The sequence below is a fragment of the Castanea sativa genome, chromosome 1 (genome assembly GCF_040712315.1).
Source record: "Castanea sativa cultivar Marrone di Chiusa Pesio chromosome 1, ASM4071231v1".
Taxonomy (NCBI): Eukaryota; Viridiplantae; Streptophyta; class Magnoliopsida; order Fagales; family Fagaceae; genus Castanea; species Castanea sativa.
In genome coordinates this window covers 33141615-33212373 of record NC_134013.1, presented here as the reverse complement: position 1 = coordinate 33212373, position 70759 = coordinate 33141615, and the positions used below count along the sequence as shown (strand labels likewise).

The 70759-nt window shown below is 34.7% G+C and overlaps 6 protein-coding genes and 2 pseudogenes across 13 annotated transcripts in view; 3 read left to right on the top strand and 5 right to left on the bottom strand.

Annotated features, from left to right (window-relative positions):
- Positions 1-4802, top strand: part of LOC142622726 (uncharacterized) — a 5210-nt gene extending 408 nt beyond the window's left edge. Inside the window, exons 2-4 of the mRNA XM_075796256.1 lie at positions 627-732; positions 4100-4248; positions 4359-4802. Coding sequence (XP_075652371.1) covers positions 627-732; positions 4100-4248; positions 4359-4451 — 348 coding nt within the window. The 3' untranslated portion in view covers positions 4452-4802. The remainder of the gene's footprint in view (positions 1-626; positions 733-4099; positions 4249-4358) is intronic.
- An 8696-nt stretch (positions 4803-13498) lies between these two features.
- Positions 13499-17675, bottom strand: LOC142608469 (protein CHROMOSOME TRANSMISSION FIDELITY 7-like). Of its 4 annotated transcripts, none has more exons than XM_075780255.1 (7): positions 17404-17675; positions 16992-17349; positions 16260-16524; positions 15892-15987; positions 15550-15618; positions 14271-14623; positions 13499-13901 (listed from the first exon to the last, which is right to left on the bottom strand). In XM_075780255.1, the coding sequence occupies exons 2-7, from the start codon at positions 17150-17152 to the stop codon at positions 13739-13741; spliced, it is 1107 nt and encodes a 368-aa protein (XP_075636370.1). In that variant the 5' UTR covers positions 17153-17349; positions 17404-17675; the 3' UTR covers positions 13499-13738. The 4 variants fall into 4 exon arrangements, with proteins under 4 accessions (XP_075636370.1, XP_075636371.1, XP_075636366.1 ...); XM_075780256.1 differs by having other exon boundaries at positions 17496-17675; XM_075780251.1 differs by having other exon boundaries at positions 16992-17675.
- A 3466-nt stretch (positions 17676-21141) lies between these two features.
- On the top strand, positions 21142-25492 carry LOC142608410 (uncharacterized). 3 transcript variants are annotated; one of them, XM_075780192.1, is made up of 7 exons: positions 21142-21552; positions 21645-21850; positions 21963-22034; positions 22228-24171; positions 24271-24406; positions 24524-24912; positions 25010-25492. In XM_075780192.1, exons 1-7 carry the CDS (start codon positions 21294-21296, stop codon positions 25250-25252), a joined length of 3249 nt encoding a protein of 1082 aa, XP_075636307.1. In that variant the 5' UTR covers positions 21142-21293; the 3' UTR covers positions 25253-25492. The 3 variants fall into 3 exon arrangements, with proteins under 3 accessions (XP_075636307.1, XP_075636301.1, XP_075636315.1); XM_075780186.1 differs by having other exon boundaries at positions 22228-24189; XM_075780200.1 differs by lacking the exon at positions 21963-22034 and having other exon boundaries at positions 22228-24189.
- An 863-nt stretch (positions 25493-26355) lies between these two features.
- LOC142608437 (protein SENSITIVE TO PROTON RHIZOTOXICITY 1) lies at positions 26356-29059 on the bottom strand. Its single transcript, XM_075780219.1, has 2 exons — positions 28925-29059; positions 26356-28099 (listed from the first exon to the last, which is right to left on the bottom strand). The coding sequence occupies exon 2, from the start codon at positions 28070-28072 to the stop codon at positions 26480-26482; it is 1593 nt and encodes a 530-aa protein (XP_075636334.1). The 5' UTR covers positions 28073-28099; positions 28925-29059; the 3' UTR covers positions 26356-26479.
- Positions 29060-34419: 5360 nt separating this feature from the next.
- Positions 34420-47043, bottom strand: LOC142608511 (tetratricopeptide repeat domain-containing protein PYG7, chloroplastic). 2 transcript variants are annotated; one of them, XM_075780258.1, is made up of 6 exons: positions 46721-47043; positions 43497-43583; positions 42892-42943; positions 40448-40740; positions 40107-40253; positions 34420-34898 (listed from the first exon to the last, which is right to left on the bottom strand). In XM_075780258.1, exons 1-6 carry the CDS (start codon positions 46847-46849, stop codon positions 34617-34619), a joined length of 990 nt encoding a protein of 329 aa, XP_075636373.1. In that variant the 5' UTR covers positions 46850-47043; the 3' UTR covers positions 34420-34616. The 2 variants fall into 2 exon arrangements, with proteins under 2 accessions (XP_075636373.1, XP_075636374.1); XM_075780259.1 differs by having other exon boundaries at positions 42892-42947; positions 46721-46993.
- Positions 47044-49515: 2472 nt separating this feature from the next.
- LOC142608455 (uncharacterized) lies at positions 49516-59011 on the bottom strand. 2 transcript variants are annotated; one of them, XR_012839498.1, is made up of 7 exons: positions 58521-59010; positions 56797-56967; positions 55897-56131; positions 52148-52370; positions 51801-51958; positions 49921-50091; positions 49516-49816 (listed from the first exon to the last, which is right to left on the bottom strand). XR_012839498.1 is itself a non-coding variant. In XM_075780243.1 (6 exons), the coding sequence occupies exons 1-5, from the start codon at positions 58890-58892 to the stop codon at positions 51811-51813; spliced, it is 1149 nt and encodes a 382-aa protein (XP_075636358.1). In that variant the 5' UTR covers positions 58893-59011; the 3' UTR covers positions 49516-49816; positions 51801-51810. The 2 variants fall into 2 exon arrangements, 1 of the variants encoding a protein (XP_075636358.1); XM_075780243.1 differs by lacking the exon at positions 49921-50091 and having other exon boundaries at positions 58521-59011.
- Positions 59012-59614: 603 nt separating this feature from the next.
- On the top strand, positions 59615-62452 carry LOC142625393 (uncharacterized; annotated as a pseudogene).
- A 4655-nt stretch (positions 62453-67107) lies between these two features.
- LOC142608537 (polyubiquitin-like) lies at positions 67108-67567 on the bottom strand (annotated as a pseudogene).
- Positions 67568-70759: the final 3192 nt, after the last annotated feature.

Here is a 70759-nt window from a genome sequence, read left to right as displayed (position 1 = left end):
GTTTGTTTGCTTTGAATTTTGCTCATTGCATGATACCCATTTGGTGAAAATGTGTTTAAACGAAAACCCTCTTTTTCTTTTTCTTTTTCTGCTTTGGGTAGTTATGATTATCATATTCCAATTGAAAAATGTACAAATTGCTTAATTTATGTTATAATTTAAGAGATGCATGGTGATTTATAATGTCAGTGTGTTTGTTTTGCACTAGAACATGATGAATTTAATCGTCTAATCATTATTCTAACATCCCTGTCATGTGTGTGACATTTTAAATGGGGCTCAATACATTGGGTTTTTCACATTTTAAATGGGAGCTAGAGCGGAGACAAGGATCAAACTCAGGATCATTTTTCTTTGATAGCTTGATATAATTTCCAATTGTTCCAAAACCTTAAGGTATTAAGAAATGTTGAATCTAATAATTTAACCATTATTCTAATAATTGTACTTGTTTCATTCATGATCCAACTGTTTGATATCTCTTCAAACTGATTTTTGTGTATGCTTATTATATGATTTGTAATTTAGAAGGAGGCTTCACTTTAAAAAATAAAAAAATTAAGGAGCTTGCAAGAGTCATGGATCCCACTTCTTATAATTCTTTGATGTTCTATTGCTTTTGACAGGAACCTTGGTTAATGGGCTTAATGGGGTTCCATGTTGTATTGTTGCTGTTAACGATCTTCTCAAGGAAGAATGTCAACTTCCAGATGTGCTTGTTCCTTCTTGCATGTAGGTCTATTGCTTTCATATTCTGATTTTAAGTTGCTTCTCATTGTTTATAACGTGTATGATCCAAAACTGCCTTGTTAACACGGTAAAATACATGAATCTGATGCAAACACTCCACATTAGCTAGCAATGTCCTAGTTGTCATCAAAGAAAATAATGGAGTCATTTGACAGCTATATTACATGTATAACATATAATCCACCAATTTCTTGTAGATTCGATGGCCGAGGAAATAATAAAAGAATTAAAGTACAGGATGTTTACTACCTAAGACATGTTGTTGTTTTCAAAAGCGAGTTTTTTTAGTCCTTCTATGAGCACAAAAGTAACATAAACTTCATGCAAAAGAACCTCTTCTATCTGACATTAACATTTGAGTTTCTTAAAGTATTCAACAAAAGTACATGTTGTGCATTGTGCCATCTTGTATAGTAATAACAATGAACTCAACTTCCTCGAATTAAACTTTTTATTCTCTGATTACCTATGAAAAAAAAAATAGAACTCAACTTACTTAAGAGTGCAGAATGAATGAGCAATATTATGAAAGATGCCACTGAACTCCAGTACTTTTGTAAGCATAGGATTTTGAAATTATCTTGATTCTTATGATTTGGGGATACACCAGAGGAATCTTTTTTTATTTTTTTATTTTTTTTTTATAAATAATGGAATTGTATTAAAAAAGAACCAGGTGTGAAGAAGGAATCCAACACACAAGGTTGGAATGCATCTACCTTAGAGAGTGAAGATTAGTGTTCTAGTTGAGTTAAGACTGTTTGTTCTTTTGGAATTATAGTGCACTTGATGCATGAATATCCAGAACAATTCAACAAGAAAATTTAAAAACAGGAAAAATTAAGATAGAACCTAGAAGTCAGAACCTAGGCTTACTGGAGTCAACACCAAGCATAAGAAATACCACTAAGAGTTGGCACCAAACATGGTGACAATTTTAATAGAAACTTGTATTCATTAAAATAATTTGCCTTTGAAAGGAGTACATTACTTTACTCATATAAGAGTACTCAACCCTAATTCTAAATGTCACAGGAAACCCTAATAACTTATTACAAAAATATCCTAGACTATAAATAAAAATTCTAATTGACCTAATTAAATGCTTGGACCTTAAAATCAAAAGAAAATGGACTAAAAATATAAATGACTTGCAAAATTAAAATATTATCTCTTTGAGCCTCTTGCATTGGCACAACTTTGAGTTAGGGGTAGTGTTATGCCAATGTTCAAATGATCTCCAGTGACGGAGGAAACTACTGTGCCACAAATTTAGTCATTTATCCACCAATATCTTCATCATTTTTATTCTTTTCTTAGTGAGGGATCATGTTTTCTTTTGCTTATCTTGATTTGAATTCCATCTTCATTTTAAATTAAGTTGTAGCCTTTTTCATTCTGGGTAGCAGCAACCCATAATTCTTGTAAATTGTTTGATAATTCCCGATATGTGCCAAACAATTTTTTTTTTTTGGTATTTTCTGATGTATTAAACTATTAGATCAGAGATAGTGTTTATGAATGCATATAATTATGGTGCATTATCTTCCATTTTAAATCTTCCTTATTATTATAATGTATGTTACAATCCTTGACAAATACTTTCCACTGTCCACCACTTGAATTATGTTATTCAAAAGGCTCTATTCATTTCTATAGATTTTCAAATTTAACTTTCCCCAATAATTATGGAATGTCTTTGTCACAAGACGTTTGATTTTTCATGAGGCTTTGACATGGATAGCAATTTCCTTTTTTTCATTCTTTCTTTTAAAGTCTGGGAAACTTAGTCTATAATCTTTTTCTTTTCTTTTTTTCTGTTATAATTTTTCTTGTTGGGGGTCCACTCCCCACACCCCATCCCCCCCGGTGCGCCCCCTTTTTTTGCGGTTTTTTTTTGGGAGGGGGGGGGGATTGGGGGGGTGGGGAGGGGTTGGCTGTTTTGATGTTGTTTTATCAGCTATGGATTTTCAAATTATAAAACATTATCATCTACCGTCTACTTGATTATGTAAATTTGAACTCTGAAAGAGGCCAGAAGGTGCTTTTCTTTATAGCCATTATTAAAACCATCCTTAGCCTTTGTTGCAATATGCCTCAAATGTTTGGAACATTTTCTCATCTACATGGCACAGGTGCCTGTGTTTTATTTTATTTTATATTATTTTTTTGATTGGAAAGTTAAAACACAGTCACACACACCTGGTGGGTTTTGAACCCACCCATGACCTCACCCTCTACCTTGCTCTTACAAGGGGAGGATGTGCCCATTGGATTCAAGCACAATAAGACAACATAGATATGCATTTCACTGAATGTTTGGGTCAGTTTTCTCCTCCTATGGCAATAGAAATAGAGGAAATCAAAATTACTTGTGATAAATCTCTTTATAGGAAAATTCAAATGACTCTTCTATTGAAAGGTTCCCTGCATTATAAAAAATTAAAGAAAATCTCTTTATTGGTGTCCCAGTGAGACATTCTCTACTATTCCAAAAGCAGGACATTGCATTCATAGATTAATGTGATTATTGATCTTTATTTTGTTTGGAAAGTTTATGGAGGCTACTTATGGTGTGGCCTGCAATAACGTGGTTTTCAGATTGTTTTTTATTTATTACCTGGGCATAGTCATTACATTTTCTTGATTGATATTTATTTATCCATCATGTCCTAGGTTTCTTTTGTGAGTCGATTATGCTTTTTCCCTCAAAAGTTTCTAGTTGTACTATGATGTGTTTGAAGAATTGTACAATGTCTTGATAAGTCACCATTATCAGGTGCCATTGTGCTTGCATGTTGCAAATGAGTGGAAAGTCAAGTGGATAAGTGAAACCTACTAAAACACGGTGGAACTGGAAATACACAGACATACACATAAGAAACACATTAATATCCCCCCCTTTTTTTGTAGGTAATAATGTAATATTTGTTAATGAAACACATTGTTGTCCTTCCATGTTCACATTTCTGCACATAACAAGAATTTTTATGCTTTCATTTATGGTTTAATTCTTTTTTCTTTTGTTTCTTTTTTTTTTTAAATTCTCTTTGTAGCAATGTACCGATCAATTGAAATTTGGAATAGCTACCAAATAAGAATACCTAGCATTGAGTCACTATTTTCAGGTGCCATTGTGCTTGTATCATGTTGCAATTGAGTGGAAAGTCAAGTGAAACCACTAGAACACTGTGGAACTGAAAATACAGACATACGCATAAGGAATACATTGTTGTCCTTTCCACATTCACATTTGTTTGCACACACATAACAAGAATTTTTATGCTTCCATTTACCACTCTTCTTTTATTCTCTTTGATAATATTATATAAGTCATGATTTGGTGCAGTGGCTGGTGTATATTTTGCTGAGAATTTCAATAGATTACTGAGTGAAAACTGGAAGAGCTTTGCCGGCCAAAATTATTTTGATCCAAGTGGAGTTTTTCTCTCAGCATTATGGTCTGGTCCTCTTCTTGTCATTGCAATCCTGATTTTGGTCAGTCTATCAATTTGCTATCAAATTATTCCTTACATATCTACTGCTGCTGCTTCTTCTGCTTCTTTTTTCTAAGTTGTGCTTATTCAAACCTTATGTTTTCTTCGTAGGTAAACACACTCTTTTCCTTATGTTACCTGATTGTTAGATGGAAAAAAGCTGAACTCAGACATCGTGCAAGAGTTGCTCGTAAGCAGGATTGATTTCCTGTTGCTGTATTGCTGATTGAAGTACCCTCCACTCTTAATTTGTGATGTACATCCAATAGGGGTTCACTGTTGTAATAGGGTCTATAGCAGCATCTTTATATTCAGGAGTTGCTTTACTTTGGGTTACTCTTTTGCTTTCGAAGTTTTGAACGGTGTATAAATGCCCACAAACCCTGTATACCATTTTGTTTCCTTTGTTATAGCATTTTCTTGATTTAACTCAGCTTTTTATACTAGTGAGCACATTCATGAGCCATGTACTTGTCATTGTTGCTGCGGCTGTTGTATCCAGACTAGAAGGCGATCTATTTTGGTCTGTATGCTGTTTTGGGTAGTATTTGTTAATAAGCCAAAGTTTCGTTTTTTCATTTTAAGATTTATTTGTTGTAATTTCTGACTTGTTGAGAAATAAGTAACACTTAACAATTAGAAATGTGTTCTCAATAAGTCTCCTTTTTTTTTTTTTTGATGTAAAATGAATCATGTTGGAAGATGTTTTAGTTGAAAACATTTTTAGGAAAAAAAATTAAATTAAATTAAATTAAATTTACTTGCGTGCTTAGTTGTGTTTTTAAAAATGAAATGTTCGTGTGTTTAGATACTGTTTATTTTGCTGAAACTGAAAAATTATTGTTGAAAGTATTGTAGATAAAGGTAAAAAGTATTGTAGATAAAGGTAAAAATTAGTTGAAATCCCAAGTCCTGTCACCCAATAAAAAAAAGCCACCTAACCATCTTTTTTTACTCACTCCACATCACCACTTACTATGGCTATCCACGGGTCGGGTTTGGACCCAACCCGGACTCAATCCACTGGCATCAGGTGGAGGGCGGAGGAACTCGAAATCGATCATCGAAAAAATTGGTTGAGTCGGTTTCGGGTGAGGGTGAGCGTCGGTCGGTTCGGTCAATTGCCGAAGTAAAAAAAATCATTGAAATCTGTAAAAAGAAACGTCACCAGAATCTGGAAAATATCATCGGAAAATGGAAAATCATGCCAAAATCTAGAAAATCATGCCGGAGTTTGGAAATTCTCACTGGTTTCTGCATTTTATTCGCTGGAATCTTTTTTTTTTTTTTTTTTGCTAAAAATTGCTAGAAATGGCTAGATCTAGCTAAATCCTACCAGATCTAGCCGAATCTGGTCGGGATCTCGCCAGATCTTGTCGAGATCTTGTTGGATCTAGCTTTTTTTGCAGGATTTTGCCAGATTTTTTATACAACTCCAATCGGGTTTGGGTTGCTCAGGTTTTGGAGAAGCAAACTCGCCACTTGACCCGCCAGTGTCGGTTCTTGTGAATGGAAACCCACTACCGACCGACTGGACCTTCGGTTAGGGCCGGAATCAGGTCGGCGTCGGGCGGTTTGGCCGGGTTGTTGGGCTCCAGTTGGGTCTGGACAGCCCTACCACTTACCCATTAACTTAACTATTGTTAGAAAATCAAACCAAGGTTAAAACTAATAGAAACACAGCGAAAACATTCTAACCGTGTTAACCCAAACTCAATTAGCCACTTCTAGCCCCAACTGTGTTAGCCACTTCTCACCCAATTTCTGAAACCCAAAATTTTATTATACCCATTCAATCCTCTTCCCTCTCCCTTCCCGCATCATTAGACGAGTCTTTCGAACAATCATATGCTAGGCTTTCTTTCTTCTCCCTTGGATGAACAATGAGTACGATTGACTATTGTTCGGGGCAAAAAAGTTTCATTTCCGACAAATGAGATTTATGTTGGGTTGAGGGCCTAAACCGAAACTCAACGATGGGCTTGATGCACGGCCCAAAGGCTATATGCGAAGATCCAAATAATTCATTGTATTTTTGTGCCTTGGGCCTAGATTGAGACTTACAAGAATGACTCATAAACAATCCCTACAGCAGACACGTCAGTGTGGTTAAAAAGCATACTGTAAGAAATAGCACAATAGTAAAATGTTTTTGTAGAAATTAACCCAGCGGTGAAATGCTTCTGCAGAAAAGTAACCCAACTGAAAGTGCTTCTGCAAAAAATAGCCTAGTGGTAAAATGTTTCTGTAGAAAAGTAACCCAACAGTAAAGTAAAACGAAATAAACTTCCAGGTGTTAAGTATTTCACAAATTAAGGGAAACCTCCACATTTTCAGACTCATCATCCGTTAGTTCTGGAGAAGAGTCTTCTAACACAATAATATAAGGGAAAAATTCTATAGTAATAGTTACATCATAACCATCAATAGTAAATGAATAAGTAAATATCATGGGTTCCATAATAATGAATAATGAGAAAAGCTTAGTGTGAGATGAAGGGAGAGAGAGAGATCAAAGCTAGCGCAGCAAGATCATTATGGTGCCAAGACATGCTCATGGACATAATATATGTAGTGAGTAGAGGGAGCCATTTGTGAATAGTATGAGTGATGAGTGAGAGTGTATAGTAAGGCTGCTGGAACTTTCTGCTAGGAGTAGCTGAGCGTTTTTTAGTGAAAGTATGAGTGTTTTTGAGCTAGGAGTTAAAGAACTCAGTTTCTATGCTTAGAACTTAGTTTCTATGCTTGAAACTGAGAGCTTAGTGACTTAGAACTTTTCTGGAGTTTTTGAGAGAGCTAAACGGAGGGGTTTTGTGAGAGATCTTCTCTGTGAGTATATTTCTTAGTATGTTCTTGTCCTCCCCCCGAAGCATTAATGGAGAGTTCCATTTATAGTGGGGTTTAAAGGGGTAATTAGCAAATAACTTCTGCTAAATCTTTCTCAATCTTTAGAAAATCCTTACAGAATCGTTCTTAGAATTTTAACTAAGAGTGGTAAGCTCAACTTTTGGAAGATTCTTGCTGTTTTGGGTAATAACAGCTGGGAATCTGACTTAGCATTGAATGCTGATTGGCCTTGGCTGATGGGATTAGAGCATGCATTAGGCTAATGATTTTGGTTTTGCTGCTACTAGATTCAAAGCTCCCTAGGGCAGATTGTATCACCCCAAGCTAGGTGTTAACCTTGGAACCCTTGCAAGGAACTCTGTTAGGATCCCCTTGGTGCCCTCCAAACCACATTTTCCTAAGTTTCCCTATTTGGGGTTCATGTGTTTGGTCCATGAACTAGAGAATACACGTTTTTAGTAATAAAATGAGCTGATTTCAAGTTATTTCAGGAGCTTTAATGGCCTGGTCATGGCTACTTTTGTTTCTTAACTGAATGGGTTGGAGAAGAAAGAAGGGACAACTGGCTGAAGCTTTTCAGCTTTCTGTCATGTCACCTTCAGCTTTATGTCATATGAGAAATGATGAAATTTCAGCTTGTGAAGGAAGGGTTCAACCCCTGATGGACATGTGTCCTCTTCTGACTTGATTAGACAAGTTGAAACTTGATGGCAATGGACTCCAACTGTTAAATTGTACTAAGTTTTGGCTGATTAGCTCACATGAGCTTCAGCTGCTGGGATTTTATATGAGCTGGGCTAGCTCAACTGGGCTTTGTAGTTGAGCTTCTTTGGGCTTGGTTATCCCTACAAAATGAAGAGCTTTGTCATTGGTAATATACATGGGTTTTTATAAATTTTGTAAGAGAGGTATTTCTTGAAGGATGAGTATTTATATTTTCCATGAGTGGAGGATTTAGTATATGTGAAACAAGTGTTAAGATAATATTTGAGTTTTGTAAATATGTGCCAAAATAGCATTTGGGTTTTATGAAATAGTTGCCAAAATAATATTTGGGCTTTGTAAAATAGTCCCAAATTAATATTTGGGCTTTGTAAAATAGTCCCAAATTAATATTTGGGCTTTTGCAAGTAGGTGCCAAAGTAGTATTTTGGGCTTTATGAAATAGATGCCAAATTTGTATTTGGGCTTTGTAAAATAGTACCAAATTAATATTTTGGGTTTTGTAAAATAGTTTCCAAAATAATATTTGAACTTCATGAAATAATGCCAAATTAATATTTGGGCTTTGTAAAATAGGTGCCAAATTAATATTTTGGGTTTTGTAAAATAAATGTCAAAATAGTATTTGGGCTTTTGTAAATAGTTGCCAAAATGATATTGGACTTTTAGAATTAGTTGACAAAATAATATTTGGGCTTTATGAAATAGTGCCAAATTAATATTTGGACTTTGTAAAATAGTGTCAAATTAATATAGTGTCAAATTAGTATTTGGGTTTTGTAAAATAGTTGCCAAATTAGTATTTGGGCTTTGTTAAATTAGGTGCCAAAGTAGTATTTAGGCTTTGTGAAATAAATGTCAAAATGATATTGGGCTTTTAGAAATAGTTGCCAAAATAATATTTGGGTTTTTAGAAATAGTGTCAAATTAATATTTGGACGTTGTAAAATAGTGTCAAATTAATATTTGGGTTTTGTAAAATAGTTTGCCAAATTAGTATTTAGGCTTTGTAAAATAACTTGTCAAATTAGTATTTGGGCTTTGTTAAAATAGTATCAAATTAATATTTAAGCTTTGTAAAATGGTTTGAGACTTTTGTAAAAATATTGCCGTGTAGTAGCGGACTTAGTAAGAGTGCCATATAGCAACGGGCTTTGTATAGGTGTCGTGTAACAGCGGACTTAGTAAAAGTGCCGTGTAGCAACAGGCTTAGTAAGGTGACGTGTAGCAACGAGCTTAGTAAAGGTGGCGTGTAGCAATGAGCTTAGTAAGGTGTCGTGTAGCAACGGGCTTAGTAAAGGTGCCGTGTATCAATGGGCTTGGTAAAGGGTTTTGTTGGGCTTTTTGGGTCTTGCCCACAAGTTAAATGATTTTGGGATTTTTGTGGAGGAAGTATAATTTTGTGGCCCAATGTTGGTAGCAATGTGATAGGTATTTTTTGTGAAAACTCAAGTTGGATAATGTGTGGAATATGATAGGTAATATTTATGAGAGCCCAATAACATGGAGAATATTTGAATAATATGTGGAAAATATTTATGCGGGTTTCAAAATAATTCTTGGGCTTGTGTGGGTATTTTTGTGAGTAGGCTAAAGAAAGTAGGGCTCGAAAATTTGTATCTCAACAACTGTAAACTATGGCTGAAGTGGTTGCTGGAATCCACACACCACCATTGCAACTAACTAAGATTGTTCAAGACTCATTTCACTCTTCAATGTATCATTTTCTTAGCTTTGTTTTACTTTTATGTAGTTTATAAATATGGTGTCTTTTACATGTTTGATAAAAGCCCAAGATGAGAAAGAATTAAAATAATGAAATTTTTATGTGTTGTTTCCTTTTTATCTAGTTTATAGATATCAAAAATTAAATGTTTATGAGTCTATGGTGTGAATTGTTAGAACCCAATCCATACCCCTGCCTACTTTTTGTTTTTGGGTTTATTAAATGAACCTTTGTTTCTTTGGTCTTAAAACAGAGCACAAGTTCTAAATGAACCTTAAGTCCAAAATGTAAAAATAGTTCAATTTTTTTTCCTTAAAGTTTATAGTTTATACACACACACACACACACACCATTCTAACCATTTTTTTTAATTATCCTTTTGATTTAAGTTTCCTTAGAAATGTGTTTCGTGATGTTTTTAATCATAGATATTAGAGCCGATGAAGAACTACAAGATGTTGAAATTTGCTTGGAATGGTGGTGCACAGTGAAGAGGAAGCATATAAATTGTAAAATGATTATACTATACGAATTGGGTTTAGTGTTCGAAAAGAAAAACTCAAATATGCAAAAAAAATGGTGTAAGACAACGAGAGTATGCGTGTTCAAAAAAAGGATTTCCACGAGATGGTGACCATTTGGATGATAAGAAATTCAAAAGATTACAAACTAGGACTCGTTGTGAAACTAGTATCCGGTTTACAGTGACAAATGGTGAGTGGAAAGTTACTCATTTCAATCCTAATCATAATCATGAGCTTGCAAAGCCTAAAGAAAGACCGTTTTTAAGGTCAAATTGAAAAATAACTGATGCTTAGTTAGGTGTAATAAGAACTTTCAAAGAAGCATACATAAGAACAGTAAGTACATATTCCTATTTAGTCGAGGAAGCTGGAGGATTTGAAAATGTTAGGTTTATAAAACGAGATAGCTATAATGTGGTGAACAAGCAGAAGTTAATCAATGTTGAGGCTAGATATGCTCAAAGTTTAATAAACCATTTTAAACAAAAGCTAGCAGAAGATCCTATGTTTTTTTACGCAATTCAAGTTGATCAAGAAAATCAAATGACACAGAGAGAAATCCTCATTTTTTGTACCATTGTTTTCTACCCTAAACTATGACCACATACCCACCACACCAAGGTCACAACTAATCTCCAAAATAGATTTTCATACATTATTAAATAGAGAAGGGAGGAAAAACACCTCACCTAATAATCTCGCATGGGGTGAGACATTATACCCCGAAGTGGGCTCTAAGGAGGACATCAAAGATTTAAGTGGGGAAAATTGTGATGCTTTAGAATGATATTAAATTAGTAGTGTGTGTTAAGTTCCATATTAAGCGTATACTAGTTTGATCTAGGCTTTATAAACAAATATAAAGAGACTCAATTATAATTAGACTAGTCCTTTTAGGTATACAGCAAACGTGACTAACATTTTTCCTTGGGCTGGAAATGTTTTAGACCTCTTTTGTTCCATATAAATGGGGCTCAAATGTCACCCCTAAGTTTAGTAACAAATTCAAATAACCTTTTTTAAAAAGGAAAATTCAAATAAGTAGACGATGTAGTACTCTAATTTTCCAAATCTTTGGTGTGTTATAATTATTTCAATAGTAATTTGATATACGCCATTGTAAAACTCATATTATCTATATCTATATATATATAATTGAAATATAATTCTTTTAGTATCAACTTTTCTATACTTCCAAATTAAACCATAAAGTTTTAAAAAAATTAAAAGTAAACCCTAATTTTATTTTAGTGATCAACTTGAGTAACAAATTAAACCATATTGTTTAAAAAGATACAAATTAAACCCTAATTTTATTTTAGTGTGAAATTATTTGTGGCCTATTGAGTGAAACAGTAATCTTAAAAAAAAAATCAAGAGAGAGAGGGTGTGTCTTCTTGACAACTGCAATGACCTGTTTAACCTCCGCTTTAAGGTCTCATGCCAGCGTTAGCCCATCAAACACTATCATTAATAAAGTTTTCTTTTTCTTTTTCTTTTTCTTTTTTAAAGAAAATTAATATGATTTAAGTTTGTGTGTTTTGATGAGAAAGTCCATCACAAGTCACAACACTCTTGTTTTGAGCTGTAGTGGGTGTCGATGTTTTTTTTTTTTTTTTACACATATGGTGGGTTAACACATCATCTTGTCATGAAAATGTCTTGAGACTTTTTTATGCTTGTAAAAGAACTTATTTTTGTCCAATAAAAATAGAGGTCTTCTATAGGCATAACAAAATCTCACATAAAGTGAGGTCACTGAGGTGCGCCAACCCACCATAGGTCTAAAGAAAATGAATAATGTTGCCTCTACAACATATTTCCCAAAAAAATTTAGGTGGCAAGTTTTTTTTAACAATTTTTTTATAAGATATATGGAAAACTATTAACAGATCTTATTTTGGTTTACTACTCAAATTTTTTTTTTTCAACTAATAATAGCTAGCAACCTTAGGTGTATTATAAATTTGTTATGAAAATATTGTAAATATCGCATATCTAAAATTTTTTCCCCATTAATAATAGCCAGCAATCTTAGATTTGTTATAAATTTGTTGTGAAAATATTGTAAATGTCACATATTTGAAAAAGAATTATTATGAACCTAATTTTCTTACACATATTTGTAATTAAGGGACCAAATTTCAAAATTTAACCATGGAAATACTTGAGAGGGAGAGACCAAAATTCAACTGACCCTATATTAAAAAAAAAGAAAAAAAAAAGAAGAGGCAATTTAAAGCAAATTGCAAATAAGAAAAGAAAAGCCGTTAAAGTATATTACAACGGTCACCTTTTCAAATATTCGAAATCGAAACCCTCCAAAACCTTTCCAATCTCTCCATTTCCTCAAGTATAAATTGTATTACTTTAGAACAACTGTAAAATCCTCTCTTTGTGAGAACAAGGTGTGTCATTGGACGTGGCATCTCTTTGTGATCCATAAACAAGAATTCTCTCATTGCCTTCAATGGAATAACCCAAAAGAGATACCAGATGGCGGTGCCTAACCTTTGAAAGTACCGCAATTTCAGACTGGAATTCACCCAACGCTTTGTTGGTAATTATACCAGCCTCCATTCTTTTCACTGCTATTTTTGTTCCATCATCCAATTCTCCCTTATACACTACCCCAAAGCCACCACGGCCAAGTTCATTCTCAGAGGAGAAATTCTTTGTCACATTTCGAAGAACTTGAACTGATATGATCAGATTTCCAGATTCAATGACATGAGACTCACCCATTCCACTGCTGTTTCTACTTCCAGAACCACTCCCTGTCATTGTAGAAGTGCTCCCATTGGTGTTATTGGTGACAACAATCTTGACCGTGTTATCTAAATCAGATGGATCTCTTGGGTGAATTACAACTGAACTAGGAGCCTGGGGGTTGTCTTTCCTCTTCTTACAAAAATAGACAGATAGAGGTATGGCCAGAAAAGCAACAACTGCAACACTTGCAACAGGGGCCACAACCGAAACCAAAATGGACCTCTTAGAACTGTTTGGTTCTTTTGTTGCATTTGAAGTGCCATTGCCATTAGAACCAGAGGGGTTGTTTGATGGGGATTGTGAACCACCAGATGATGGGGTGTTTCCTGACGGGGGAGATTGATCACCACTTAATAGCAGATTCCCAACAAGGCTAAGTTTCACAGTGCTACTGAATGATGGCAACGGAAGGGAAATATTGTTCCAACTCACATCCAAAGATGTCAAATCTTTCAAGCCAGTCCAGTTCGCTGGAATTGGACCACTCAAACTATTGTTCTGAAGTATAATTTGGGTGGAGGACTCTCCCCCAGTTATTGCTGACCAACTTATGTATGATGTACTGTCTATGGATTCTTTTGTCCTAGTTGTTAAATGAAATTAAAGAGTTTTCATCAACAAAAAAAAAAAAAAAAAAAAAAAAAACTGAATGCTCAAACTTGAAAACTTCAATGAATTTTTGCATAACTAAATTAGTCCCACTGATTGTCTAATTTAATCTTATGATACAAACAATTAATGACAAAGCAGATATGCATCTGCATGACTCAGCTGAACAGAGGTGGTAAATACTTCCACCAAATATTAGCAATAGTTTCCCTAAAAATTAATGCAAAAGCAGAAAAAGGTTTTGCAAAGCTTCCATTGAAAGTAAACAACTTCATCAGGAGATGCTTAGTCTAGAAATTTTTAATTATCATCTGTGAGTTTAGACTGTTGGTTTTGTACACCAAGAAAGATCCAGTGCTAAAATAATTGGATGCCAGTGCCTTTCCAGCTGAGGTTGGCTGAGAGAATGCCAGTTGAGAGAGTTCAAGAACAGAACCCATGCAGAAACTCATCCTGCAATTAGCATAAAATAAGAGAACAGCCAAAATAAGAGCAAAACACATTAGCAACTGATTAAGAAAAAGCAATCAGTTCAGTTTACTAAGGGCTACAAAAAGGTTTCATATTTGCGTTGAAGAAAAAAATGATTGTGAAATGTTCCACTCCATTTCAAGAAACAAGTGATACACATTAATATTTGCTATTAAGATATCCTAGGCTAGAATTAGTCTTGATCTTCATTTAGCTGACATGATTTCGCTGTATGTGATAGAAATACTTGAAGTTGCCATAGATAATTCAGTTACTTTATCAAAAACCCCAATGAAATAGAACACATAGAGATGAAGTGTGTCAAATGACTCAAATTATAAAAAACCTTACCTCACAGCATCCAGTAATTGGCTAGCTATGTGCTTTCTTCTGTTAGAGGGAGTGACCCAAATAGCTCTAATGCCACAGACAGCAGGTAGCCCTTCGTTTTCACAAATGATTGCTCCATTGAGATTCCCATCCAAAACCTCAGAACTATTAACAGAACGGGTTCTTTTCTTGACTTCCCTTTTAAAAATGATAGCCCCAAATTGGAGGGAGGTTGAACTTCGTCTTGCCACTTCCTTGGCAGAAGAGCCCTCAGATTCCCCATTTGATGAGCATGAGCAAACTTTGAATGCTTGTTTTATTGGTTCTGCAAGTAGGCAACCTACAATCCTTTGGGAGGAAATAAACAGATATACCTGCAAATATGAGAAACAAAGCAAAGAACAGCAAGTCAACACCTCAATGCACAATCGTATACAATAGAGGCATGATCCCTGATTCAAGCACTGTTCTTCCAAAAAAATTAGAAAATATAGCAAATGACTCTAAAATCTACAGATAGCATATCAAAACCCTCTATCTGGTGCAACTAGGCAGAGTGGGGCTTTAAGGGGAGGTTTGGCCCAATCAATTGCAAGATGGAATTAGGTACATCCAAATAGAAGACAACTCAAAAGTGGTCACCAATTTTGTTATTTGAAAGTCTGTCACACCTTGGAGAAAATGGATGCTGATCCAAGGTATTATTATTTCATCAGATGACTGCCAGGAAGTTAGAATTAATCATGCTCATCGTGAAGCAAAGAGAGTAGCTTATGCCGTGTTAGTATTGGGTATTGTTATGGATAATTTCAGTCATGGGAAAACAGATTTCCTCCATCAGTAGGAAGAATTTTAGGAGAAGATGCTGAGGAACTATCATTTATTCCATATACTTTTGAGTCTACATTATTGTTTTCTGTTTCTAAGAAGGCAAAATTAAAGACACCCACACTCAACACACAAAGAAGATAATAAAGTTCAATACAAAAGCCACACACATGTATGTATGTATGAGATAGAATTCAAGGATGAGAAACTTATGCAGACAGGTGAACACAAGTACACATTTTAGCATTACAGAACTGGAAGGAACCATAAAACAATCATCATAGAAGTTGTAGTTTGTTGAATGTGAATTCATAAAATTGATGTTCTATTCTGGAATCATTGAAATCTGAAAGGAATCAAGTAAAATTTAACAAACAAACCAATAACAGTGAAAGAATCCTCTAGCAATTTCTTTCATTATAAGAGGAAACGAAACCTTATGAAACTATCAAGTAAAAGATAATGCTGATACCTTACAACTCTTATGGAAAATCCATCCACTTCCAAGCTCAATCTCCATCATTTTTACCACTTCCTCAACCTGCCAGTACAATATTGTCCCAATTTAATACCACAAAGCATAAACTCACAAGTCCCATATGCATACCAATTAATAAAAACAAACAAATTTTATTTTTTATTGGTAAATTACAGATGCATCTAATGGATTCTAAATCCGTAACCTCACCCTCTACAAATTCTTATGGGAGGAAAATTTGTCATTTAAGCCAGAACTCATTAGTGTAGGTATAAGCTAAGAATTACAAACCATCTTATTCAATGATTTCAAAGAAATCACAACTTAAACACGAACCTTGCTCCTATGTGCAACAGGATCACAATCTAACACCAAAACGATTCGACCACTTTCAATCGAAGGCAAATGGACAACCCTTTCACTGCACCAACCCTTTAAAAAAACTCCAAGTTAGCAATATAAAAAATAAATCACTATAAAAAGAGCAGTGTAGAGAAAAATTTCAAAACTTTTTTCCCACAACTCGCCAAGGTAGCAAATTATGATTGGTGTAACACTATTTTCACATCAACCCATCATTGATAATACTTTTATTGTAAGCCAATTATAAAATGTCACATTAACAATTGTGGAAATATCAAGAATTTTTTTATCACTAGACTTAAAAACAAACAGCGAATCACATAGTTCTTAATGTAATATACCTTGAATGGAATCCCAAGGGTATAGTCTCTATGAAATCCCTTGTGAGCCTTCTCATCCTCTTCCTCTCCAGGAGCATATTTGACCCCACATGTTGAACATGTGTGTAAATTAAAATCAGACTGACCCAAATCCAAATGCAACTGTGCATAGGTTCTCTTCTTGCTTGTCTTAATTGCTTTTCCAGACTTCTTCAATTCCACTTTTGTACACAAACTATCTGAATTGGATTTCTTCACCAGTATCTCACCGATTGACCATTTATTACTGCACACCCAAAAATAAAAAGTGCCATAGAATATACAAAATTCATCATTATTCTTGAAAACCCATGTTTGCAAACAAGTTGAAACTTGAAACACCCAAATGTTTAAATTAATTGATTATTGTTTAGATTCCCAGATAACAAAACAGTGTATTTAAGCCAATTAATATATAAAGTTCATCATTATTTTTCAAAACCCATGTATGCAAACGCGTTGAAACACCCAAATGTAGAACTTAAATGATTTATTTAGATTCCCAGATAACAAAACAGTGTATTAAAGCCAATGAATATATAAAAATTCATCATTGTTCTTCAAAACACAAGTATGCAGACCAAATGTTTAACATAATTGATTATAGGTTAGATTCCCAGATAACAAAACAGTGTATTAAAGCTAAATATAGAAGCAAAAAATGAAGAGCCCAAGTTATAAGATTCTTCAAAACCCATAAACAAAGAGCTTTACCTATCTGGGTTTTGAGCTCTGCGTGAGTAGGTGTTGAAGAATTGGTGTTGTTTGTTCTCCCAGATGGTGAGCTCGTAAAAAATGGGAGGTGGGTCCGGAGATTCGGTTGCCATAGAAATAGAAGTAGGGTTTTTGAAGAAACTACTGATCTTAGCTTGCATTGTTGTATGGCAATGTGTTTGGCTTCTACTCTCTGCTTGAAGCTCCTATGCCCGCTCCATCCATGGCTATGGAATCAGACACTGATGAGTCTTCTCCAAAGCTCCCTCCTGCAACACCCTTCAGTTACAGTGCTGAACATTTGGGGAAAAGGAAGAACTGGTCGGCGCTGGAGCTACAAAGTACACCCTATCAATTTCTTCATCTCGGTCTCAATCTCTGCAACTCGGTCTCAATATTAGAACTCCATCACCTTCATCTCGGTCTCAATCTCAATATCCCGGTCTCGGTCTCGGTCTCGGTCTCAATCTCTGCAACTCAGTCTCAATATCAGAACTCCATCACCTTTATCTCGGTCTCAATCTCAATATCTCGGTCTCGGTTTCAATCTTTGCAACTCGGTTTCATCTCGGTCTCTCTCAATATTTCTTTGTTTTTGATTTCGGGTCTTTGTTTTTTTATTTCAGGTAATGGGAATATCTCGGTCTCAGTTTCAATATTTCTCTGCACCTCGGTTTCTTCTTGGTCTCCATCACCTAAATGTTTCTTTTTTTAATAGTACTTTTTATTTTTTTTATTTCCGAAATTTATGAAAAAAAAAAAAAAAAAGTCAAAACAACGTCGTTTTGACTCACTTAACAGTAATAAGTAACTGAGATTTAATAAAATACTGAATTGACAACAATTGAAAGTTAGAAAATTGAAATGACAAAATTAAAAGTTAGGGTACTGAAATAACAAAACTGAAAATTAAAGGATCAGTTTAGAATTTTTGCGCTATATTTATGTTCTTAATTTGTTTTATTATTAAATAAAGGAAGGAAAATTTTATTTCTCTCAAACTTTGCCCAAATATTAAAATCCTTCTTCATAGCAAGCGATCCACCTGTCCAAGCATCGAAAACGTGTCGCCGAGCTGCATGTAACCGAAAATTTGTATCTCAACAACTGTAAACTATGGCTAAAGTGGTTGCTGGAATCCACACACCACCATTGCAACTAACTAAGATTGTTCAAGACTCATTTCACTCTTCAATGTATCATTTTCTTAGCTTTGTTTTATTTTTATGTAGTTTATAAATATGGTGTCTTTTACGTGTTTGATAAAAGCCCAAGATGAGAAAGAATTAAAATAATGAAATTTTTATGTGTTGTTTTATTTTTATCTAGTTTATAGATATTAAAAATAAAACTTTTATGAGTCTATGGTGTGAATTGTTAGAACCCAATCCATACCCCTGCCTACTTTTTGTTTTTGGGTTTATTAAATGACCTTTTGTTTCTTTGGTCTTAAAACAGAGCACAAGTTCTAAATGAACCTTAAGTCCAAAATGTAAAAATAGTTCAATTTTTTTTCCTTAAAGTTTATAGTTTATACACACACACACACCATTCTAACCATTTTTTTTTTAATTATCCTTTTGATTTAAGTTTCCTTAGAAATGTGTTTCGTGATGTTTTTAATCATAGATATTAGAGCCGATGAAGAACTACAAGATGTTGAAAATTAGCTTGGAATGGTGGTGCACAGTGAAGAGGAAGCATATAAATTGTACAATGATTATACTATACGAATTGGGTTTAGTGTTCGAAAAGAAAAACTCAAATATGCAAAAAAATGGTGTAAGACAACGAGAGTATGTGTGTTCAAAAGAAGGATTTCCACGAGATGGTGACCATTTGGATGATAAGAAATTCAAAAGATTACAAACTAGGACTCGTTGTGAAACTAGTATCCGGTTTACAGTGACAAATGGTGAGTGGAAAGTTACTCATTTCAATCCTAATCATAATCATGAGCTTGCAAAGCCTAAAGAAAGACCGTTTTTAAGGTTGAATTGAAAAATAATTGATGCTTAGTTAGGTGTAATAAGAACTTTCAAAGAAGCATACATAAGAACAGTAAGTACATATTCCTATTTAGTCGAGGAAGCTGGAGGATTTGAAAATGTTAGGTTTATAAAACGATATAGCTGTAATGTGGTGAACAAGCAGAAGTTAATCAATGTTGAGGCTAGAGATGCTCAAAGTTTAATAAACCATTTTAACCAAAAGCTAGCAGAAGATCCTATGTTTTTTTACGCAATTTAAGTTGATCAAGAAAATCAAATGACACAGAGAGAAATCCTCATTTTTTGTACCATTGCTTTCTGCCCCAAACTGTGACCACATACCCAGCACACCAAGGTCACAACCGATCTCCAAAATAGATTTTCATACATTATTAAATAGAGAAGGGAGGAAAAACACCTCACCTAATAATCTCGCATGGGGTGAGACATTATACCCCGAAGTGGGCTTTAAAGAGGACATCAAAGATTTAAGTGGGGGAAATTGTGATGCTTCAGAATGATATTAAATTAGTAGTGTGTGTTAAGTTCCATATTAAGCGTACACTAGTTTGAACTAGGCTTTATAAACAGATATAAAGAGACTCAATTATAATTAGACAAGTCCTTTTAGGTATACAGCAAACGTGACTAACATTTTTCCTTGGGCTGGAAATGTTTTAGACCTCTTTTGTTCCATATAAATGGGGCTCAAATGTCACCCCTAAGTTTAGTAACAAATTCAAATAACCTTTTTTTTTAAAGGAAAATTCAAATAAGTAGACGGTGTAGTACTCTAATTTTCCAAATCTTTGGTGTGTTATAATTATTTCAATAGTATTTTGATATACGCCATTGTAAAACTCGTATTATCTATCTATATATATATATATATATATATAATTGAAATATAATTCTTTTAGTATCAACTTTTCTATACTTCCAAATTAAACCATAAAGTTTTAAAAAATAAAAATTAAACCCTAATTTTATTTTAGTGATCAACTTGAGTAACAAATTAAACCATATAGTTTAAAAAGATACAAATTAAACCCTAATTTTATTTTAGTGTGAAATTATTTGTGGCCTATTGAGTGAAACAGTAATCTTAAAAAAAAATTCAAGAGAGAGAGAGAGAGAGAGAGTGTGTGTATTCTTGACAACTGCAATAACTTGTTTAACCTTCGCTTTAAGGTCTCATGCCAGCGTTAGCCCATCAAACACTGTCATTAATAAAGTTTTCTTTTTCTTTTTCTTTTTTAGAGAAAATTAATATGATTTAAGTTTGTGTGTTTTGATGAGAAAGTCCATCACAAGTCACAACACTCTTGTTTTGAGTTGTAGTGGGTGTCGATGTTTTTTTTTTTTTTTTTTTACATATGGTGGGTTAACACATCATCTTGTCATGAAAAATGTCTTGAGACTTTGTTATGCTTGTAAAATAACTTATTTTTGTCCAATAAAAATAGAGGTCTTCTATAGGCATAACAAAATCTCACATAAAGTGAGGTCACTGAGGTGCGCCAACCCACCATAGGTCTGAAGAAAATGAATAATGTTGCCTCTGCAACATATTTCCCAAAAAAATTTAGGTGGCAAGTTTTTTTTAATAATTTTTTTATAAGATATATGAAAAACTATTAACAGATCTTATTTTGGTTTACTACTCAAATTTTTTTTTCAACTAATAATAGCTAGCAACCTTAGGTTTATTATAAATTTGTTATGAAAATATTGTAAATATTGCATATCTAAAATTTTTTCCCCATTAATAATAGCTAGCAATCTTAGATTTGTTATAAATTTGTTGTGAAAATATTGTAAATGTCACATATTTGAAAAAGAATTATTATGAACCTAAATTTTCTTACACATATTTGTAATTAAGGGACCAAATTTCAAAATTTAACCATGGCAATACTTGAGAGGGAGAGACCAAAATTCAACTGATCCTATATTAAAAAAAGAAAAAAGAAAAAGAAAAAAAAAGAAGAAGAGGCAATTTAAAGCAAATTGCAAATAAGAAAAGAAAAGCCGTTAAAGTATATTACAACGGTCACCTTTTCAAATATTCGAAATCGAAACCCTCCAAAACCTTTCCAATCTCTCCATTTCCTCAAGTATAAATTGTATTACTTTAGAACAACTGTAAAATCCTCTCTCTCTCTCTCTGAAATCCTCAGGAATGGAAACTCCATTTCAATCCTAACCCTCTTTGAAGCATAAAACCCAGAAAACACACAAATTATTCAAACCCCAATTTCTTTCTCTCTCTCTCACCCAAGAAAGAAAAGAAAAAGGCCAAAACCCCACCATGGCTGACAAGAAAGAACAAGAAATGAAAATCCCAGTTTTCACAGTCTTAAAAAACGGTGCCATCCTCAAGAACATTTTCATTGTCAACACACCTCCATCACCAACCTCCGTTTCCCAAGATTACGAAGAAACCTTAGTTGTTGGACGACACCCAGATTGCAATATCACCTTAACTCACCCCAGCATCAGCCGATTCCACCTCCAATTCCATTCAAACCCTTCAATCCAGCACCTTTCTCTCATTGACTTATCTTCAGGTATATAATTATAAGTCTCTATCTTTGTTTCTTTCTTTTATTTTGAGTATTGGGTTTTTGATTCTTCATGGGTTTCCTGGCCTTTGTTGCAGTGCATGGGACTTGGGTTTCAGATAAGAAGGTGGAGCCAGGTGTGCGCGTGGAGCTCAAGGAGGGTGACACTGTGAGGGTTGGTGGCTCCAGCAGAGTCTATAGGCTGCATTGGATTCCTTTGAGCTGCGCGTATGATTCTGAAATCCCATTTGTGCCACCGGCATTTGAAGACAAAGAAGACGACAATGCCGAGGAAATTTATCAGGTAAGGCAGCTCTTTGCTTTTACCAGCAACAAATTTACAATACCCACAAGTTGTTTGTAAAATTGTTCTTGATTTTTTTTCCCTTTTTTTTTAATTATTGGGGATGTTTTAGGATGTTAAATCTTTGTCTATTGAAGAGAGAGATTCATTGGTAGTGGAAGGAAAAGAGGAAAATGAATATCAGGTGAGATTAGATTGCAGATTGTTGATTTTTTTTCTTTTCTTTTTGATAGCTGTATGTTACAACGATGGGGGAATGAGGGATTTGAACCCTGGTTCTCCTTATTGAGCTACAAGGCTCTTGGCCAGATTTTTTTTCTTGTAAAATGAAGTTGATTTTCCTTTTATCTTTGAATGTTCTTTTTTGGTTTTTACAGGATGAGAATTCTTTGTCAGTTGAAAATAGAAAAAATGAATCACAAGATTTAAGTTTGGTGGAGCTAGAGTCTTTATGTTTTAACGAGAAGTTGGAACTTATTGTGAAGAAAGAAATACCATCAGCACCTCCATTGCCTGGAAACATGGTATTTGATGAGATGGAAGGAGATGAGAGCTCATCAAGAATTGATCATGAACTGAAGGAAATCTTTGGCCTTTGGTCTGGGCCCTTGGAACCTAGAGCTGAATTGGTGAACTTGTCTTTTCCTGTTGGGGAAGAAGTTATATCAGAGAATGAAAATCGACAGTTGGAGAAAGAAAGTATGAGCTCAAAACCTCATTCCGTCATGGAAGTGTTGTCTGAAAGAGATGCGCCTGAGAGCCCCTTAATAAGTTCAGAGCAGGAATTTGAGCTTTCAGTAAATAGAGGTTCTCCAATTTATGTTCACAACCAAGATATAATGCATTCTGTGGCCGAAGTACCTAAAGAAACTGAGAACATCTCATTGGGAAAAGGCCATAGCTATTGGTCTGGACCTCTAATGATGGAGAACTTGTCTTTGCTGGTTGAGGAAATTCCTGTAGTGACTAATGATCAACAAGTCAATGAAGAAAACCAGACCCCACAGTCTATCTTGGCTTTGCAATCACCATCTAATGGAGGAGTGGAAGAAAATGGCACAACGGAACAAGAAATGAACATGCTGGTGAGCCTGGAGTATGCATCTTCTGATGAAGAGGGCAATCCACAAGCTGAATTACTTGAAGAAACCAAAAACCATAGTGTATCAAGGAAGGGCCATGAAGTGATGGAAATCTCGGGCCTTTATTCTGTACCCATTGCAATAGAATCTGCTGATTCATCTTTTTTTGCTGGGGAAATTCTTGTAACAGTTCTCTCAGAGTTTACAGAAAACAAAGAAAGCCAGAGTCCACAATCTGTTGTTAATGCAGCAGGACTATCTGAAGTAAAAATATCAGAAAGATCCCCATTACAATCAGAAGAAAAATTGAATTCACGTAGCATTTGGTCAAGAAGAGGTAAAGCTGCTAGTGTTCCTCTGATTCGAACAGGTCAGAGTAGGAGTGAGATCATCATGGCTGGTATTGATGCTGAAGTTGGAACACATGATCAGGAGAATACAGAAAATAAATCAATTTCAAAGGCTCTTTTCACTGGTTTAGATGAGGAAGAAGAAATCTTTACCCCGAATAAGGAGAATTTCACCCCAAACACTCTTTTAGTGAAGTGCTTGAAAAAGAACAGTAGGGTAGAAGAAATTAAGCACTCAAAGGCTCTTTTCACTGCTTCAGATGAGGAAGAAGAAATCTTTACCCCGAATAAGGAGAATTTCACCCCAAACACTCTTCTAGTGAAGTCCTTGAAAAAGAACAGTAGGGTAGAAGAAATTAAGCACTCAAAGGCTCTTTTCACTGGTTCAGATGAGGAAGAAGAAATCTTTACCCCGAATAAGGAGAATTTCACCCCAAACACTCTTCTAGTGAAGTCCTTGAAAAAGAACAGTAGGGTAGAAGAAATTAAGCACTCAAAGGCTCTTTTCACTGGTTCAGATGAGGAGGAAGAAATCTTTACTCCAGATAAGGAGAACTTCAGCCCAAACACTCTTCCGGTTAAGTCCTTGAAAAAGAAGGTTACGGTAGAAGAAACTAAGCACTCTAAGTCATGCAGATCGTCCTTGTCAAAGGTTACTCTCAGCCCCAGTATCTATCCAAAAGAAGACATGACTGCCTCTTTATCAGCTAGACCAACCTCAAGAAATCGAGTTAGGTTGGAACAAGGGATAAAGAGGAGATCAGATAGGGTTCCCTTTCAATCTCTACTAGGGAAGTCAACAGGCAAAAGCAGATCAGAGGCTTCAGTCCCTGACACTGCAATGGGAAGCTGCAATTCTGTCACCAGTACTCAAACAATGGTGAAGAAGGTCACTAACATCTCTTCTGTAAGTTGTTTAAAATTAAATGTTAAATCTGTTTAATAATTTACTCCCATGGTATTAAGTTGCTCTTTACATCATTTGCAGAATAACTCCAATGGAGAGGCTGGGAGAAACTGGAATATGGTAGTGGACACTGCTACTCTTCTGAACAAGGAGTCAAGGAAGACATTACATCTTTTGCAGGGTCTTAAGGGAACTCATTTGATCATCCCAAGAATGGGTAACTAAATTATTTATGCAGTTCTCTTATAGCATTTCTAGTCTGATTTAAATTTCACGATCTCATATTTACTCAACTAGTTCTTCTTCCTACAATTGATGATTTTTTTTTAATCAGTCTTAAGGGAATTGGATTGTCTGAAGCGACGTGGTAGTCTGTTCAGAAAAAGAACAGAGGCTTCTTTGGTATTGGAATGGATTGAAGAATGTATGGTGAAAACAAAGTGTTGGATTCATGTGCAGAACTCAATTGAGGAGGCAAGGGCAATTGCTCCTACCCCTCCTGCTACTCCTCAATCTTGTTTTGGCCAGGGCACTATGGGGTTTTCTTGCGGGAAACCAAGCTCGATGCCATTTTCAAGCCATTGGAATTTAACAGAAATTGTTTCACCAACAGAAGACGACCACATCCTTGACTGTGCTCTTTTATACAGGAAAATGAAGAATGATGGACGTCTTGTCCTTCTCAGTGATGATGTTACACTGAAAATCAAAGCCATGGCAGAGGTACTATCTCTGCTAATATAATGCCCTCCCTCCCCTAGCTTTCCTTCCTTTTGCACTATATGAACTCTGGACTTACATTTTCTGTTTGTTTTTGCAGGGTTTGATCTGTGAGACAGCACAGGAATTCCGTGAGAGTCTGGTGAACCCCTTCTCTGACAGGTTCTTGTGGGCTGATAGCTCTCCCAGAGGGCTTACATGGTCTTACAAAGACGATATAGTTTTAAGGGAGCAGTATTATCGCTGCCCCTTCAAGAAGTCAGCCAAAGGAGAAACTGCAAAGGGTTTGAAGCTCATTCTGCATCATAATTCTCATTATGGGCAGATTTATTCAGTCAGATAAACAATTCAGTCTGTATTTTTTTTCTTTGTTTCCTTTTTGGGATGATTCAGCCTGTATTGCAGTAGCGGCTGGTACCTATAATATTCTTTGAATTAAATGATTACAGAAATGGAGCTCTTTAGGTCAATTTGTGACCTGGAATTATTGTTTTTCTGCTGCTACCTATAATATTCTTTGCACTAAATGATTATAAAAATGGAGCTCTTTAGGTCAATTTGTGACCTGGGATAATTGTTTTTCTGCTGGTGTCTACAAACATTGCTACTGACTTTGACTATAATATTCTGGGACCAGATGTTATGTACTTCATCACTTGTCCAAGTGATGAAGTAACATAACATCTGAGTAAATGTATGACCAATTTTTTTAATTTTTTTTTTATAGTAAATGTATGACAACTTAGGCTTGAAGCATGGTTTTTGAATTATGCATACAATGGTATTGGTATTAGTTTGTCTTCTATTGGCCGAAATCAAGGAATTTGGGCTAGTCACATCATTATTTTTGGAGCCTTCTAAGGAAGTATTCACATAATATTCTCCAAGAATCACTCCTTTGTATAATTGATTTTGAAGTTTAAATTTTCAGTGTTTAGAGACTATGTTGAGGTAATCATATGATAGGCTATACAGATTTTCTTCCACTATTTCGTTTTCTTTCATCTTCAACATATATAATTACATTTTTGGATTATTCACTTAAGGAACCTCTATAAGAAACCAAAGTAAGAAAATAGGATATGAATGACATTTTTTAAAGGCTCCTCTTTTCTGGCTAGACTTGAAGGTTCTTGGGGAACAAAGCGAATGGGGGTAACTAGGAAATCATATGAAAAAATGATAAGTTGGTCAACCTTAACACATCTGACATTGGATCATTTAACAAGTCATGCCAATCTCTATCATGGAATGGATATTCTATAAGCATTTGGCATCTATCTAGTATGATACGTACATCTTACAATGTAATGATACTCTAAATTTCAACCTATTCTGGCAGCCTGAGGTGCAGCTTCCAGAGTTGCTCGTGCAGTTTGTAATTTTCTTCTTTGCTTTGTCTTGATGAACAAACAAATGGCCTTGGAATATACAATAGAGAAGCTATTAAAGAAAATCAATTTATTAAAGCTAAAGAAATTAAATGGTACATGGGATCACAATCTTACAAAATATTACAGATACTAGGAACTTCAAGCCTGCTGCCAGTATAATTTGAGTTACATCAACATTACTCGGGATTATTAGAACTTGATTCTGCTCCAGTTTTCTGAGTGTAATTACAGGACCCTGGCACAGTGTAATTACATGACCCTGGTATAAGAAAAGATAAAGAACTCTCTGATTCTTCATATGGGGGTCGAGGGAACTCATGAAACCCACCAAAATTCCATGTATCAAAGTTCAATGGTGAGAAATATCCAGTTGGATCCTCAATATTTCCTTTCACATCAGCAGTATTTTGTACTTCATTCCCATCGGGAGCATTGGAGCCAAAATTGAAATTTATACTTCTGACCTTATTTATTGCTTCATTGCCTTCCCCTCGATCAGGAGGTACAGTTGGGCCTTTAGTTTCTTCAAGGGGAATGGCAGGAGTGTGTCCTTGGAAAAGAGCAATGTGTCCAAAAAGCTTGTCTTTCCTTGAGAATGTTGTGCCACAGGAACAAAGCCATTTATCCTTGCCACAATGCTTTTCATGAGTTTTGAGGTCTGCAATAACTGAGAATTTTTTGGTATTGCATCTGCTGCAAGTATAGCTTTTATCGCAGTGAGTCCTTTTATAATGGTTTTTGACACATAGAATAGTCTTCAGAGGCTGAAACTTTTTGTGATCCTTGTTCCGCTTGCAGCCAGCATATGGGCAGGAATACCTCTTAATAAGCATCGGTTCAGAGGTGGCCTCTTTATTGGGTTTTGCAAGGGCTGCTGGGGTTTTGTACTCATCCCCGTGACCACGCATGTGCATCCGTAGATTTGCATCCCGCTTGAAACCCTTCCCACATATTGTACAAAAGTGGGTGTGGGGTGCAAGGATTTCTTCTTTTTCTAACTGTAAGATTTCATAGGAACCAGGTGGAAGGTTCTCTCCTTCATCAGCATCTTCATCATCTTTTGATTCATGTTCTTCCACATTGTAATTTTGTTCATTCCCACAATTAACAGTTATATCCATCTGGTTAGACTGATCAGAAACTTTGCTTCCACCATTATTTTGCGGCTGAACACTGCCATTCGGGCCTACTGTGGAAGGCAAGAAGAGCCCACCAAGCTGTCCAAGCTGTCCAGTAGGAGTAGTGCCAGAAAGGGGCTTCACAGATGGGAGAAGACTACCTGCAGTAGAGATCAACTGAACAATAATTGAAGTAAGATCAGCAGTGATGAGTTGCTTTTGCTGAGCTAAAAGTTCATCTGGTCGCCCCAATGCTTGGCTTCTCCTGCCAACAATCAAATGCACTAAATCCTGGAGCTGATGTATCTTTTGCTCCAGGAAATTGAGATTATTTAGCATTGCTCTTGGATCCCAGTCTTGGATTTTCTCTGTTTGAATTGTTCCATTCATCTGAACATCTTCATCTGTAACCTTATTTTGATTATTAGGAAGTGACGATTGGGTTTCAGAACGTTGCTTGAACTCTTGGAAAGGTGGTTCAATTCTAGTGTTGTAATCTAACATGGAGGGATCCTCCCATTTCTGCTGAGGACGCTGAGAACTGGTAAGAGGTGTGTCATCGGAGGAGATATTCTTAAGTAATTCATTCCCCGAAGGAAAAGACTTTCCCCAGGTGTCTGCAGTTGGACGTGGCATCTCTTTGCGATCCATTTCCAATCCTAATTGCACCTATCACAGCTGGAATATTGTGATGAATTAGACAATAGCAATCAAAATTCAGAAAGAAAAAACACTGCTGCCACCATCATATTGCTCAGTTAAGATTGCCCTTTTTTTAAGGGGGGGGGGGGGGTGTTGGAAAACTAGAAAACCTTAAGCATCAAATAGACAATATAATTACACAGAAATCACAATCTCAATCAGAAATTTAGACTCCCAATTCACTCTCTCAATCAATTTAGAGTAAGGACTTTGATATCATTCCACTTCTTTTGACCAAATTCATTCAGTTTCTTTATGTACTTATGGTAGGATAATAAGGATCTAACCTTCTCCCAGAAACTTATTCATGAAATCATTATCTTAATCCTACCAATGATTACGAGCTACCCTTTTTCCATTAGAAGTCAACTTACTCACAGAAATTAAAAGCTACCCTATATATCTCTTCTTTCTTCATTCAATTGATTAACTTAAGTTAATATCCCAAGTATCCCCATAAAGGCTCAAACTTCAACTTGTTACTGAACTTAATTACCAAAAACCTAATTCAAATATGGTTTGAGCTTAATTACTTAAACGCCTCAATTTTTATCCCTTTTGTAATTCAATCAAATAACCCCAAATATCCAAAATTCAAACATTTCAGTGAAAGAAAATCAAGGATCTCAACACTTAGCCAATACCCATGATTACAAACTAAGAGTTAAGAGCTAATTAAGAACAACTTCAAGATATTATAAACATGTGCCATGATAATAAAAAAAAGCTATATGTTTTTTTCTCAATAGAACCCTAGAAAGAGAAGTAACTCAAAGAAAGTGTTAAGAGTCAGATGCTCACCAGATTCAATATTGCTTGGATACCCTTTGTCTCCTCTGACTTGGGTTCTCAATCCATATGTTTCAAAGAGAAGAATTGAAATTGAAAATTGAACTCAGCTGAGTCTATTGTCTATATATCAGCAAAATTTTGTGTTTACCAAAAGGAAGTCTACCTGGAGTTTGTAACAAAAGTGGGGTCCACAATTTGTCAACCCCATCAATCTCAACCGTCCATTTGTTGGGTCAACATTGACCAATTGAGTGAACCCCATCAATCAGAGCCGTCACTTGTGGGACACACCTTTTGAGGCTGGTGCAATAAATCACAAACGTTGGTGGGTCACAACTTAGAGTTCTGATAGATTGGTTTGTTTTTGTGTACTAGCTTTTGTTGTTTTATATAGCTAGGCTAAGATTAAAAAAAAAAGGGGATCTCTGAAGCTTGATTGGTTATGAGATGGGTCCCACACCAACTGGATGGTACTTTAATTTTTAATTTTTAATTTTTTTTTTCTCTGATTCTGAGAAACGCATATGCATATTTGACTTGGCTTTAAAAGTTTTTAACAAGTTGGTTTTTTCAACTCAGGACTTAAAATATAGGATGAGATAGTTTTGTTTGGGGGAGAGTTAACTGATAGGAAAGTACCAGGAAGTTACGCCACCGCCAGGTTCTACCAAACTACTGCCTTTGTTTGCTCTTTTTATTATCAACAGATATACATGATTTTATTTTTATATATTTTTGAAACATGAATATCAATGTTTTTCAGTATATGATTATTCTCTATTCGTTGTATTATATACGTTAGAAGGTCGGTTTGAAATTTGTTTATTTTGTTAGATTGAAATTTTTTGTTGTTAAAAATACAATAGATAAACGTCAAAATAAACTGAAATAGTATAGTGGGGCAATGAATAGTATCAAAAATTGCTTTGAAGTCCATAAATAGTAACAAAAATAAGCTAAATAATAAAATAAATTGACTTTTTAATTTTTGTCAAATACACACTAAGTAATTATAGAAACATATCTTATCGAAAATAGTCCTAAAATACTGATTAAAAGTTTAAAACTCAAAGCAGCTTACGAGGCTTGAAAATTGCTAGACTTAAAAGTGGGTATCTAGAATTTTTGGGTATTTGATTAATTTCAAGTCCTTGTTAGGAACAAATCTCATTAGAACTCATTCCAAGATATTGATTAAAAGTTCTAAACTCAGAGCATTTTGGAGCTTATGAGGCCATGAAAACTGCAAGTCCACGTCTTGGGTTGTATGGATTATTTTTAAGAAGAAATAGGTGAGCTCTATTATATCATATTATATATGCCTATTAATGCAACACCTTCACGTAGGTTCATGGCAGAGGACAAAAAGAAACAAGAAATTTCTTGTTTATTACTTGGGTGCAATCTAAATTGACAGACACGTGTTCTTTTTCATTTCTTGTTGTTGCTTTTGCTAGGCATGTTATACAACGTAATGTTTGACTTGGGAGCTTATCCTTTGAGATTGAAATACTGGGATTCGATCCTATCAAAAAGAAAAATACTGGGATTCGAGGAATTTGTCGCTTTCCAATCTAAAAATCAAGTATGCCGAATAGGTATATCTCAGTCATTGCCGGTACAAGTGTTGATGTTTATATTGTTAAGACTCTGTTGAGTAATACTATAAAACTCCAATAATTTTGCTGCCACTATCATTGACTTTAAAATTATGCAGAACTTTAAAGGGTCACAATGCAATTTCTTTTTGAATTTTATATGCAAATAATTGAGTATACTAAGAGGCTGACTTTTCAAACAAAAATTTTAAAAAAATAAAAAACTAAATGAGAGAAGTTTAGTCATAAGTATTAAATTCACTCTAAAAATGTGATATGAATGGTCACTTTTGGTACACAATTGTGTCCAAAATCCAAATAGACAACAAGTGAGGGAAGAGGATTTGACCTAAATTTTCTTATAAATAGTGGATCCATTAGAAACGACTTATCTAGTTTTTTACTGAAAGTGTGCTAAAGTATATTTGTACCTTGAAAATATTTGAAAAAATGAGAAAAAAATTGAAAAAAAGTGTGTTTTTAAAAAGCTGTATATAAATACTAAAGTTTAAAACTGGTGTCAACTTCAGCATCATCAAACTACAACATTTTCGAAAATTTTCACTATGATTAACAAGATGAAGAATAGATAGTCTCATTGTGAGGAATGTTTTTTTTTTTTTTTTATTTTAAGGAACTAAATAGAGATAATGCATTGAAGTTTTGAACTTCTTGTATAATCATCATTTTCTAAGATTTGTTGGACAGTTGTGGGATGGAACAAGATCTTCTTTGTTTTAACTTTTAACCATCATTTCAAATGGAGAAAGTTCATTTTATGATTAAAATTTTATTTCTTTTTATTTAAATAGTATATAGACGTATAAAATGGTTTCTTTTTATTTGAACTGTAAAATGGTTTCATTCGAATATAAATGATATTTTGAGAGGAATTAACAAGGGTGTTTGGCTGTCTCTTCTTTTTTTCTTCTTTTTTTTTAAGTTGAATTATTTGAATGCTGCCTACGAGCTTGTCTTATTGCATTCTGATTTTGAAATAGCTATTGGCAAATTATGTAGATTGATTAGTTTGGTGAGAATATGAACAAGTAAGGTTTTCAGATCCGGAATGTTCATTGAACCGTAAAAGGAAAGGTTCAAGATTTTCGAGGTCGAACCGAGGTTGAACCGTGATGATGTCATAATTAATTAAAGCCTAAATATAGATATTAAATTTATAAAACTAGCAAAATGGAATAATATATTGATATATGCAAGGGAAATTTAATGATTTTTATGCATATATTTAATAATTAAAAAAGAAAGTTAATAAAATAAGATAATAATCATGTAAACATTAAAATTTATGATTAATTTTTGAAGTAAAGTGGAATATCTTTGAAGGATTTTAATTTTAATTTTGTTTTATTCCTTGTAAGAGATGGATAATTTAATTAAGTAGAATAAAATTGTGTTAAGTTGTTTTTATTAAAAAAAATTGCTAAGGGTTTGGACCGCAAAATTGTGTTAAGTTGTTTTTATTAAAAAAAAATTGCTAAGGGGTTGAACCGCCCGGTTTTAAGGGTTCAATCCAGGTTTTAGGGGTTTACGAAATTGCCACATATGTTTGGTTCTCTATACTTAAAAACCGAATTTCCATTTAGTTTTCGGTTTTTAGAGTTCGACCTACCGGTCCGGGTCTAAAAACCTTGTGAATAAGATATTACCTAACATGCTGGTATACTACAGATTCTTATTAAAAATGGACTAGGGAAATTAACTCTGAGCTGGCAAAATGTGTTTTTGGGGGATACAAATTTGCTTGCATTTTTCTTGACAAAATAAATGTTGGGATTCGCGACTAAAATGATACTCCCAAGTCCCAGGAGTGATTTTTAAGTTAAAAACTTCGGAAAAAAATTACTTAAAATCATTTGCATTGGGGCTCTACTCTATACTATCTTAGAGTGTGTCACAGGTTCTAGGAAGATTGGAAATAAGGTTTTTTTTTTTTTTTTTTATAGTTGGAAAAATGGAGAGACGTTGAGGTGGATTACTTCGTCCCTATTATTTTATAAAGATTTATATATTAGAATTTTCTGTATTATTTTTATTTCTGGGAAAAAAATTTATATTCTAAGTTCTAACCTCTCAAGTGAGGAATACATATTTCCCAAATTATTAGAAAAATTATTTTATCTGCTAATGTCCAATTTTCTCTAATCTTGGAAGACACGTAGGATTTTGACCCCACTCTTTATGGGCTAAATTGTGGAAGTCAACTCAAGCCCAATCAAATCATTTTGAATTTTTGATATTGCAATTTGCATCAACACAACACGACAACGCCTACTTTATGGGCTCATGGATTCTACGCATGGTATGAAAAAATTGGGATTGCTAAAACCCAGTACAAGCTGGACACAACAAGCCATTGGTGTTGCAACTATACAAGCGAAATGTAGCATTGAGCCCAAACCCACAGACAATAGGGAACATTGAGCTCGATACTTATCGGATAGAAATAAATAATAATTGGAATGGCCACCAACAAGAATCATGGTAGGTTATATAGCATGATACAAAAAGTGGAATAGAGGATTTGTATAAGACACAAATTCATTTTTCTTATAAACAATAGTACTAATGCTACAAATAAAATGGTTCATTATGAATAATGAAACAAAAAAATAATAATAATAAGTCTATCTAAAAAGTTGTGTCTACCACTCAGAGTCGACCATTTTAACAAATATGAAAAATGTTGCGAAAAAAAGTTTTGTTTGTAAATTATAATACTATTAATAAACTGATCAAGTTCTTGTGGTGGGAGGTTAGAAAGCAAGGTGCGATGTTCCTTTTAGTTAGCCTATCACACTTGTCCATGTTACACTTCATCTTTTTGCCAAGTGCCAATCATGTATTCCATGCACTTCATATCATTTCAGCCCCTTGACTTTATGTTATTATAACATGACAACATGAAAATGATTTTTAGCGGGCTCAAGACCAGGCCCAAGTCTAAAGTTTATATGATTCACATTGGCATGAGAACAACAGGACTTTAATGATTTCACACAAATGACATATGCAATGACAATAAGAGGATGGTGACATGGGAATCTCTATCTTGTGAAATGAAAAGGACTTATTTGAAATGTGATAGAACAAAGACTACATGATTGTGGACTTTAGTGGACATGGGTGTTTCTTTTCTCTTTAGAACAATCTCCGTTCATTTCATTGTCATCTTTGTTTATGGAGAGAGTGCATCTCTTTTTCTTGTTTTGTGGGATTTGCTATTCTTAAAGCTCTACAAGATGATTGTTAACTCCACTTTGGATTTGTTGCATAATAATTAATAAGTTACAATTTCAAGTTCAACCACAGATTAACTCACCCATCAACCGCAGGTTCAAATTTGGGTAAAGTAAATGACAACTTACTCGTGCTCATAAGTAGTCCTGCAAGTTATTATTGAGAAGAAAAAAAAAAAAAAGTAATCCAGCAATTTATTTAGTATCAATTTGAATACTCGACAGATTTTGGTTGTTTATTTGATAGTAATTATTAAAAGATATAATAGTTCTTAATAATTTTTATTTCAAAGTGTGACAAAAGGCTAAAAGTTAGTTTATTTTCCAAAATGCTAAAAAATTAGATTATTTGCAAAACAGTTGAGAAAGCAAAAGCAATTTTTAAAAAAAACTCTTCCCAGACACTATTATTCTGGCGGCTCGCCTACATAGCATGAATTATTTATGAGGGTTGTTCAATAAGTTTTTGAAAAAAGTAAAATAATTAACACACATTGACTTTATTTTATCAAACAAATAAAAATAAGATAATGATTAAAATTACAATAATACATATAATGGAGGTCATGTCATACAAATCATAAACATTCAAAAACGTGATTCAAAGTGCAATAAAAAAACAAATACTCTTCTTAGGCACTACAAAAAATAGAAAAAACAAATTGGGATGTTTCATTCAGAGGCCCCTTATAAGTAAAATCCATTCAAACCATGGAACATCTGCTCACTGTTTATCTAAAGCTCTATGCCATGCCAACCAAAATGAGGTTCTTGATACATGTATATGCTCGTTAGCCATAGATCATTGTTAGAATTAATACATGCTGTATGAAATCCTCAGTCAAATCATCTGTCCTTTGATTTCACAGAAACACCTTTATACATTTTTGCACGGTCCTTCAAAGCATCTCGTCGAGGCCGTGCCACCTTATTGTTAGGGTCAAAAAGCAGCACTTCTTCAAATGCTTTGAGAGCAGAATCGTACTCTTTCTTCTTCTCATAGGCATCACCAAGGTTGTTCCAAGCTGTGACATAGCCTGGCTGAATCCTCACAGCTGTTTCAAATTGTTTAATTCCCTTGTCAAGCTTCCCATCGCGTACATAACAGACCCCTAGTGCATTGTAAGCCTATACAAATATTTGATAGGTCAAAATGAAAATCAGCCAGGTTCCAACTTACTAGCTTTAATAAAGAACTGTAGGGGAGCTACAACTAAATGCCAATTTTTAAAAGCATGTAAACCGTGAAAAAAATCACAGGTTTCATTTATCACATTAGCATATGCAGTCTAACAAGAGACATAAGGAATCTCAACACCTAAATAAATGGAAAATGTAATAAAATAAACAATCTGCTTGATACAAGGAACCATGTTAATGATCCACTCCTTAGGCAAAGATTAATTTGGCGTTTGTGATGTACTATATGTGGATAATACGTACCTGCGTTTTGCCTACTTGATGACCTCAGTTTGCTAAATTGGGTCTAGTTTTTTTTATTTTGATGTAAATGTTAAGGTGCCCTCTGTGATTCTTCCTGGTGTTCTTGTATTTGGTTTCTTTTGTTTGTACATTCTGTGTGCCTCCCTTTGGAGCTTTGTTTTCTGCTCAGCAGGAGTTGTTCTCTGAGTTTTTTATTAATGAAATCCTTATCATTCATATAAATTTGCTTTTTGTTGAAATCAGCTTGTTGTGCTTTATAACTAATAGTCTAATACCGTTTTACATGTAGTAATATACAATTTACAATTTCTTTTTTTTTCTCAGCTAAATACAATTTACAATATAATCCAAGATAAATTACATGATATATTTGAAGTGCAGTACGACAGAGAATCTAATTGAAGCACTTGTTTTTTCTTCTTTGAAGTGCTTGTGCAATAAGCCATACATTTGCATCTTTCTTTTCCTAATTTAATGCATGTGAGTAGGCTAGCATGCTTAGATGTGTTTTATTAGCCTTTACAAGATGCTGTACTTGAATCAATGAATTAATAAACAAGCCAAAATAGTGGCATTGATGAAGTACAAAATATTCAAGGAATTTGGGAATAAACAAAAGATTAAAAAAAAAAAATACATATATATAAATAAGCCTTGGAATCAGCACATAGACGTACTTGCAATCAACACCAAGCAAGTGAACAAAATTTCAGAATCAATACCCAGGGTTGCCTGGAATGAACACAAAGCTATTGAAGGAATAACACCAAAAAAAAAAACATTTTATTACTCAATCAAACTATAAACAATACTAAATTCTAAGTTCTTTAAATAGAGTTACAAATTTATTATCCTAGACAAGAAATGAAACAAATCTAACCAATTATATTAATTCAATTAACATTGTTAAATTACCAATTGTCCTAAAAGCTTAAACTATTAGGATATGGTAAATTTAATCATTTAACCAATACTTCTAACACTCCCCCTCAAATGTAGACCGAAACTCCCTTTTAATAGGTGAGACCTAACATGTGGGAATTTAAATGAGAAGTAGAGTGGAGGAAACAAGGATCGAACTCAAGATCTCATGCTCTGATACCATATTAAATTACTGAATGTCCCAAAAGCTTAACCTATTAGGATATGGTAAATTTAATCATTTAAACAATACTTCTAACAAACCTAGTACAAAAGGATTTAAATTCCTAAACCAATTAGGAAAAAAAATATTAACTACTTTTATAAAGTAACTAAATCCTAGAAATTCAATGATTAGACCTTAGGCCCAACTAGTAGTAGGCTCCATCCATAAGGTCATTGGTTGGGCTGTCATCTTATGTCATCGTCCATAAGGTCACTGGTTTTCCCCCATCCTTTTTCTTCCTCCCTTCTAATTTCATTTGATGTGATTTTTGGGTTTGGTTGCAGTTGGGACACTTTTGGCAGTGAGGCATTATGGTGAAGGTTTCTTTTTTCTTTTTCTTTTTTTGATAAGTAATAAAGAAATTTATTGAAAAAAAGAGAGAGTCACCCAAGTACACAGGAAGTATACAAGGGAGAACAAATCAAAGACGAACATTACAAAAATCAAGAAAATCCAAAATAGAAAGAAAAGGAAGGCTTCTCCACACAGAGAACCAATCTAGTAAGGTTTGGAGAAAAAGAGACTTAAGATCAGGCAAGGAACTCTCGATGTCTTCAAAACATCTACTATTTCTCTCCTTCCAAATACACCACAACAAGCAATGAGGAACGGCCTTCCAAATATCTCCATTACGATGGCAACCAAAACGACTTTGCCAGCAAGCCAAAAGCCCAACAACAGACCTTGGCATAACCTAGTAAACTCCAAATAAACCGAAGACCATGTCCCACAATTCCATGGCAACCGGGCAGTGAAGAAAAAGATGGTCAACACTTTCACAATTGCACTTGCACATATAACACCAATCCAGGATGCAAATCTTTCTTTTTCTTAAATTGTCTACAGTCAGACATTTCCCCAAAGCTGCAGTCCAAACAAGGAAAGCTACTCTAGAGGGGATCTTCTGCTTCCAAATGCTTTTCCAAGGGAAAATTTGCTCCTTATGGCCAACTAGAAGATGGTAGTAAGAACTAACCGTAAACCCCTTACTCTTACAGGGCAGCCAACAGGACTTGTCCTCCCCAATCCCCCTTACAGGAGTGCTATAAATGGAATTGATGAAGCTCCTGAAAGCTTCCAATTCACGATTATGCACATCCCTACAAAACTGAAACTCCCAATAGAGGACTCTATTGGTGTACCTCAAAAGATCCGCCACAGTAGCCTCTTTTCTACGACAAATCCTAAATAATTCCGGATAGCGAACGGCAAGAGAAGAAGAACCACACCAATGATCTAGCCGTAACAAGACCTTTGATCCATCTCCAATATAATACATAATAAAACGAGATAAGGAGTGCCACCCCCGTCTAATGTTTTTCCACAAACTGACACCATAAGGACCAGAGAAAGAGGTAGAACACCAGCCACCCAATCACAACCATACTTCACCTCAATCACTTGACGCCAAAGAGCATCCCTTTCTTGCCCAAATCTCCATAACCACTTCCCTAATAAGGCAACATTGAAGGTTCTCAGGTTCCTGATCCCTAACCCACCTGAAGAGAGAGGAGTACACACTGAAGACCAATCAACCAGATGAAATTTGGGCTCATCTCCTAGACCACCCCAAAGAAAGTCTCGTTGAAGTCTAGCAATTCGGTTGGCCACAAGGTGAATAGGGAATAAGGAAAGGAAATAAGTAGGAAGATTAGAGAGTGTGCTTTTAATTAAATTGACTCTTCCTCCCTTGGATAAATATAATTTTTTCCAACCTCGCTTTAATTTTCTTTCCATCCTTTCAAGAATAGGAATCCAAATTGACTTGTCCTTAAATTTTGCCCCCAAAGGAAGACCCAAGTATTTCATAGGGAGGGACCCTTGATTGCAACCTAAGACAGCCACTAAAAGATCCATATCTTGAACTGACCCCACTGCCACCAACTCAGACTTACCCAAATTAACCTTCAGACCCGACACAGCTTCAAACCAAATGAGTACCATACGGAGGGTCAGCAACTGATCAATGTTAGCATCACAAAAAATAAGAGTATCATCAGTGAAAAGGAGATGGGAAACCATCAAAGGTCTTCCATCAGAAACACCAACTCTAAAGCCAGATAAACGGCCTTCATGGGCAGCCTTATCCAACATTCTACTGAAGGCTTCCATAACCAAAACAAATAACAAGGGGGACAGAGGATCACCTTGCCGCAACCCCCTTGAGCTTCCAAAAAATCCATGAGGAGTACCATTAATAAGGATAGAGAAACGAACCGTTGATACACAGAAGGAAATCCAACGTCTCCACTTATCTGAAAAACCGCAACACTCAAGCAAGTAATTAAGGAATCTCCAATTCACATGATCGAAGGCTTTTTCTATGTCCAGTTTACATAACAACCCTGGCTGACCAGACTTCAATCTACTATCAAGACATTCATTGGCAATAAGAACAGAATCAAGGATCTACCTATTTAGAACAAAGGCATTCTGAGGAGCTAAGATGATCTCTCCTAAAACCATGCGAAGACGATTAGCCAAAGCTTTGGCAAGAATTTTATAAATCCCCCCAACAAGGCTAATAGGTCGGAAGTCCTTTACTTCCACTGCTGCAGCTTTTTTAGGAATGAGAGCAATGAAAGTTGCATTCAAGCTTTTTTCAAACTGGCTAGTATCATGGAAGTGGTGGAACACAGCCATGATGTCTGATTTGAGAATCCCCCAGCAAGATTGAAAGAAAGCCATCGAAAATATATATATATATATATATATATATATATATATATATGGTAATCTATATATGTACCAAGTGAACCTTCAACCCCCAACCTCACCTTCTATTTCCAGTCATTTTAGCTATAAAGCCAGCATTGAGAGTGAAGATTGAGCAGGTTTTGAACAGTTGGTGGATAAAGTTTGAAGAGTTTGGATGTTATGGGTGATGGCAGTTCTCTAGTGGGTGAGCAATGATTGATAATAGTTGGTAGGTGGCAAAGTCAATAATTTTGAAGATCAATGACAACCTGAGTAGCAGTAAGATACACAAAATTTTCTTCTCTCTTCAATCTAATCCAGGTTTGCTCCAAACGCACAGGATATCCAATATCCCATTTGATCCAATCCAATCCCACCAAACAAGACCTAGTTTTATGGGAATGAAGTGAATCAGCATATATAAATTTTGTGTTCTTTCTTACTTATCAAATAGATAAATAAATAAATTTTGTGTTATAAGATAGATCACAGACAAGACGTAGAAATAAATTTATTATTGCATGTTGAAGACCTAATAAGGAGAAAATCTTATTAATCTAAATTATCAAAATGAATTGCCTCTTGCATTAATCACTAACATACAACTATGTCCATCAAAATTGAAAACTCAATATCCAATTCATGAATCCCATTGTTTAAAATATGATCCTTTTTTTGTTCCTTTCTTTTTCACCAAATAATAGAAGATCCCCAAATTCCAGATACTATAACAGCACACATAATAAGTCAACCCCAGATCTCCTCCCCTCCTTAAGAAACATACTGGTTAGTTTAAAAAGCCAGTTGTTAGAATGCTAGATTTTAATTATAAGCAATTTTAAGACAACACACAAACACAATCGACATCCACAAAAGAATGTTACAATAATAAGACCACATTGCTTCCATCTGTAATATAATTACAATCCTGTCTACTACCTTAGCAAACAAAAAAACAAAAAAAGATACCTACAGTTATAACAGTCCACACAGCCTCCTAGAGAAAAGAGTTGAAACAAAGGGATATTTAAAGGTCCAAGATATCATACCTGGGCACGATCTTGATCATCTCCATCCCATTTCTCAATTGCCTGAAGCAAATACTTAGTAGCAGCTGGATAAAATTTCCTCCTCAGCATCACCGCACCAAGTTCAAAATACTCAGTTGCACTGGCATCACCACTTCTTACCTGTTCCTGAAATTTTTAATAAGGGGAAAAAAAAAATATGTTATTCAGTGTCCATCACTGTAGCCAAACAACCACAGGGGGGGCGCATAAAAAAATCAAATGTTTCTTCATTTAAAGTTCTAAAATAGTTCAGGGAGCTTGTAAAGTATTTATCAAGCATTTTCCTATAAGGAGCATGGTGTGAAAAAATAGGCTCTTACCTGCAATTCTTTAGCTGAAAGATCAAGTTCTCTGCGCACAAGGACTTGACGAATCACAAAGAAGGTTCCAGCTCCAAGCAAACCTAATAATAATAGCAAATATGATAGCTGGATTCCTAATTCAAATAACTCCCCGATCTCATAAACCACATTTGTGCTGATTTTTTCACTTGCACGTGCCACTTGCGCATTAATCAACCAAAAGGTTTGTGCAAATGAGAACACAGATACCCAATTTAATGGTCTTTTCCCATCTTCAACATCTTCAATAATCAAATGGTTCCTTACACATTCTGCAATACAATGATGATATCAAAATAATGATATGGGAAGCATTACAACAACAACAATTAGTCTTAAAATTTTGGGTCGGCTAAAATGATGTTAAGTAATCGAAGTAAAAACTTGTGAAAAGGCTATATCATATGCAGAATGTCAGAATAAAATCCAAAACTCAAATGTTGAATCATTATCTGGTTGAAAGAGATTACTATTAAGGTTAGCGTTAAGGATAAATGTACTGATGCTACTCCATAAGCTGAACTGATATAAACCAATCGAAATTTTCAAAACGTAGGACATGTATAATTTTCAAACAAAACCTAAGGCTCCAGTTGCTTCGCAGAAAACTACCCCTCACAGGAAAATGTTTTCTGTGGAAAATTTTCTCAGGAAAATGAACAACTTTCAGTTGCACTGAAAACTATTTTTCCTGGTTTGACAGGAAAAATAGAATTCCCTTTGCAACCCACTTCAGCTCTACCACCTTTCACCAACAACAATCTCCATTTTATCCCTCTTGTTGCTCATCACCCTACAGAAATGGTGCTTCACAAAAAGCCTTATCATCCAATCCTTATAACCAAGAGATCACAAGCACATCTCCACCAGGTCTACTCCAGGAGATCAGTGACCACATACTTAAGCCTGTCAAGACTTGTGCAGCCTTGACAAAGGTTTTGCAACCTTGACAAAGGTTTTGCAAAGGGAGGTATTGTAGGCTCAGATGAGGAATGTGGGGTGAGAGAGTGGGAGGTGGAGAGGTGAATGCATTATGGTGGTGGTGGTGGAGGTGGAGGGAGAGAGGGGAACATGGTAGAGGTGGATTTGAATTGTCTATAAATAAACACACACACGCACAAAGGAGGGGGGGGGGGGAGGGTGGAGCTAGAGCTGGTCACTGATAGTTGCTAGGAAGCACGGACACGGGTACGAGAAACGGGTACGACACAGTGACATGAGCAATTTCTGAAAAATTATAAAATGAAATGGTTGGTACAACACCGGTATGACACAAGTATGACATGAATACAATACGAGTACAGCACCCTAAATGAAGTGTCCGTGCTTCCTAGGATAGTTGGCTGTTGTTGACAGTTGTTCTTCAGTGAAAAGCTTCGGGAATGTAGGTGGCAATTCTGAGCTCTTGGCTCTTTTGTTGGCTGTGGGACTGAAAATGATTTCCACTTAGCTAAAGCTCAAGTTATTTTCTGTCTCTCACCCCCTCTTTTGCCATTAACTAAGATATCATTTTCCTTGACCAAATTGTTCCTCAATCCAAACACCGGAAAATGCAGGAACTGTTTTCCTGGAAGTAATTTTTAGTGAAACAAACAGAGCCTAAGGATGCAATTGACAATCTAGCTGTTGATTTTTTGCATACAAGTGTCTTTTAAATTCCATGAATTAATGGAAAAAATTCTATATAAGTTGGAAATCGCCAATCTCAAATGAGCTGAATTTAAGTTCTCAATCAGTAGGAAAACCCACAAAGATAGGAAGATAGAGAGAAAGAGAGTTCAATTTAAAAAGACGTAGAAGTCCCTAATAATATATTTGACTGGAAGTCCAGATGCATGTGCACACACACCCACATAAGTGCGCAGATGCAACACATATATGAATATGCATCACTGGCTTGATCAGATCAACCATAACAGGCATGACCATCATCATTAGTTATTTATTGACCGTGCAAACTTAATCACATGATTGATACACAATGTAAATGTTTGTAACCCAAATTGACACGTTGATGAAGTACATTCTCACTTTCAGCATGCAAAACATGTTGTAGGGTATATATTGATGTCATTATAAAGGGTTTGTCAATGACCTTTAGCTCAACTGGCACTTCCTTCTCACATGATAATTGGTTGGAGGGTGAGAACTTGGGTTCAAGATACACTGGGTGCATGTGTAACTTACCAGTAAAAAGATGTCATTATATAGCGCTCTAAAAGAACCTAGATAAATCTAACCAGGCAGACAATGTCTATGTCAAAAACAATGTTCAATGAAGCATAAATAACATTCAAATTTTATGTTTTCAAATATGAATTTTGTTTCGTAATTAAATGCCATATGAAACAACAATATGCTGATGGTTTAGCCACTAAAATGAGATAATACATGAAAGATTAAAGCAGAGAACAGGGAATTACTCTCAGAGTTTTTTAAAGTAAGGAATTCCATTGCCAATTCCCTTTGAAATATCTGCCTTCATCCACAAAAGAATAAAAAGTTAGTAACTACAGATGTATGGGGATGATCATTTAAGTTCTTAGAAACACAGCAAGCAACTTCAGACTCAATAAGCAACCATATACTAGTAAAACTAACATTTGGACACTTTTCAGACTTATTTAGGGTTAATTTTCCTACCATGGCATAAGAGCTACTTTCCAAGACCCCCTTTTCATTAGACCAGATTTTTCTTGGATCTTTAGGGATCTCCATTGGTAGAGGTCTTTAGATAGATATGATTAAAAGATGGAATGAAGAAAAATAAAAATAAAATATCCAATGCTGAATTGATGACCTACGTATAAATTAAGAAAAATTATTTGGATTTGGAAAAAAATGAAAAAGAAACAACGTTGCTGACAACTATTTGTTTGTTTAGAAGAGTCCTCCAAATATTCTGGTCTTGGATTAATGATCATTTTGAGATTTTTTTTTTTTTAATATGAATAGAGAAGAGTCACACTCACACATAAGTGCAAGTTGTATACGGCAACATTTGTGAAAAGAATATCAGAACACATACCTGAAAATTGGGAAATTTAATAAGGCTCACTCCATAGCCTGTTGTAGAGTTTATTAAAACTGGTGCACCATTGCGCTGAACAATAGCCTGGGTGGTGAACAGCAGTATTAAGAGCAATAGAGAAACTTGCATATTCTCCAACAAACTAGTAGCATTAGAAAGAGAGGCATACCAAATAGGTTTGATCTATTTAAACAAAGCAACTTAAAATTGCTCACAAGGAAGATTAAATAAATATTTCAAAGTATTATTTGTAAAAAAAAAAAAATTCAGTTAAATAAATATATAGGACAGCAAATTTAAATAACTATATTTTAAACCAACTTGTTTCATGTCCTAGATTGTCTCACATTGTGTTATGCACTAAAATCTATAATCATATCAACTTAAGTCATCTCATCACAAAATAATCAAATCCTATCATACAGGATTTGTGAGTAATCCGTGCAATTTATCTTTACTAGATAATATGAATTAAGGGGAAGAGGGGAGAGAGAGAGATGATTCTCCTGGTTCTGCAAATTTTTGTCTGTCCATCAGAGCAAAAAACTTATTTAAACCTCCTTAAGTTTACTTGCCAATTTTAAGCACAAATTTGTGGAAAAATTAAGGATCTCACATCAACAAACACAATCATGAGCATTAGATCATAAAACCATAGATACGTAATTTTAATTTTCTAAAGGGAACCCACAAAAAGCCTAATGGCAGAATCTTTTGATAATTACAATAAGAGGGGGAGATGGATTCAAACCCTAGTTCTCTTCATATAGGAGAACAGGAATGCCACTGAACTACAAGAGTCTTGGTGCCCACTAGCAAAATCTAATCAGACATGTCTTTAAATTGCATAAATGAACACAATAATTCCAAGGAATATTTTATGAACAATGATATCTTTCCCAGATCCCCTTTTCTCATTAAAATTCTTATGTAGCTTAATCTACAAAGAAAAAATAAACTTTACTTATCAAAAAAGAAAAAAAATGTAAACTTTAAAATCCTACCCACAACTGATTTAAACCCTCTGCTGAATTCAATTCCAGTTGTAAAGAAAACAAAGATCCAAACATCTAGTAAACCAAATCTCCAAACATCAAAACAATCACATGATGAGTCCACATTATAATTCCCCCATAATGATCATCAAACATCCATCCTTCTGTATATGAATGAAACTCACTCTCAAAATGTATCTAGTTTCAATTTCACCTATAATCATACAGGTAAGTCAAGACAATAAATGAGTAAAGGGAATCATTTAAACCAGTGCAACATTAGTCTCATTTTATCAAGACGATATCTATACCTATTATAAAAGGATAGATGAGCTACACGAGAATCACCTGCTACAGAGAGAACATACAGTAGATGTTTGTCCTTAAGCTATATACCTTATATATCCTTCCACCCTGCTCCAGACTGGACTAACAAAAATTCCTTGCCATCAAGCTCAATCACTTATTATTAACTGACATTTAATCCTCAGCATAGAAAGGATAAAATGACCATCTACTGAAAATGGAAGAGTATTAAACATCTAAGTTATCTACTCATTTTCTTTATTCCAAAATATAATTTGTAAACTCTTTCAATTATGCAAGAACTTCTACTGATATCGCATTGTTAAATCAACACTCAAACTTTGACCTTCTTAACAAGACTAATCAGTAATCAGGTAGTGGAATATATCTTGAAATTATAATACACAGGGGTACAGTTACTGATGGACTGAATCTCACTTGAGCATAGAGTGAAGAAAAAGTGAGTTATCCATGTAACATCTCTAGGGATAGATTCTCAAATAACCTATCCCTGATTTTTATTACTATTTACAGCCAATCACATCTTCCAATTCATGGGCCAGGATTAGCTCCTCAATAATATGCCAGCTCTGCGAACAGCCAATTACTAACCTTTGCATGTCAGTAAAATCTGAATGGCCTTGTGGCCAGCCATTTGGTGCACCCTAGCGTGCCAATATATACATTTAAGAGTAGAAACTGCTCACCCCTACCTTTCCTCCTCCAATTTATATACCATCCATCCATAAATCATAGAGTATCAAGTCAAATGTATATAGGGTTATGTATGAATCATGAACCAACACTAAACGGATCAAAAGAACAGAAAATAAAGTAAAGAACTAAATTTCACCATTCCTGACATAAACAATAAAAAAACCCAAAAAATATATATATATATATATATATAAAAGGAAAGAAAAGTTTCCTTCTTCTTTTTTCTATTGCATTTTTTGCAGCCCATATGAATAAGAGACTTGCAACAGGTGGACATCACAAAATCAGAAGTTCAAGAAACAGCCATTCTTGACAAATGACAATAGTGATATGTTACATCAAGATTCTTACCAATGTAGCCCATGACACCCACCCATACACAACATCCTATTTGTCTAAATTCAAGTCCAATAACTGGATCTTCTTTTCTTTCAAATCTTTGAATCATACCAACCAAGTTCTATTCATATTTAACTCTAAGCTCCGCCATTTTATAACCCTTTAAAACTTGAAATTCTCCCATTAACTGCTAACATCACTCTCAGAACGAAACAATTGGAAAGTAAAAAAAAAGACTTCTTTCCGATCAGGATTGTAACTTGGCTTCAGTTTTACTTCAAACTATGATATGAAGGTAAATTTTGAACAATTAAGATTATAAAGAGCATAAAGTTTCATCTTAAAATGATTCATTTTCTGCTTTAGATTATAGGTCTAAGAGGTTGGGCCTCAGTGCGATGGCAAGTGCCTTGCACCAAAAGCAACAAGTGGCAGGTTCGAATACAAGAATTAGTCTCTCCAAAAAAAATATTTAGGGATAAGTGTGCCTACCAATCACCTCTCCCATACCCTGCAAAAATGGGAGTTTTGTGCACTGCTTGGATATAAATAGTCTATGGTCAAGCAAATATTTTTATAAAAAAAATGGTGGGGGGGCTGTCTCTCTCTCTCTCTCTCATATATATCACTCTTAATGTTCCATTTACTCACACTTTTGGAGAAGCACAGTATATATATATATATAATGCTCAATTTACTAACACTTTTATGAAGCATTAAGCATAACACTGGGCATGCCAGCTACTGTACTAGGGACTTCGCAAAACTAGAAAACCTGCTAGTAATAAATACAAGAATTGATGATTTGATTAGAAAGACACACACACACACATATATGGTAAGAGATGGAAGTAGTTGGTTTACCTGGAGAGAGAGCTTGTAAGGCTTGAGTTGGAGAGACCCAAATGGGAGAAGAGAATGAGAATGAGAAAAATGGAGTTGGTGTTGCATTTGAAGTGGTGGGGATGATGATATGGTGGTTTGGAGAAGCATTTTTTTTTTCTTCTTCTTCTTCTTCTTCTTCTGTTTGCTTTGTGAACTCTGAATTTGGAGACAACAACAGAAAGTCAGAAACCGAGAGATAGAGCCAATGAGGATAAAGTTTTTGTTATCTCTTCTTTCTTCTACTCTACTGCCTCTATATCCCGGGACAAACAAGATTAGATAAGGCTGTGTTTGGTTTGGGTTTATTTTCACTTTTCAATACTGCCCAAGTATTCAAATTATCAGTGAAAAGAAAGCTGTAAAAACCAAAACTAAAAACATTTTTGAATAGCCCTTTAATTTTTTTTCGGTTCATTTTTCTCACCACTACCTTCCAAATTTTTTGGAAGGAGCAATTTTCACTTTTGATGTATAAAATTTCCTATAAAAAAAAATGTATAAACTATAAAATTAAGGAGTTTCTTAGAAACCATCTACTATTTTGTTATGAAACTTAATTTTGGATCATTTTCACGACTTATAATTTATGAGGTTAATATTGTAATTGGCTGTCCCATAATATGTAAATCAATTAAATGTTATATACTTATATTATTATTTCATTATTATATGTCTGATATTATTCAAACTAAAAAAAAAATATATATTTATTGTTAGCAAGTTTTAAAAAAATTCTCTCTCTCTTGTGTGTGTGATTACTTCTAAAAGAAATGGGTAATTATCCCATATTGTCTTAGAAAGTGTGTTATGTGCAGTTTAACTTGCCTTACTTTTCTTTAAAAGTTACTATGATTTTTGAGTGGAATTATGGTATGCCTTCGTATTAGAATTCATTTCCCGCTTCTTTGCATGTGTTTGTTTCTCAAAAAACAAAAAAAAAGTTAGAAAAAACAAAAACAAAAAACCCAAAAGTACAAATATTTAGCCTAGCCCTAGCCACTCAGCATTATGTTTAATATTCTTCTAACCTGTAGTTAAGTTTTTTTTTTTTAAGAAAAAAAAAAAAGAGGAACGGTTTTAGGTGGAACAAGACAGTAGCATGGGAGCACCCAAATCATAAAGTTTTAAACATTTAACTTAGATCCTAGAACCCTACTACTATAAGAGTTAGACTTTTTTGTAGCAATACTTTGGGTTAATTAATGTATTTGAGCATAGTAAGAGAGTGTAATTAAAGTGTGTGTTTAGCAATTAGTTTGTTTCTCAAAAAAAAAAAAAAAAAATTAGACCCTAGACAGTAAACATCGTAAAGTGTCAAACACAGTAATATTTTTAAAAATAATAATTATAAAGATATGAACAAATTTGTGTAATTTCTTTTTAGCTGAACAAATTGATATCGTTACCATTTTGAAATATGTTATGTAAAAATGGTTGGGAGGAGCTGTCAACCGCATAAATTCGTCAAATGAGCATTTTATTTTTTGAATTTTTTGAGCTAACTTTTAAATTTTGGAAGGAGACAAAAAAAATTTCTTCCAAATTTTAAAACTTTATAATATATCTATATTATTATAAAAATATAGTCATAGCCTCTTTGTCTATTTGTGGAGATGGTATTAAATGTAACGAGGATACTTGAATCACCTCTCACATAAAGAATGCAGCACTCCTAACTCCAAGTTATGCGCCTAACAGTGCATTCCCTGGTAAATCAATCTCTCTTGACTTAAAAATGGATATTTTTGATTGTTGTTATTGTCGATTAATAAAATGAGGAAAGGGCCTCTCCAAAAAAAAAAAAAAAAAAAGGAAAGGGAGGGGCATTTATAGCCTTCCTGAACCCTTTTAGCAAGGCAAACATCAACAGTCTCTCATATTTGCCAGATTGACTTGAATTATGCTTATTTGGATATTGGTAAACATTTTCTGTGGTTGTGCATAGACATTGTATTTTTTATGTGTGGCAATAAGGTATTAAATGTGATAGATGTGATGTTGAGATTTGGTGGCCGTGCATATAACGTGTAGCAAGTTTTTCATGTACTCTTTTTTTTTTTTTTTTTTGATGAATAGTTTTTCATGTGCTCATAAGTCATACATAACCATAACCCTATATAAACATTTAATGATAGAAACTGCCCACTCCTACCTTTCCTTCGCCGAATTTATGTACCATGTCAAATGTATATAGGGTTATGTATGAGTATGAGTCCAGATCCAACACTAAAAGGATCAAAAGAAAAGACCACAAAATAATGTAAAGAATAAAATTGTTAGTTCAATTCACGATTTACTGTACTTCATTAGTAATTGGAAGGGTCAATAAAAATAAATATAATCAAGACTCACTATAAGTGGAATCCTAAAGTTTCTCTTTGAAAGAAGAGTAAAATACCACAAAGCTGTGAGGCCTTTATTAATAATAGGAACCCACTAAAGTGGCATTCTAAGTTTTAATTTCTTCAATACCTTAATTTGAATGCATAAGCTAAGACAATTTTCTTTAGTTGCCAGAAATGTTTTGAGCGAATTTGCATATACCACTTGAACGAAATAAAGAATGTACCAAATGGGATATGTTTCAATTATGATAACAATAACGATGATGAAGTTTGAACAGGGAAGATGATCCACATAAGAAGTTTACACTATGGCTGAACCAAAATGTCCCAGAAAGAAAAGAGAAAAATATATCTTTAGCATCATGCCAAAGGGCAAGGGGTGATGAGAATGACGAAAACTTGGTCCAAGGTGAAGCTATTGACATCTTGTCATGTAAGAAACATTATAACCAAGAGAAAGCAATATATAAATCTCTAGTCCACTCAGATATAGTTCAGGGGAGGAAAAACGATAAACAGATAAGCATCGAAAATTGCTTTTGCAGGGATCGCCGCATAGACATATTGATCAAATTTAAAGTTCCTGATTTCCAACAGCCTGCATTTGGAAATTGGAGCCCGTTTTAGCCAATCCAACATTGTTGTCTTTCAGAAATAAGAATTGTGCCTGACTGCATTGCAAGCCACCATGTCCTGTGAAGTTTCTCTTATCCCCACTGCATAAAGAACCCTATGAACCAGCAAAGAAGTAAATAATTAACATAAAAAACCAATTGGTTGCCACTGGGGAGAAAAAAATAGAGCGAAAGCATTACTAAAAAAGCGCAGCCATACCTACAGTAAAATCTGCACAAGGAACATCAAATTTTAATAACCTGATTAGCCCTCTTCATTTTTGAGCTACTACAGCTCTATGCTAGAATATGGCAGTTCACTTGAATTGTCAGTTTAATGTCTCTAATGCTCTTGGTTATCATGCATACTAATTCTTCATCTGGAGATATCCTACAAAATTGACAATGACATTAGTCTACTAGAGCATTTTATAGTGCTAATCAAATAAACCCTGTCAAGGGTTTATTCCCTCGGCCGCTTCTGATATCTTTATCCCTCCATTTCTGAATAAAATTACTCCATAACATAACAAAGTAACAGACCATAACTTGCTTGTTGAAGAGAACACATGTAAGGCAATGTGACTATTTTAATCAGATTGATCAAATAAAAGTTGCAAATTTGCTTTCAAATTGCACATATAACTTAATAATAGCCATCAAAGAATGGAGAAATTATTTTTCTATGAATAAAAACCATGAACATCATATCAAATTATAGTAAGGTTCTAAATATGCTTTATGCTAGGTATCTTCTAAACCAAGGCCAGATGTCAATTAACATGAATATGAGAGAAATAATGAATTTACAAGAAAGGCAATTACATAAGTTTACACTACAGATATTTCTTTGAAGATATCTATGCTAAACTAGGACCCTTATATATTTATAAAGTCTTTTCAGCAAAGATTTAATTATTTTAGCAGAAACTAAGGATCTATTAGTTAAACTTAGCTCCGTACTAAAGGAACATTTTTAAAAGAGTAATTCATTGCCATCTAAGGTCAATATTTGTGCATTTTAAAGTGAACTTTTCTGAGGAAAATAAAGTTGAGCAATTTTATTTTGAAAGTAATGTCATTATGGTTAATCATCTATCTCCATCCTCCATTTGACAAAATTATGGTTGCACAGTTGGTTCATAATTTCTTTTTTCTATTTTTTAAATATTTGAGCCTGGTGGGGGTGTCTTGATGTCAGATGCTGTATAATAGCCATAATCATTGGGCTTTACCTTCAGTATGTAGGTGTTTTAAACACTTATGACAAAAAGTTTTGCATCCTACAATTGTCTGAGTTAAACTTAAATCAGACACTTGTCTCATTAAAATTATCTGAGACCTTATATCATAATAAAATTATTTGTTGCACTTCTAGAACTTCTCTTTTTGTGAGTGCTAACATCTGAGAAAGTTGAAGTCAAACATTTGATAATCTCCCAATTTCTACTCCAACAACAGAATAGGCACCTAATATGAAATTTCTTGTGATTTTTTTTCTAAAATTTCAAGTTTCATTTTTTTGGATAAGTTATGCCTCAAATTTTAAACATCCCATCAGACAGAAATGCAGAACATAAGAATAAGATGTGAAAGCTGTCACTATATTAACTTGCCATTTTTATGCATGAGTTATGAATGAATTTCATCCAAATGTTATTGTAAAAATCATAGTGTAGGAATTTGATTTGAGCAGATTAGCCTTTAATAGGTTCCTATTCAACCCCATAAATAATTTGCACAAAAGCCATTTAGAGTTCAATCCAAGAGGGTTGCTACCATTGGGATTTACAGTGTTAGAGCCTCAAACAATTACTTTCACTGCTGTTTTGATTCTTTGATGCAAAAACTTCGTGTAAAAATTCCAGCCCCAGGAGACTGAGTGCTCGTTTGGTAATGCAGTTTCAAACTGCACTTTTTCAAAGTATAAACTTTTTAAACTTCATTTTTTCTAGGTACAGCTTTATCAAACAACTGCATTTTCAAAAAGCAGAAAATAAGCCATATCACACGGGCACTTAAAATACTCCGAGAGTATTCAATTCAATCCCCAAAAGAAGTCTAGTCTTACTCATTCTTTAAAAAGATGAGAGAAATCACCTGTTGGGTTTTAGCCATTTGAAAAATAAGATCCATGAGATTGATGTGTGAGCTTCTTAGTTCCTTCCAACAATTTGAAGAAATTACATAGAGTAGTTGAATCATTGTGTGTTTCTCTCTTAATCAACCACTCCTCTTTAAGTTGAACATCAACATCCCTGTATGACAGTGATTTCAGGAATGAATAACTAGGGATGATTGAAGAAACTCGGAATTGATCAAAGAAAAGAAAAAAAGAAGGGAACTCTGATTGAAGCATTTTCTATGGTAAACCCTTCACCAGGAAAAATGTCCCTCACTAAGCAAAAAGAAAAGGGAAAAGTAAAATAAAAAAGGAAATGCTTTACCTTCTTAAGGCAAGAACCTTGTAATTCCTCCGCAGGTAATCAGCGTACTTTGTAAGGGCGTCTTGAGCATACTGTCGCCCTACAGTTCTCACTGCAGCAGCATTTAGTAAATTTTCCAATGAACCATGCTTTTTTAAAAGCTTAAGGGCAGTCTTTCGACCAAATCCAGGGGCCATATGTTGGATCCCAGGAACACCATCAACATCATCACCCACAATGCATCCTACACAAAAACAGCAGTGGTTAGATAATGAAGAGAAAATAAAACACATTATAGCCAGTGGTATGTTTGTTCTTTGATCACATGGTGGTAGTATTTAAATAGTGAAGACAGTTTGGAAAGAGAAAGAATGTACAAATCTAATCGTCTTCTTGTTTGTCTTTGTTTCTATTATACTTTTTCTCAATACAACCATAGAGAATCCTAAGCCTTAGTATCAATTAGATCAATTCTCTCATTTTGACCTTACCCCATAAAAATTCAATGTCATGATTCAATCTCTGGATATCACTTTAATATAGGACAAGACAAAAGTAGTGCAGAAAAGAAATATATGAAACTATCATTTTGTTGCTATAAAAACTGACACCACATGCATATATAACTGTTAAGATTTAGCATTGGCAATTTCTGTTTAAGAATTTTAGGTGAAATCAAGTTTTGGGAGCTGTTTGAAGAATTGTAGGATGAAGAATTTCACTCAAGTGAAACATTAGAGCAACCTGAACATTCACCTCACATGTATTGTACTTCTAATTTTATTTGTAAAACTTTTTGTGCTGGCTTTTTATACTACCTATAAATACTATTTAATGCACAAAATTTCATGCTAAGAAGGCCGCCATATCATTGAGAACCTTGAAAGCCTTCCCTTGTGTCTTGAAAAAAAAAAAAAAAACTTGTTCTTATTCTTCTTCCCTCATGTTGGACCCTCAATCAAGATATTCAAAAACCTATATCTTTGTTGAAACCGCAGAGATCCTTGCCTTGTATCAGTGCCTGAGCTGAGATCTCGTAGTTCCATCTTGAAGCAGACGCATCATTCATGAAGGACAATTTGGAGTTGCTCTGGTGAAGTAAACACGTTGTCTAATGGGTAAAATAGAGTTAGCTACAAAGGTTTTCTAAGTTAATCTGTAACTCTTTTTACAGTGGATTTCCTTGTGGGGTAAATTATCTCTGAGTGGTTTTTCCATTGAAGAAGTTCTTCATTGGTTTTCGACTTTGTTACCAAATCTTTGTGTTCTTGATTTTACTGCTTTGATATTACTGTGTTTGATTCTGATTTGGTATCTGTGATTAATATATTTGCTTGTGCTAAAATCCACAATAAACTTCTAGAATTGCTGTTGTTTAGTTACATAGGGGTCAAAACAGAATTTTCAATCACTAATGATAACTTGCCACCAACATGAGATATTTTTATACTGATCTATTAACTTGTAAAACAATTGCAACTATAGGTGCAGAGCTCATTTAGGTTGGGTTGGTTTTCCATCACTGAATAAAAAAATGAAACCCAAAACCAATTTGAAAAACAAAAGAATACATTATCATGGAAAAAATCAAGCCAGGATGAATATTTTACTTTGATTCTGCTCTTACAAATGTTTACATTTTTCAAAGCATACATAATTACACACAAGAAACATATTAGAAATCAATACCATCCCGATGTAGGACAGATTGGAAAAATCAGTCTATGTATGGGCTTAGGGTTAGGAGATTTGAGTATCTATGGTTTAGAACTTTAGAAAGAATGGTCAAGGTTCAAAGAATGCCAAGGGTTTTAGTAGGGAAGGGAAAGGTTTGATTTATAGTTGCAAAAGAGGTGAGAAGAAACTAAAATTGAACTTATTCACAGGTTGTGAACAGTACCATGAACACTAGTCTAAAATCTAAATGATATATAAATAGTGTCAGTGCACATAAATAATACTTGTGATTATGTGAATAGTATACATAAACAAGTTCAACACTCCAAACACTCAAATTCTATTAATCAACTCTTTTAATTTGAGTACAATGCACATATAGGCACCAAATCTAAACTTTTCCTAATAGGACTAGAATTCCTACTTTGACCAGTAAACAAACTTCTAATTGAATTGAACCATGGACCAAAGCCTGTACATGAATCAAAATCCACAACCAACAATTACCTAATTACCCAAATACCCTTGACTCCAATGAAAAAACAAATAAAATATTAATGACCTAATTAACTAATGGACAATTATTCCCAAACCAAAAAAAAAGCTCCTTGCTTGGCTTTGCCTTAGTCTCCGGCTTCCAAAGGGAATACATCTTCTCTAGCCAAGCAATGGTTGTGCCATCATGTTTGCACCCAGCTTATCAAGACCAAATAAACAAATTAAGCTAAAAGGGTGAGTAGGCCCATTGAAATGGTTTTAAAAGAAAGAATTGGTGAACATCACTCCTCACTCCCTCACTCGCTCCTCTACATAGTACACAAGCTATCTTGAGTTTGGGAGTGTGTAGCAAATGAAATAATTAATTTAATACCAGATCGGTTGTACCAGGCATTCAACATTAACTGCCATGAGAGCTTTTCCCCACTCCAAATTCTTCAAATATAAACAAAAACAATTCATCTTGTGTGTCATGGTGTGGAACAGCATATGAAAGTAAGTATAACTTTTTATATAGTTATATACATATTTATAGTGGCCAGTTCACTGGTCCAGTTTGAGTTGTCTTAATAATGATCTATATTAACTGAAAAGGAGGTCGTTTGGTTCAGCTCTCAGGTTTCACCATCTAAGATGCAGATGAAGCCACAGAGATGAAACTCATGAAAGCTGTAAAGAACTGTCCAAAGGAGAACTCCCAACTTATTCTTTAACAATAAAAATGTAGACCTACTCATAAGTTACTCTTTTCTTAACCAGCAACCACATCATTGGGACAAAAATGAAATGCTCTATAATACATTACTGCAGAATTATTGTCCAAACTATCATCATGTTCTCACTACCCTCTGCCAATTCCATGGCTCTCTCTCTAGATAATTCTTTGTGAACCAAAATGACAAATTTCTAAACCAAACCAGAGAACATCATAAGCAACATAAGATCTTCCAAAAGAGGGGCACACTACATGAGAAACTATAAGCAAAAAATACCTTAAAGGATGAGATACATCAATATATTCAAAAATTGCAATGATCCAACGTACAATATTGTTTACAAAAAAGTTATCTGATACCAGAAAAAGAGGCCATAAAATATTTAAGATGACATAGGCATTAATGAAAAGTTGCACTTGGTGTGGAAAAAGCATTCTGTTCAACTACCCAAACAGAGCACTTAAACTTTTGGTATCCCCTTCAGGAAATTTGTGTTAGAGATGGTACCTTTACAAAGTAAAATTGTTGACGTGGAGTGAGCACTTAAATCAGGGAAAGTAGTATTAGCCATTCACCCCTTAACAAGGGTACAACCAAAGGAATGCAAACAAAACATAAATATAGTTAAATGTCAACTGTAGGAATTAATTGAGTTTTTCTTTGGGGGGAAGTGCGTATGTGGGGGGGGGTGGGGGGAATGGGGGATGGTCTTGTGGCCCCTTATTTTGCTCTCTGGGTAAGATTATCTATCTTATAAATTCAAAAGGAGAAAAATGAGCACATGGGCATTTATAGAATGTAAATTGTACCCAGCAGTTGTAGAAGATTAACAATTAGAATATGACAATTGATGAATACCAAATTGCATCTCATACTTACTAAGGCTCAAATCACAGCACGGATTGCAATCATATTGAGCTATGTAGTGCTTTAGGGTGTAAAAGGACCATCGGTCTAACTCTGCTAAAGGCATAACAATTTGGACATCTTCTGAAATCAATTGCTTAAAATCTTTATCAGGAGAGGCAATTACCACCCGATAGCCCCGTTGTAGAACTTGTCCTGCAAGTGTAGCTACAACATCATCTGCTTCATAGCCCTCAAGTTTTATGACCTGTGCGAATATGCCCTCAATAATGAAAATGTTGTACTACAGCATATATCCAAAAAAATTCTTATCGAAGTTTTTTTTTCTAGAAAAATATTTTCAATGATAAAAAGAGGATATTCAAGTGCTTCTGGACTGTTGTGTCCAATTGATTGACTAATATAAGTGTAATACAATTATAATATGAGAAAAGCTTATTTAGCCACAGAAAATGTGCAGTCTCCCTACAATCCAAACACATCACATTGACCACCATTGTCATTAACTAAATATCCTTTACAAGCACATTGTTTAAGAAGTTATTGAAGCATAATGCTTTTTCTTTTTATTGGTAAGTCATACACACACCCAGCAGGTGTTGAACCCATGGCCTCATCCTCTTCCTTACTCTTACAAGGGGAGGAGGTGCCATTTGAGCTAAAGCTCATTGGAAGTTAATAAAGTATAATACAATTGATGAACACTTCTAACCATACAAGCTGCTTTAGATTCATTAGAATCTTAAGACTTCTTTGTAAAAAAGTAACAATTCTTATTGATGAAGAGGAGGAACCCCATGTACACAAGGTATGTAAAGAAAGTACTCCTAAAGAATTGCATTGTATAAGAATTACTATCAAGCATATTCATAAAATATAGAAAGCATGAAAAGATCATAGTCATTATCTCACTGGCACATTGCATTTTCTAAAAACATCCATGATGACTCCATGCGACTTTCCAACATGACCCCTTGAAAATCTTTGTGAAGCTGGTAATTGTCTTAAGAATTTCATCCTGTGTGCTTTATATGAAGGTAATAACTGTCGGCGATGCTCACTACCGCCCTCCCCATCAAGAACCTGTAAAATGATATTTAAGCAATTAGAGATTCAAATACATAACCATTCTTTCTTTTCTTTTCTTCTTTTGTCTTTTTGGGTCAGAAAATCTATCGCCATTTCTAAAAAGAGACATTATGCTACACCATAATTTCTTTTTGCAATTTAACTATCCTAACTTTAAAATAACTGAGAAAATCAAAAACCTTCAAAAGAGGAAAATTCAAATTTGAAAAATTGAACTCAACAACTATATCATGTAACAGTTTTGAGCCAGTAAGCAGGATATAGGCTTCTTTACCAACACACCTACTCAAGGATACAAGTACAATCAACAGGCATGCCCTACAAAAGGGGGAAAAAAGAAAAAAAACTTTACACTGACAATTCAGCAGCATCCCTATAACTATAACAGAGAGCAGATGAATGAGAACTCTAGAAACATTCCTACATTTTTTACTCCATGTAAGCCAGGCAACTGATTAATCAACAGAAAACAGAAGAGTTTTATATACTTGGCAATGGGAATTAATAATCTCATCTCGATAAGGTGATATTATATACAACTGTAGGTTGTAATATGTGAGTAATCTTACTTGGGAAATAAAAGAATGAAAAAGAAAACAATGAAGATAAAACCAAAGTTTAGTAGCTAGCTAGAGCGTGGCCACAATGCAAGCAACAGTGTGATTGACAAACAGAGTGCATCAAATGGCAAACACAATGCTTCAACCAGCAAACAGAAAGGTTATTGGCAATTGGCGAAATCCGCTTGAAGATGAGCAGAGTATAAATGAGGATGAACGAGTACGAGCAACGTCAGGCGGATGCTCAGTCAATACTCACTTGACATCAGCTTGAGTGAGATCATATAGATAAGTCAATCTTGCTCGAGCAGGAAAGTTACAGAATGCCCAGATTTTACAGTAAAAAAAGAGGAAATGAGACATTTTGTCTCTAACGACTAGTAACAGGTCATGGCACGAATTTTTGGGCTTGTACAAACCAAAGTGACTTCCAAAGATAACTTTCCAATGCCATTCTTCATTGTCTATAAATATAGCTTTCATATTAAGTCTTTTGCAAATTTTTACACAATTAGAGAAATTCACACAATTCTCCAAGATTGCTACTTGGAAGAATTCTGGCTTAGTTGTATATAGAGACAAACTTGCTAGTTGCTAGTAACCCTTTAGAAAACTTTTGTGTGGAGACAAATGTTGTCATAAACATAGCGATTTCACTCGTGCCTCTAAACCATTAATTTCTTTCGTTTGTAATTAATATTGCATTCTAGAAAATACCTTGTTTGTGTGGAGTCTATTGCTCTTAGTTCTTAATCCACATCATATTTCATGACTTTTTCACTTTAGAAACAAACGGGACTAAGGTTTTGCAAAATGGGCCATGGAATGCAGTTGAATTATGAATAGTTAGACTCCTAAAAACTGAGCAATGAAATAGTTTTTGACTAGCAAATAAAGACTTTGCTTTTGCTCTGTGTACTATATTATGCAATTCACTATGAAGGCATGTTAAACCAAAAGAGAGTAAAAGACACACAGAGAGCTTACAGCAATGACAGGATCGCTATGGCTGACTTGAGAGAAGAAAAGAGAGACCCAGTGACCAAAAGAACGTAAACTTGGTGTGCTTCCCACATAACAAAGAGGATTTACGTCCAAGAAAAACACCCTTTTCTTCTTTGCGTCGTTTTCTGGCACCAATTGCTCACAAGCTGTTGAATTCAAAGACGCAGAACCAGAAATGGAAGCAGAAGCAGTGATAGCAGCACCAAGCTTCACCGCTTGTGTTTTCCATGCTTTGTTCGTTTTAGTTTCGAATGTGGGAGTCCTACATGAGAAAGAGAGTGAAATGGGTGATGGGGTGGGAGAGAGACGAGGCTGAATGTGAACGTGGGTACACACCGCAATTTGTACCATCATCTTCAAACGCCACCGATTGAGAAAGAGATGTTCTTCTTCAACGGCGAGTAGCAAAAATTTCCATGGCTGATTTTTTTTTAGTCCTTCAAGTTTAAAGGGATAGCTTTTTATTATTCCTAATATAAAAATGAACTAGTTAAAATGTTCAATAGAATATATAATTTAACTTTTAATGAAATATTATTCCTTAAAAAGAAAAGAAAAAATGATTGAAAGAAAACACTTTTATCAAAACATCAATAACTCTTCTTCTATTATAATTCATACATTGATTAAAAATCTATCTTCATTACTGTTTACCATTCTATGAGGGCGTTTGGATCCAAATTATATGCTGCGTCTGTGCATTTGTGTTTGTAAATTGTGGGACCCACGCTGTACAGTAGAACAAAAATGCTAAGGGGAAACGCGGGATGCAAAGAGCTGAAACAAATCAACGCACTGTTTCATTAAACAAAACGCATGTTGGGTACTGTTCATGGACACCTTCAAAGCCAGCAAAATTCATTTGAAAGAGCTGAAACAAATATTGAGACGCACCGTTTCATTAAAATGTCCAAGGCGTGCGTGTACTGTTCACAAGCGAGACGGTGCGCACAGCTTCCATTTGATCAGCACAAGCAGAGCTCCATCTGATCGAAACGATGTGGAGCTTTCTCTGTTCAACGGATCTTTTTTCTCTTCTTCAGCTTTCTTTTTTTCTCCCAACTACCGTGGCAGTAATGTCTTCAAAGCTCTTCAATGCTCCGTCTGAATCATCTTTAATGAATTGCACCTACCCACCAACCACAAAACCATCAAAACAGAGCACACACGGTAGAGGAAAACCCTTTACGCAGAACACCTCCAAAAAACCCCCTCTATTCTTCCTTTGTGTGAGCGAACCTTTTCTCTGCTTGGGACATCGTTGCCGCCACTGTGGGTCTCTGCATTTACGGGTAAGTTGTGTCTAACTTCTCATGCTCTTTCATGTGTTGGTGTGGTTATATTGTGATCCATGAGGCTTCATCAATCTGTGGTTTTTTTTTTTTTTTTTTTTGTTCAACAGTTGTGTGTGGTGTGTGTTCATCGTTTGTGTGTGATTCTTTTGTGTGTGGTTATATTATGGGTTTCTTGATCCTTCGCGTAATACCACATGCAAATTCTCTTCCTGCCTCTGTTGTATTTGGATGTATGTGATTTCACTATGCATTTTTCATGTGGGCATGCCTAACTGATTATATGATATGCACACGAACTGTTTGTTGAAATGCCTTAATGAGTATAGAAGGAAGTTGTAGCAAAAATGGTTATGGAGAAATTGAAGGATGGTGGTAGTAATAATCCGAGAGCTGACTGGAAAGACCTTAAGGAACTACAAGCTTTTTGTGAGTTTTATGCTGCTCAAGTCCTACAAGGCTAGAGGAACGGAGGATTTCTTACCAAAATTGGGGTTGATGCAGTGATTCAGCAGTTGGGTAACATAGGAAAAGTGGTGACTTACCTGTAGATTAAAAACAAATGGGATCATCTGAAAAAAGGGTGGAGGCAGTATAACGAGTGTTTTGACAATGAGAATGGGTTGGGTTATGATGCTGGCACTGGGCTGCTTCAGGCCAATGATGAGTGGTGGACCCGAAAGATTGCGGTTAGTTCACTTTAGATGATTGTGAAAAACTTTACTGTCTACAACTATATTATTGTGTTCTAACTACTGTTTCTCCACATGTAGGCATGTCCCAATGCAAAAACCTTCAAAAATAAACGTTTGCCAAATCGTGAGTTGATGAACAGCATGTATGGAGGCACGGTTGCAACAGGAAAAAATGCATTCTGCACAAGTGCTCAAATGCCAAAGGAAACCATCGAAGGGTCTGGGGACTCCGCTGATAGCACAAAATTTGTTGACCCCCAATGTGAACCCTTTGTGAATGTTGATGCAATGGAGGTTACAGGTCCATCATTTTCGAGGGCAGGACCGACAATGACTAAGGGGAAAGGCTTGGCAACCAGTGTCCACCTTTTCAAGCCAATTTGCAAGAAATTAAAAAAAAAAAAAAAAAAAAAAAAAAAAAAAAAAAAAGCGTTCAGTTGCGCAAGAGATGTCCGGCTCATTGAAGAGCATCTCAGAGGTTTTTCTTGAAAGTAGAAATGTAAGCACCCGTACACCACTTGCTTCCACAGCAACTACTCAAGTTAAAGTAATTCTGGACATGGTGTTGAGTCTTCCTGGGGTGCACTCAGGTCATTACCTTCATCTGTTTAGCACCGTCTACTTCATGGAAAAAGAGAAGGGTAGGCACATGTTTGCAGCACTTTGCGATGACAAGGACGTCCAGCTGAAGTGGCTACAAAATGAGTACCAAGGCACCCTGAATTTCATTTTTAGTGAAGGAAAGGGGATTGTCTCAATAGGATTGGTGTAGTAATCGTTTTTTCAGTGTTGTACCTGTTGCACTATGTTTTCTTTCTTTTGTTTTTATTGGTAGAAACTAATGCTTACTATGGGTGTGTATGTAAGACAATGGTTACCAATTAATTGTCATGTGTAGTGTATGCTTACCTCTTCCCTTTTCTTATGCTTACCTATTCCTTTGCTTGTTGCATTTTCTTTTTTACTGGTGAGTTTTGAAACTAGTAAAACTTTTTCTTTATTTTTTTAAGGTTTTTGTTTAATGTATGGCAAGTCTTGACAATAGATAATGTTGTGTTTTGTTCAATACTTCCTTGTAAAACACTCTATAGTTTTTTATTATTTATTTTTTCATATGTTCTAATATTAATAACCTTTTAGACATTTTTTTTTAGGCATAGTTAAGTCCTCAAAGCTTGATCCTTCCCACAACTACATGACCAGTGACCACATGGAAGGTATGTAGGTTTCTTTTACCTAACAGCTCTACTCATATTTTTCTTTTTTAATTTTGTTTATGATATATCTTTAGGAATGATTTTGAGTGTGATAATAATGTGGACTGTGGAGTTTACTTGGGAGTCAATTTAGCATAATTTGTTGTCTACATTAACTCTAAAATCTCTTAGCATTGATGATCACTATGGCTTCTAGTAACTTTTCTTGTGATTTCAATGCAAACCCACCTGTAATAATATTGATGCTTCCACATCTGATAAAGCTAGAATTTGATCTGACTTGTGCTGTTTGCTTGGTGAGATCTTACTTTCAGTATACTGCAAAGAAAAAGAAAATTTGGATTTTGTTGTATGCACTCTTATGTCTATTTCATTATGCTTTCACAGGGTACTGTTTTTAATCCGTATGCTTTGAGTTGTGGTCATCTTTTTTGTAAGTCCTGTGTTTGTTCATCTGCTTCTGTGCTTCTCTTGGAAGGCGTTAGAGCAGCACTAATTGATAGTGGAAGTGTCCAATATGCAGAGAGGTTTGTATTTAGTATATGAAGAAATTGGGCAGCACTAACTGATATAAAAAACACCCATTTCTATGTGATTCTTGTCTTGTCTTGTATTAATTTATTTTTTCTAGGAATGAAAAATTTGATATTTTGAATTACAATTTGACGTTCCACTCTATACAAACATATAAACTTGATCTTATTAAGTAAGAAATTTACTAGAGTTTCTTTATTTTTTTTTTAAAATTTTAGTTGATTTGTGATGCCTTCCCAGTACACAACCTATGTACTTGGATGTGCTGTTTCTATACTTCTATAAAAATTTCTTACTTATAATCAACCGTAAGTGTATGTAAAGCTAAAATAAATGGGCTGGTAGTGCAATTTTGGTATTACATTTTTGTAGTGATTCAAACTTAAGTTACAATCTATTAAAGTAATTTAGCAAGTCAAGGGGGTGGACGCTTAGGATGAGGTGAATTTGCTAGTGTTGGTTGGATGCTTTGTAAGGTGTATAGAGCTGTAGCTACTCCATTCATTGTATGATTGCTCAGTGGGGCTAAGATGCCTAATATAATGTTGAGGTCATGTAATAAAAGAATGCCTCTCGTTTGAGGCATCCCAAAGCTTTATGGAAGGATTATCAATACTTATTGCAGTCTTATGATTGGCCAATCAACCTAGGTAAACTGATGAAGGTATCTGTCATACGCTTTGCTTTTGCTTTTGCTTTTGCTTTTGGATGAGTGTGTTAAGTAGTCTGCTTCTTTCCTAGAAATGATCACGTTGATGCTTGTTGCAGACTTGATGGGATTAGTAATGACTTTTGATTAATATATGTACCTTGCTCTGTTATATCATGCTTTGCCCTTGATAATTTGCGTGCTTGAATTGTGGTAATCAGCTTATTAACAAACATATTCAAACAAATCTGTTTATGACTGCATAAGGGTTTGATTCCTTTTCGAAGCTGATCCTACTTCATGGGGGATGGAGAGTCCTCCATAACATCTCTTTGTCTTGTCTCCAGATTTTAAATTATTATTGTGCTTCTGTACGGTTCTACCAAAGAACATGATAAGTTTTTGGGTTGAATTAAATGACTTTTCTTGCTAATTGTGATGGGGTTAATTATAGTTCCATTTCTAAGTTCATCAATAGAGGACAATCAGGATTTTAGTATTACCCTTTGGGGTCCATATTTTTTAGTAATTAATTAAATGAAATTTGTGAACATGATTATTTATTTATTGTTATGTGGATGTTCTTTGCCTTAAACAGCAATCAGAGATGTAATTAGGTCTCTTTACTTTTCTGTTTCTTCAGCAGGACAAGGGTCGACCACGACCAAAATTTGGTGAATGGGATGTCAATGATCCTGCTTCAGCTGAAGGATTTACTATGATTCCTAACAAGGCAAGGGATGAAAACAAGACAGGTGGCAAACCAGAATCATCGGGAAAGGGTGATTGGGGTACACATGCTAGGAATGCAATTGGGTATTGACAGTGTGGTCTATCTGATAAAACAATAAAATTCAAGTAGTAACTAAACAATTGTGGTGGATTTGGCTCTAGCTTTGGAGCCTGGCGGCATCTTTAGACAGATATACTTGTGAGCAGCTCTTGAAAATGCTTTACTTTTAACATTTGCGGAAGACATCTATTTTGTGTGTATCTGACATGTAATAATGATTTGGTGTTCGATACATGATTTTGTGTGTATTTGACATGTAATAGTGATTTAGTTTATTATGAGTATACTTTGGAAATGGGATTTGCTTAAATTTTGAATCTTTTTTAGTGTATAAACGCATATATGTTTGTTTGCGCATAATTTTGATATGGGATTTGCTAAAATTTTGATTTTTTTTATACATATAGCCCAGTTTGGAAATGAGATTTGCCTAAATTTTGTATCTTTTTAATATATGCATAGGTGCGTGTCATTTGGATCTAGGTTTGGAGGAAGTGGTCCTAATGGAGCTCTTCTGTGAATTGAAAATCGTTAATGTCTCTAAAACAAAGCTTAATTAAAAAAACATGCAAATGTCTGGTGGTATTTCTATGTTGAACTTGTTAAGGTGTGGAATTTGTGGGTTTGTTGACTCAAAAAGAAATGAAAATTTTAACAATTGCACATACATGTATGAATCATTTTGTTTTTATGTAATATGTCAAAGTATTTAAATAATTCTTCTAACTTCTATCTGCACCAATAAAGAACCTTCCTTTATGCAGCAACGTTGATTTTGGAAATTTAAAGGGAGTTGTCAATGTTTATCTTTCCCATTACACATTGCATTTTACACTAGTTTTCAACATGTACCATGCAATAGACTCCAAAGTTTTCCAGTCAAATTCAATAGACTCTAAAGTCAGAACTTGTCATGGTTTGGCATTAATATGGTATGTTAAACAACTGCCAAATTTTGCCATATAGGTATTCTAGGCTGTCACAATTGGGTGGTTAGGAAGTGGGTGATTCTTTAGTATAGAAATACCTTGTGCTTGCAGCAGTCTAATCAACTGGTTGCAATGTCTATTATATTTGTTCTACAACCAGTGCTTATACTATTTTTTGATTATTAATTTTCTTGGTTTTGTAGCATTAGTATCTTCTGTATTTCAAGGCTCTGAATTTTAAGCTCAATATCTTTTAGACCATTGTTCAATAGCTGTAAAGCAGTCTCAAGGTATACAAAAGGATGGATTTGCTAAACGACTCATCTGATTCCCAGCACCAGTGAGTTTCTATAGTTTCCCCTGTAGATGTGAATATACAATTTGTATAAATCTTGGATACGATTAGGATTGTTAATTAATTGGTACCACCATAGTTTGACCCTAGTAGTAATAAAGTTTCAATAACATTTAACAATTTGTTTTTAGCCTACATATTATAGTATAACATTAGTATTTGTACATGCAATTAAAGTCAGTAAAATATGCAGGGACAATGACTTCGACATGAGCGATGATATTGTACTCACAGCATATCTAGCCTGGTGTGCATGTGCAGTTTACGTGGAGACCTATATGACCAAAGTACCATTGCATACGAATATACAAACAGGGTATGAATAGGTACAGTATACATTAACTGGAAATCCTAAGAAATGTCGAAGACATTTTAGAATGTCAAGCCATGTATTTCGACAATTGTGTAATACATTGCGCTAGTATGGATATAACGGTACCAGAAGAGTTTGCTTGGAAGAGTCTCTAGCAATGACATTGGTGGTACTTGGACATGCTGAAGGTAACAGATTAGTGCAGGATAGATTTCAGCACTCGGGTGAGACAGTGCATCGATACGTGGTTAAGGTAGTTACATTGTTAACCACCGTTATGGCAGCAGACATTATTAAGCCTGTTGATCGTACATTTCGGGACGTGCCAGAACATATTTAGCATTCAAGTCGATATTGGCCACATTTCAAGGTACTTTGTGAATTTCGTATTTTGACTTTATTTTATTCAAATTATTTTTATGGTCATACCACGTATTTCATTTCACATGGATTCATTTTTGTGGCAATGGTTAGGGTTGCATTGGTGCGATTGATGGGGTCCACGTCCCCGTGGTTGTACCAGTTGATGAGCAACACCCGTACTATGGCAGGAAGGGGATCACCACAACAAATTGCATGTGCGCATGTGACTTTGACATCAAGTTCACATTCGCATGTGTTGGATGGGAAGGGTCAGCGTATGACACGAGGATTTTTTTTAGCTGCCTCAACAATGAGAGTTACAACTTCCCAAAAGCTCTAGTTGGTTTGTAAATATGTAGTTTAATTACAGTATTAAAGTATGTATTAATGTATTGAAAATGCTAATGTATTAAACATGTTCATTTGCAGGAAAGTATTATCTAGTTGACTCAGGATACCCTATGAAGAAAGGGTTCCTTGCACCATATAAGGGGGAGAGGTACCACATCCCCGAATTTCAGCCTCATGAAGTGCTGCATCGTCTAGAGGAGAGATCTAATTATCTCCATTCATCACTCTGTTCGGTCATAGAACGAACTTTTGGAGTTTGGAAGAATAAGTGGAAAATTTTGAGAAGTATGCCACAATTTCATATACGCACTCAATTGTACATCATTGTTGCTACAATGGTTCTTTACAATTTCATTAGAGCACATGAGATAAACAATAACGTTGAACGTTTCAGATCTACAGGGGGCACATTTGGACCTAGTGAAAGTGGTCATTACGATCCCATGGCACATATGATCTCAATCTTGGACGAACCTGAGATGAAAGAGGTTTGTGACAGTATCACAACATCGATATGTGCGGACCATAACTGATTATGGTGACTATTATTTTTGTCACAATTAGTATTTTTGGTGTGGTTGAAAATACCATTAACATTATGGAAATTTTTTGTGGGGACCATAAGTAAAGCTGCCCAAACTTCTTTTATGTTATACCATTTGTTGTTATATTGTTGATAAGCAGAGCTGAGCTAATCACACATGAAAAACGAAGATGAAATTCTAAGGGCCTCTATATATTTCCAAATGCAAAGGCTACCATCAACTAACTGCTCTAAAGTCTAAACCAGCAAAAACCAAATAATAAAGAACAATATACCAGATAGACAAGATAATCATACATAAAAAAATAAACTTTATTCAAATTACTTAATAAAATGACCAATATAAGGCCATTCAACAAGTTTAAGATACCACGACCATAACCAAACAATACTAAATTAAAGCAAGTTTAGAACATATTAGGAGCCATTAAACAATGACAAGTAAACCGATAACAGATAGACAAAAACCCAAAAGCACCAACATAGAAATACTCAAGACAATGGACTCGACCACAAAATCACAACCATCCAAGATTAGAAACCACCACGGAGGCAAAGGACAAGGTGCAAAGTAGAGTCCTTTTGGAGATTGTAATCAGCCAGAGTCCTTCCATCTTCAAGCTGTTTGCCTGCAAAAATAAGCTTCTGCTTGTCCTGAATCTTTGCTTTCACATTATCAATTGTATCAAAACTTTCAACCTCCAAAGTAATGGTCTTCCCTGTCAAGGTCTTAACGAAAATCTGCATTCCACCACGAAGGCGCAGCACCAGATGAAGGGTAGACTCCTTCTGGAAAAGGTCCATCTGCAAGAGTCCTTCCATCTTCAAGTTGCTTTCTTGCAAAGATAAGCCTTTGTTGGTCTGGTGGGATACCTTCCTTGTCTTGTATCTTAGCCTTGACATTGTCAATAGTGTTTGAGCTTTCAACCTCCAAGGTTATGGTTTTTCTGGTCAAAGTCTTCACAAAAATCTGCATTCCACCACGCAAACGCAACATTAGTATTTACGATATCTTCGTCATCTAACACAAACTACAGACAAAACCCAGTTCACAACTTGATAAAAATTGCTCAACTTCTCAATAATCTCATATAAATCACAAAAGAATCCCCAAAAAAACACCTTTCATATAAATCAAAATCAATAAAGGAAAAAATCATTCTCATATTGACCCACAAGGCCCATGATTATATTCAAGAAATCCCTAAAAGTAATGTTTGACAAGGCAGCAACAACAACAACAACAACGAAATCTCTAAGACTCAATTGGAATGGTTCTTTCCATGCCACAACCACTCTTACCCTCGACTCCTCTTAGCAGGTAACGATAACTATGGTTATACATTTTAGTGCTTAGGTTGGACTTTACAGTTTTCACCCTTAACCTCAAGCATTTATCAAATATAACAAAAATGATTTGATCACTAGGACCAAGAATCTTCAATTTTCTAATGAATTGATTTATCTTAGTTTGCTATTGTACAACTAGGGAGCCTGAGCCTATGTTGTTCAAAATGATTGCAACTAAAAGAGAGGATTAAATTGTATGCGTTGATCATCTCCTAAAACAGAGAATTAAATTGACAATTAAAAAATTTATTAGAAATTCTTCCATTTAGTTAGAAGATTGACAAATAAATAATTAGGAAATGATTATCACAAATTGTTTTAAGTAAAAGATAGGGGGAAGAAACACGAAGGTGCATAAAAATAATTAAATGGTCACTTTTTGAATTAGAAATGATGTTTCAGCTCCCACTGGTTGTGTCATGTGGCATCCAGATGAAATTTATGGAAATGAGAACTTCGATTTTAGTTAGCCTAGAAACAAAAGATAGTAAAAAAGGTCCTTTTTAAATAAATAAAAAAATCATAATTTCATAGGCTATTATGGATCCAACCTGGCCTAAGGAACAAAAATCCATTGGGCGTAAGAATGGAAAAAAATGGAAAATGTTATTCTAACTTATCTTGCCATAAATTTTCTCAACTACCAAACAAGACCGTGACTGAAACCCTAGAAATGAAACAGAGAAATAGAAAGGTCAAAACAAATCAAGACAGCTTCGAAAGAAACAAACACAGAGATTTGAAGAAAATGAAAGAGAAGATTGACCTCCGGAGCTGCGGTGAGCCATGGATTACAATAAGGCGGTGGAGTGATCGGAATAGATGAATCTAGAAATGCGCGCAGAGAGAGAGACAGATAGAGAATGAGGTTTGCTTGTGAATCAAAAAAACAGTAGGAACGAGAACGAGATGATTGTTAGGATTAGTGCCCTTAAATCCTATTGTATGATGCTATGTATGATATATGTATAACATTATGTATGACATGATGTATGACTTAATATTGTGATTGATAAAATTGTTTTATTATTATCTAAAATAGTGGTAACATGAATATGGGACATTATCATATAGTCCATGAGATGCATTGTATGTGATTTATGTGAAAAGTCACAGTAGATGTAAATCACAAGTTCTTTGTAAACTTAGAATTTATAGTTCATAGTCAGTGATAAAATTGGGCATTTCATCTGCGAAAACTATAACATATCAACTAAGATGATTTGTCTTGATCATGGAAGTAGAGACTTCTAGTTGATATGTTGATATGTTTTAAGAGTTAAGACATATTGAACAGGACCGCTGTGAGATTTATTATTCTCCTAACGACTGTCAAATGAATAATAAATCTCACGACTTCTATTTGCATGAACTCTTAATCCTGAGAGAATAATGGACCTGATCATGAGGTGTAGGTTGCTTTGATATATCAGGAGTGAGATCTAAAGTGACGGTCAAAACCTCAATATGTTGGGCAGCCACATTTAGTGTTGATAGAACATATATTCTCAAGATGGAATTCATAGTCTCTTGATGGAGATATAAAATATTCCCTTGAGATAAGTTTAATGGGTTCAGTTATTCAGAGAGTTAGGCCTAACTACTTTAGTAAGAAATTACTAAAGTATATATTTATGAAATTGGATTTCATAAATATATAATGAATAATTTTAAAGGATTAAACCGGGTACTCAAGGATAAGATGTAGTAATTTACAAGTGGTAGTTTACATTTATGACTTTGTGTTACTACGAATATTTTATGAAAGGGTTGTATGTATAATAAAGTCTTGGGATATAATTTATTAATAAGACCTAGAGTGCAATTATATTTAATACTACTATGTAAATATAATTGCACTCTAGGCCAAGGCCCATTGGATCTAGTGTCTTATTGGTCCCTTTTAGTCCCACTCCAAGCCACACACTAAAGCCCAATTGGAAAGGCCCAATAGGCCAGCCCAATTAGATAATCAATTGGTTATAAAGGGAAAAACATACAGAATTTTATTAAGAGAAATAAGAAACGGTGTGTGAGAGAGTGTAAGACACACTTTCATTCTCCCTTGAAAACTGATTGAGAGACCACACATCTTGGGCATAAAGTGGAATTGGAGTGAAGATTAAAAGTGTTCCCAAGTGCTTCTAATTTTTGTTTTGAATATCTCCACACCAAGGTACGCTATCTTATTCTTAAATTCTGAAATTTACATAGTGCATGTTATCAATCATGAATGAAATAGATCCTTATTTGTTACTTCTGCTATGTGTTTTGTATGAGATACAAAACCAGAATTTTTCCTTCAATGCTACGCTGTGAATTTTTGAGAAGTGATAGAAGAAGGAAGGAAGAATGAAGTTTGCTTGAAAGATCTGAGCTTGTGGATTTCTGAGAACGAGAGGCTACGCTGTGTGGATTCTGAGAAGTGATAGAAGAAGGAAGGGGAAAAAAAATGTTGTATTTATATGCTACAGTACTTTCAGCTGAGTTACAGTATCTGTATATCCCAAATTATCATCCACGTTTTTTCATTTATTTGCTACAGTGTTTTCAGTTTTTAGTTTTCAATTTTAGCAAAATAAGTTCTATCCAAACGGACCTTATATCTAATGAAACCCGACTTTTTTGCTAAATAATTTATTTTTACAAAAAAATTGTCCAAATTTATTTAATTATGTAGCACATTTTAGAACTCGAGTTTATTAAACTCAAGTTTCAAGTAAAACTCGAGTTTACCAAACTTAAGTTCCAAGTTATAGTCTGACACAATGCTTAAAATTTTTTATTATTATGTAACACTTTTATTGTCATAAGAGCAATTGCATCATCATTAGAA

Excerpts from the sequence above, each read along its gene's own strand:
- LOC142608437 (XM_075780219.1), bottom strand. The coding sequence starts at position 28,072 with ATGGATCGCAAAGAGATGCCACGTCCAACTGCAGACACCTGGGGAAAG.
- LOC142608455 (XM_075780243.1), bottom strand. The coding sequence starts at position 58,892 with ATGATGGTACAAATTGCGGTGTGTACCCACGTTCACATTCAGCCTCGT. Across the intron at positions 56,968-58,520 it reads ATAGCGATCCTGTCATTGCT|GTTCTTGATGGGGAGGGCGG; the intron begins GTAAGCTCTCTG and ends ATCATTTTACAG. Across the intron at positions 56,132-56,796 it reads TTAGAAAATGCAATGTGCCA|GTCATAAAACTTGAGGGCTA; the intron begins GTGAGATAATGA and ends ATATTCGCACAG.
- LOC142608511 (XM_075780258.1), bottom strand. The coding sequence starts at position 46,849 with ATGCTTCTCCAAACCACCATATCATCATCCCCACCACTTCAAATGCAA. Across the intron at positions 40,741-42,891 it reads TACTTTAAAAAACTCTGAGA|AATGTGTAAGGAACCATTTG; the intron begins GTAATTCCCTGT and ends ATTGTATTGCAG. Across the intron at positions 34,899-40,106 it reads ATGATCAAGATCGTGCCCAG|GCTTACAATGCACTAGGGGT; the intron begins GTATGATATCTT and ends ATATTTGTATAG.
- LOC142608469 (XM_075780251.1), bottom strand. The coding sequence starts at position 17,152 with ATGCAAGCTAAGATCAGTAGTTTCTTCAAAAACCCTACTTCTATTTCT. Across the intron at positions 16,525-16,991 it reads AGAGCTCAAAACCCAGATAG|TAATAAATGGTCAATCGGTG; the intron begins GTAAAGCTCTTT and ends TTGGGTGTGCAG. Across the intron at positions 14,624-15,549 it reads TTTTCCATAAGAGTTGTAAG|GTATATCTGTTTATTTCCTC; the intron begins GTATCAGCATTA and ends TCATATTTGCAG.
- LOC142608410 (XM_075780186.1), top strand. The coding sequence starts at position 21,294 with ATGGCTGACAAGAAAGAACAAGAAATGAAAATCCCAGTTTTCACAGTC. Across the intron at positions 21,553-21,644 it reads TCTCATTGACTTATCTTCAG|TGCATGGGACTTGGGTTTCA; the intron begins GTATATAATTAT and ends CCTTTGTTGCAG. Across the intron at positions 22,035-22,227 it reads AAGAGGAAAATGAATATCAG|GATGAGAATTCTTTGTCAGT; the intron begins GTGAGATTAGAT and ends TGGTTTTTACAG.